The sequence below is a fragment of the Heteronotia binoei genome, chromosome 9 (genome assembly GCF_032191835.1).
Source record: "Heteronotia binoei isolate CCM8104 ecotype False Entrance Well chromosome 9, APGP_CSIRO_Hbin_v1, whole genome shotgun sequence".
Taxonomy (NCBI): Eukaryota; Metazoa; Chordata; class Lepidosauria; order Squamata; family Gekkonidae; genus Heteronotia; species Heteronotia binoei.
Window position 1 is genome coordinate 22,846,840 of NC_083231.1, and position 72,089 is coordinate 22,918,928.

Here is a 72,089-nt window from a genome sequence, read left to right on the forward strand (position 1 = left end):
CAACAGTGAAATCGACTACCTGGCAAGCCCGTGAAATGAGAACATACTAAATCATGTCAGTGCAAGTGACACAGTAACATCTACGCATCCCTTACTGCATGCATTTCCCACCCCACCAGTTATGCAGACCATGCATGCTAGCAACTGAACTACTGCCATACATGTTCTGCTGCAAGTAAGAGGTTTTTTTGTTTTAAATGCGCTGTAGAGGTGAGCTGTAGCATATAACCTGGGCCTAACATACCAATCTTAAAGCAGTTAGAAGGAAATTCTGATTGCAACGGATCTCATTTCCAACCAAATATTTTTTAGGACTGAAGCCTAAATCTGTCGTCTTAATAAGATTATGTTCTGCCCTGCACTAAAGAATAAATGTAGGGAAACAGGTCACTTATAGCCATATAGGGAGAGCAGTTGTCCCACTCTGTTTTCAGACATAAAAAGTTCTGTAAAGACAGCAAAAAGGCCCAGATTAAGAGTAGGAGGGTCAAGAACATAGGACTATGAACAGTTTCCTCACAATCTCATTGTAGGCATGTGACAGAAATCCTAAAACTTTCTAAGGCTCAGGAGTACTAACTAGAGTGCCTGGGATCTTGGATCCCTACAGAATGAGCTGTTCACTTCCATTCCACATGGAGTCAGTCAGGATGGCCCAATCTCTTATGGACCAAACCGCCTAACTGTCATGGCAGTTTAGAGTCATCATCAGGTGCTTGATGGAGATGGAGCTATATTGTACATGGCTCCACCGGTAGAAGTAGCTTCTGACATCAGAGATGGAGATTTGTATGGGATTGGAGAAACCAGCTTGTCATTCTTAGAAGGAAGTCTGGCTTAAGTCAAAGTCCATTTAGCATAAATATCTTGACATTTGGGATTTCCCCTTATATTCAGTGGAAACTGGGTCCACAGAAAGTTGGGTAGGGGTTATGGACTTCTTCTTACCACAAGGAACTCTGCATATTCTCTGAGGAACCAGCTATAGAATAGCCAGGGATTGTTTTGTAGAAAAATAGGTGGGGGAGCTCATTAGCATAACTCATTAGCTTATGCCACCCCCACCCCCACTAGGCAAAAGCAACTCGATGCAAAAAAGGAGAGCCCTGGGCAAGTGAGGCCTGCTTGGGCTGGCTAGAGATCCAGCCAGCTCAAGCAGACTTCACTCTTCTGGGGCTCTCCTGAGCTGCCCCCCCCTCCAGTCAAAAGACCAGTGAGCTACTCGCCGCCCAAAATCACATAAGTGGAGAAAGGGTGATGCGGGCTTCTCCAGGGGTTAGTCAGGGTTGCTGGGGTGTGTGCCAGAGCCCCTGGTGGCTGGCCAGCTGCCTGCTCTCCTAATCCAGGGATTGTTATGCAGCTGCACCTACTATTCAACTGACAAGGTAGGTGGGGAGGAGGAGGGGGAACCCTCAGAAAGGTTCAGGAGCTGTGCTCCTGTGAGCTCCTGCTAAATCTGAGGCCTGAGAATTGCTAATATTTAGCTTAGTTCAACTGGATTGCTTTTCATTTGAATCTCTCTGTGCTGTTGTGACTGTGTGCCCTGTATTTTGTTTTGTCTTCCTCCCACCCCTTTTTGAATCCAACCACCCTTTCTCTCCCCTCCCCACCTCCATTTACCAATAAACCTTTTTATAAAGACTTTTCCTGGCTTTGGGTAATACGATCTGTTTCTTAATCTTGTCCCCATGTGTTAAGACGGCACAGATGCTACTGGGTTAAGTTATTTTGTTATCTCTCCAGTGCTGTGCTGGAAGACTGCCTTCTCAGTTCGCCCGTCTAGAAGTTCTCAGGCAGTCCTGAGTGTGGTGGCTGGTTACCAGGCTATTTTCCAGGGAACCCTTGGTCTAAGAGAGTTTCCCAGCAAAGAAAGGCACTGTTTCCCCCTTCCTACTATGGCATCTTTCCTGTAGCAAGACTCACTTGGCATCAGAGTTCAGCTAAGACAAGTGACACTGGGGGATGTGGATCCCACACACACCCTTTCTATCAGAACAGGGCAAACTCATTTAAAAACCAGACTGCTGCCCTAGTATTTAGTGTGGCTGTACCCCACCCCCAAACCAAGTCTGGAACTGATACCACAAAGAGAATGAGTCCCATTTTTAAACAGTGCATGTGAAAACTTTCATTTACCTCAAGAAACTTCAGAAAGTTCATTTTGCATACAAATTTTATTTTTCTTCTTCTTTAAAAAAAGGAGTCAGAGTGTTGCAGTAATAATATTTATATTTTTCCTTTTTAACTTTTATTAACATTTAGAAAAACGTTCAAACACTGAGGAAAAAAATTAAATAACTTTGGAAGCAGAACTCTTTTTTTTCTGCCTACATACATACAACAATTCTCAGCTGTTGGCACAAAAAATTATCCACATTCATAAACCCTTACTACTATCATCAAACATAAATTAAGCAAATCATAGGCACTAGTTTATCAAATTCATGTTTCCACGCTTCTTCAATATACCCAAACCTCTAAACACAGAAAGCCCTAGGATGTCCCAGTAATTAACTGGTAATGAGAAGTCTCTTCTACTAAACTGGCAGTTTTCTTCTTTCAGGAATTTTTATTTGTTGAATGTGTATTATGATGTAGCAGCAGAATGTTTGCAGAATGTAATATGCCTTTGAAATGATCACAATGGCTGAGCTTTATAAAATCAAGTTTATAAAATCTGGTCACGTAGCTTGGTAAAGAAGGCAACATTTGAGTTTTCTGAATAAATCAGTGAAATATTTTCCTAACAAAACAACAAATTAGCATTTCTTCATCTCTGAAGAATGTGACATCTGATCGGTTAGAACGAGGCAGGATGGATTTGCCTAAAGAGTAACTGGGTACCTCATATTGTTTTCTGCTCAGCACTTCAAATATGATGCACTGGACTAATAGCACGTCTCCATTATCACCCTGTCTCAGTTCTCCTACGTGTTATTGATTATGTAAATTTTGGAAGACAACCCTTATCAGTAGATCATTGTTTAACTGGGGTGTTAAGAAATGTTTATAATTAAGTTCTCACACTATGCTTGCGATTCACATGAATGCTTTTGCAAATCACCTCGTATAAAAATGTAGTGTAGGAAGAATTTCCACCGACCTTTGAGATTTATTTATGCAAAAAATCAGAATGTAGTACAGCTTTCCCAGCTGAGTCTTTTTCTTGGCAGGTGACATGTGTGCAAACCATTTCCAAATTCTGTCTTTGGAAAGCGGCATGAATCCTAGAATTTTTTTTTTATAACTAACAAACATGGGAAGATGCCCTTCTTTGATCAAGAAGGGGATCAGAGCTGTAATCTGTCACTCAGAGATCTTGCTCACTTTCCAATTCAAGTAAAATTGCATGGCTTTTAATCCGCTAATCTATAGAAACTAGATAAAAATCTGAGTGCTTTGAAATGCCAATATCAAGTGCCCTCTTTTGTGAAGAGATTTTAAATCCATTTTAAGAGGCAGGCACTGACGAAATTTAAATGCAACCTACCAAACATACCAGTGGGAGTCAATACACAAAAGACAGCCTTAGCTACTTGTTTCATTATGTACTTTGTGACTTCTATGCTTCCCATTATACAGAAAGAGAGCCCTCTCATCCTCGAAATCAGAGGTATTTTCTTTTGGAAACTGCCAAGCACCCAGCCAGCTGTCATCTCCTCACATAAGGCAGGAAAACCAAGTGAGGAGGGGCGGGTCTCTGGATATTAGCAGCAGGTTTTTTTTTTTGCTGTGTGGGGCATCCTTCCAACAAGGATGGGCAAAAACAAGTAACAAGGATTGGTAAGTCTGAAAAGCCACTAGGAGAACTGACTATCTTTGTAAGCACATGTGGCAGATTTACCAGCAATGTAAAATATAGGTGTGTAAGGCAAAGTACACAGTTAAAAATACTAACAGGGCAATAACTTTTGCAGAAATATGTACAATTAAAAATAAATTTATAAAATTAAATTTTTTAAAAGGGTACAGAAAACTCCCTCATACCATGTAACGATACCGACATGAATATATCATTTGATATCAACAGTACAACTTATTTCCTTAGAGCTTCTAGGTTACAAGTGCATAGTTGGCTTTTCTTCATGCCAAACTACAGGCATGTTCGGCTGAGTTCCAGGTGACAAGCACTGTGGTGTGATTTCTGAATGGATAGTTTTCTTATTCAAGGAGACTTGCTGTGTAAAAAAAAGGATTTCTCAAAACAAAATGAGCCATGTATTAAAAAACGTGGCTGTGATAACAAAGGCCATCTTTCCTGAGACAGGAACTGTTAAGATTTAGAAAGATTGTACAGCTGACACACAGCCCTTTTTGGCAATCCAAATAAAATAGCACAGAAGCAAATACATCAGTGTAAAAGGATGCAACATATCCCACCTAGGTTAGGGAGAGATCAAATGCATCCACACTGTTTTTTTTTTTTTAAAGGTAAAACAAAAGATAGCTTCCCCATTACTCTTGTAGGAGGACTCCAGAAGCAACTGCCCTATTGTGGCTATATTTTCTCCATATGAACTGTCCGCAATTGTTTTAAACCACCTCGCTAGCACAGTAGCATATGACAATCCCAATTTTTTTTTTGCTTTGATTAATATGTTAACGTGTAACATACTATTTCTTCAAATGATGCATTTTGCTGCAATCAAATCAAATCACATGTGGTGTTTTGGAAAGTTTTAGTTTACTATTTTACATGCTCCTTTTTTTCCCCCTGGATGGACATTTCTTTGGCATTTTGTTAGGTTAGGTATACGCCCAGATGTTGGCCATTTTATCTGTGTGAGCATTCGAAACAATTTTTACGAAGCAAGAAGGGTTGGGCTCTCCAGAGGTGAAAAAATGATTAATGTATAAGTGATTTGAGTGATCACAAAGTATCTGATGTTAATGTAATTAAAGTGCTGTTTTTATAATCTCTGCCAGTTTGTGCTAATTAAGGACAGAGAGGTCTCGGGATTTACAAACCCCACAAAGTCTTATCTGATCAGTCTGCATATCGATCTGTCATTTAGCCTGGTGAAGGAGTACCTGCTGAGCTATGTTCAGTTCAGTAGCAGCCATCCTTCCAGCTCTCGTCTTTCATGTTGCTATAGGTTTTGGGTGCTGGCAATGTCCTGAAACAAAAAGGTATTCATATGAAAGTATGATGTGCTTAGGCGTCTTAGTCGTGTGAACACAATTAGTACACCAACTACTTTTTAAGAAGTATTGCCTAATCTATGGACCAGTCAACATGCACTGTTAAATCAAATGTGATATTTAAGATTTAATCAATGTTAATATTTAGAACCATCTGCTGGCTGCTGTTGGGAACAACACAAGACGCAGCCCAGAAAAATAATTCTTATTGATATTGTTTGATAGTTTTTTTCCCATTAGGTAGGCAGACAATCGAGCATGGAGCTCCCAGTTGAAAAAAAAAAAAGATTGCCCCTTCTCTTTTTCCTTAGCCAAGCATTAAAATTAATCATAATAATGAAATACGACAATCCTACTTTTCTTCTTTCATGCAAGTCAAAGAAGCATTCATTGGACCTCCCATAAGATCTCCCCATTCAAACACTGTGTGGACAGAGACTTGCTTAAGTTTCAGCAAGTTTGCTCTCTCCTGTGCATCATAAACACATCCTAAGCGCCGTTGCAAAACGGCCGTTTTAAAGCAGTGCACATGGAGACGATCTCTGCGTGGTCAGCCACTGGCCAGGGTAACCTGCTCTACAGATCCACAAGACTTTTAAAGCAAGTCACCAAAACAAATCACACTGACATGTACATTGGTGACAGGAAGCTTTGCATGGAGCAAGCAGTTCACGATGAGTCGCACTATGAAGTGGCAGCCAAAACAGAACACCTTGTGAGCTGCTACCCTCGTTCTTGGTGTTGAGGTATTCTAGACTCTTCCCTCTCACCAACGTCAGGTACCAATTGCAAATAATATTAACATATTGGAGTACTAGCTAAGAAGCCGCACAGCTATATATCTAAAAAAGAAAACCCTTGCTAAAGCATTTTAAATAGATTTGTGGGCACCTTTAAGACGAAGAAGTGGTGTGTGTGATGAAAGCTTTAATAAACTAGAACCTATTTGATCAAACACATGCAAAGTGAACTCTGCCATATGAAAGGTTATACCACAAAGTATTTGTTAGCATTCTTGGTATCAGAAGACTGTGTTGTCTTGGCTGCAGCAGACTAACACACTATTCCTCTGAAACTTTTCTTTAAAGAATCCATGTATACCACCTACATTTTTCATCCGGCAAAAAGCAGCTGCACCTGAGCAGTATTACAACAGACAGTAAGCAGTTAAATAATCTGGAATATATTATTTATTTTATTTTATTTACTTTTGATTTATATCCCATCCATTGCAAATGGACTCAGGGCGGCCATAATCCAGAAACATTTACATGAGCCACACTCGTTTGTTAGTTCCCAGTTCAGCAGCAAGTTTAATACACTGAGATGTCTATCCTCAACCCAGATGTGGTATATTCTTGTGCTTGGGGGGGGGGCACAGTGGAAGGGCTTCTAGCCCCACTGGTGGACCTCTTGGTGGCACTTGGTTTTTTTGGCCCCTGTGTGACACAGTGTTGGACTAGATGGGCCATTGGCCTCATCTAACATGGCTTCTCTTTTGTTTTTATATGGTAGTGGATCCAACCAGCTTTTTAGCTCAATCTTGCCCAATTCTCCTCTTTACTATAGCCCCCATTTGCATGGCTTTTGCCAATGCAGGTTTCATGGTCTCCAGCATAAGCTTTTTGGGTGGTCAAAGAGGACTCCCTCCTGCCTAAAAAGCTGACTGGATCACTCCTATGTGCTTTAAACAGTGCTGCAAAGAAGGGGGAAAGGGTAAGCTAACATACAACACTAGATCTCTCTCTCACACACACACACACTTCTCTTAAAAGACTGCTTCTCTGATGAGAGAAAATGAGCAGAGCACAACAGACTGACCTGCGTACAGGCTGTGCGAGTTTGCTGCGAGGCACTGGTATGCCCCCAGGGGTGGGGGCACTAGGTCTTGGCAAGCCGCTTCTCATCCCTGTCGTCCCTGCAGGTCTTGTGAGCGTAGCACTGTTGATGCTGTTGGCTGGGCTTGGAGAGACTGAACTGGAAGAGGCTAAAGGCCCTGGTGAAGAGCTACTGTGTGTTAGCTGGGCGGCTTCTGGAGCAGCAGAACTAGGTCCATGGTTACTAAATGCCTTTACTGGCTGTCTCAGAGCCAGAGGAGACGGTGCTGCTGGAGACCGGAATTTACTGGGAGAAGGTACTGGGGGGAAAAAAATCACCAAAGCAAAAAGTCATTTCATAAGCAAAGAAGCAAAACACATTTTTAAAAAAACAGCAGAATCTGAAAGGCTACCCACAATGTGGTACATATATATACCGCAGGATACAGCAGAAACAGTTTTAGCCATTTTACGACAAAGAAGAATTTAGTCTGTTTCAGGCTTGCAGTACAGAGCTCATCTGGAAGGGCTTATCAAATTGATGTTAGTAGTACAAAAGATGAACTTTCCATCAGTCACAGAAGCTTGAATCCATCTCAATAGTTTCAGCAAGAACAGGCTCTTCACCTATAAAGTGGTGCTCTCTGAGCAATCCTCTGGGCATTTGTACTACTGGAACTTTGTGCCAAGCAAAGTTCAGAACTTCTTAGAACTAAGGTAAAGGGAACTGGGAGGCTAGCCCTGGCCAACCTGAGCAAAGGAGCACTAACATGCTTGCTTTCCAGTTCAGTTTCTTTCTAGAGTGACAGAGCAGGTGCAATACAAGTCTATAGTATGGAAGGAGGACGGGATATATGACTGCACAAATGATTTAAGGATGTCCAATTACACTTAAGCAGTGTAGCATTCCTCAAGTTGTCCTGGATTATGCATTCCAAGGCTGGCTGATACTGGTAATGATGGGGGGATGAATTTTCATTGTCTAGACTTGATATTTTCAAAGGTGGAATGCTATAATGATCCATTTATCTCATGGGTGAAAAGGAACCCTCAAGCAAGCAGAAGAAATAGCTCAAACCACAATTTAAAAAAAAATCCCCAAAATGCTACTGCCAATCTGGCTGAAGAAGAATGCAGCAGAAAGGTCATACTTCTGCCACTCAACAGCAGGCATGTTGATGATTCTTCCCTTGAGCTGGCCTCCAGATTTCTTTTGGCTTAGTACTAGAAGGCTCTGAACTTTGCTCTGCATATGTTAAGAGTCCAAACAGAGTGCTTAAACAGAAACCATGAACAACTAACCATTTTTTACCTGCAAAAAATAGTGTAATAGACAGTTTCAAATTGTCCCTCTAATCCCTACCATTTCATTCCATATCTTGACCTTATGTTGATGCTTTAGTTGCTGCTTTACCAATTTTAGTATAGTACTGAGTTTTGCACTTAATTTGTTCCTTTCATACATGGTCTGAAGAGAGACATTTCTGGAATAAACCAAACACACATTTGGAACTGTCCTTTGTATCATTTAAGAAAATATGGCCATTGTCTGAGAAGTTAAGAATTTAATCATTTCTACAACAATGTCATCATTACTAGACATTCTCTTGCTATTTTATTACCTTCTAAAATAGGGATAGGATGACATTAAGAAAAACAAATGCACTGAATTAGCTGCAACTGTTAATCACATTTAAATTCAAGCGGGGGGGAGTTTGGTAAATATTAATCTGTTGAAGTATGGTGGATTTATTGTCAAAGACTGCTTTAAATGTAGATTGTAAGTGTGCTATGAGATTACAGGACACATACAGTCTAAATTTAAAATGATCTTTTCACAATTAAATTAAACTCACCATTGTGAAACAGACTAATTGCACAGACAATATGTAACACCACCCCTTTAAGAGAGCCAGGAAGTACTGCTACAGCACGTTGAAATATGCATGTTTCATTAGGCTAATGTTCCAAGGAAGTGAGTTGCACACTGCAACCTCCTACACAGACATTTCTTCTGATTTGAGCTCCTTATGGAAGATACCACACAAGAAGTCTGAATTTACTATTTTAAAATAAAACATCAGTCAAAGCAGAAGAGAAGATACAACTGCAGCGGGCAAGTCTTCTTTGAACATTTCTGGTGGACTTATTTATAAGCAGCATTATGAAGTAAGATTGAAATGGGCAATCAGAAAAAATTGCTTTGGAAAAGAACTGCATGAACGATAAGAACTTCTAAATGGAGTGGTATGTCTGACGGTTCTCATATATAACTGCAGGTTTATAAAGCTCTTGAACCTGTACTGATATGTCATATACCTCTAGCAAAATACAAAAAGAGATTTCTCACAAAAGATGAAGCATACAGCTCTCTGAACAATGCAGCAATGTTTATAGATGGGCTGTATAAATAAATGGCAAAATAAAAATCTGTGAGATTTCTCTAGGTTAATGCAGCCTCTAAAATAAAAAAAACCCAACAGACTTCTGTTCCCCCGGCCCTTCTTTCCATATGACCCAGGCTATTCTATCAATAGGTCTTCACATCCTAGCTGACTTTGTACAATACTTCAGTTATCACCATACCATACTGCCAACGTATCGCATACAGCTGTGAACTTTGCTGGAACAAAAAGGTCTTTGCAAGCAGCAGCACGTGGCTTAAAGAAGAATCTCTTTGTTTGCGATCCAAGCCATGACCATCACGATGTAGTTATTAATAGACTCCGTAGTTAATTCCATTCAAAATGCAATGCCTTTGCCCAGAGAATGCCTACCAATACCCACATCTGCAAAGAGGACATTTGCATATTCACTGTGCTCCTTTTCAGCACCATTGACTTTAAGGTGAGAATCATGTGGCCCATGGACTCTGGCTCTTTGCTCAAGGCAGGACTTTCCGAAAGGAACAGAAGGGTAACGGAAGCATGCAGAGACTACTTGGAATAATCCTAAACCAACAGGCGCAGACACATGCCACTACTGAGCAGCAAACAACTTCCCAATATAGGAAGGGAATGGCCAACTCTTAAGGGGAAAGCAAACCAAAATATATCACACAGTGCAAACTGAACATCTTGAGGAGATGCTAGTGTTATCTGAATTTCTTGATGTCACAGGCCCAAGGAAGCAAAATGACCCCATTAATCCAGGACAGCATCTATTAATACAGTACCAAGAACCTGAGTCAGCAACGTTAATAACTCTTATCCATTCTTTAAAGGAAAGGAAGAAGGCTTCAGAAGCTATTTCAATATAGAAATTCTCTATAGGGAGGAAAATGGCAATCGTGTGATGCATCATGAATGACCAAATAGGTCTGCTTCATCCTCAGAACCTTGAACAGTTTAAATTACAATCTCATAAAAAATAAGGCATTATTCCGGCTCACTGTACTGCTAATCTTCAGCTCTCTGCTTAGGTCATTTTTGTTCTAGAAGGTAATTTTTGTTACCTTCTTTTGTTGGGTAATTTTTGTTCAGCCACTTATAGTCTGAATTTCCAAATTTCATACTGGATGAAAAGATACTATTGAATGGCATTGGCATGGAAATATGGGCCACGAAATCATCTCTCCTGGAGAAAACAGCTGCTTTGAAAGGTGGACTCTATGGCATTGTACCATGCTGAGGCCTCTCCCCTCCCCAAACCCTTCCCTCTCCCGGATCCACATGCAAAGTCTTCAGGTATTTTTCAATACAGACCTGGCAACCCTTTAAAGTAGAGCAATAAGCTACCCAGTCTATGGGTATGTGTGTCATGGTGGTTTAAGGGAGAGGTGAAAATGTCAACCTCAAGTCAAAAGGACCACAGAAGGCATGCAGTAGCTGAAAAGCAATGAAGAAGATTATATTGGATTTATATCCTGCCCTCCACTCCAAATCTCAGAGTGGCTCAAAATCTCCTTTACCTTCCTCTCCCACAACAGACTGTGGAGTGGGTGGGGCTGAGAGGACTCTCACAGCAGCTGCCCTTCCAAGGACAACCTCTGCCAGAGCTATGGTCATTCCAGCCAGGTGCAAGTGGAGGAGTGGAGAATCGAACCCGCTTCTCCCAGATAAGAGTCCGTGCACTTAACCACTACACCAAAATGGCTCTCAGCATGCTCCCCTCATGAAGATTAGGTATCCTTCTAGGTTCTGAAATACATCTCAGATTTAAGAACTATTTTCTACAGCATGCCCCCCCCCCCCAATCTTTAAAACTCTTCCATATCCACTCGTTCTAAAAGATAAAACATTTCCCAGGAAGGTTTTTTTTAGTTCTCCCAAAATTTCCACTGGGAAAATTGAAAAAAGAAGAAAAAAGGGAGGGCTGGGAAAAGCCCTCCATTGCCCCTCCCCCAGCCTTCACAGCTATAGTCTGGTTGTATCTGATAAGCAGTATTAGAAACACATTTTTTATCCTTTGTCAGCAAACAATGACGTATTTGATTTAGCTCCATTACTGCTGAGTCATGAGGAAAAAGTTTTCCTCACCCTCCAGACATGCTATGCAGACCCAGAGCTATACAAATTTATACACATTCATCTTTTTCTGGAGACGTTGTGTAGTGTTGAAGTTAAAGGAGAATTTCAGTTACTTGCCAGTAACCTACAAAACACCAAAATCATCTCCAGTCCCAGTGTCATTCTAGATATTGACAAACAATTCCATTTCAGTAGCTAAAATATCAGTGATGAACATTTTGAGGCAAGCTTTAGGCAACAATATAATGAAGTTTGGAATCTGCTACCTTGAACAAGGCCATCTCCATTCCTTCTGAATTTAATTGTATTATCTATCATGAAGATTTGTGACAGCAGGAAAATGACATATAATAGGAACTTGGGAAGTATATTAGCTAAGGTAACTATAGTCCTTAGCTGCGACATCTGCTTAATCACCAAGAACCTATGAGAAAATGTGGTTAAATTATCCCAGAAAAAAGATGAGTGACGCTTTATGAAGATTAAAACCTTGTACCTAAGGCTTTCTCAGATTCTTGAATGAATACTGGAGAAGTCACTGGCTATTTCATATGAATTCAAGCAGATGACAAATTTACCACATGCTTAAATCAACTATACAACTGACATAGGGGAAGTCATTATATTTTTGCTTAATAATTTTCTCTGTCAACAGTTTCTTTCAACAGTATGAGAAATATCCAGGGCTTTTGTTTTTTGTTTTTTTTTTTTAGGCAAGAACGCACAGGAACACAGTTCCGGCTGGCTTGGTGTCAGGGTGAGTGACCTGATATGAAAATTATTTCCTGCCGGGCTTTTTCTACAAAAAAAGCCCTTTGTAAGACATTTATGTCAGTGGGTGTGGTCTAATATGCAAATAAGTTCCTGTTGGGCTTTTTCTATAAAAAAGCCTGGGAAATATCTGAAAACTTTCTTACCACCTGAACCTAAAAAAAATATATCTGATTTTATAATTTTTATTAATTTTAACTACAAAAAGAAAAAGTATAAGCACAAGTACAGAAACATCAAGAGGGAGTGGGAAATACAGAGTGGGAGATCAGAAACAAAGAAAGCTGCAAATATATCAGTTATATTTTTACCTTAAAACAAAATACCTAATCCTTTCTGCCTGCAAGTATTAAGTTTTTCCCTTATATTCTACCGTCTTAATTTTCCATTGTACACTTTTTACTAAACTAAAATATAAGTCTGAACTATTCTTCAGCAAACATAGATATAAAAAAAAATCACCAAGGTCTCAACACAGAACCAGCTGGATAAGCTTAGCCATATTAAAAATACAAACTGACTTGTTATTTTAACAATGTCATCATTTAGATAGGCATAAAAACAAATATTTCTTTATCCTTCTAACTTGCATATTTCAAATGGATAGAGAAAAAGATTAAATATAAATTAACATAAAAAGTGGAGAGATAAGAAAGAAAAATGGTAAACAAGGAGCATATTAGTTTATCTATCTCAATATAAGCAATTTCTCCAAACAAACATATTAAGAGCATATCTACCAGATTACAAAATAATTGTGTTGTCTGTCTTCTTACAAATTAATCCAAGTTAACTGTTTATTTATCTAAATTTCTTTTCATCACTTTTCAATCCTTTAGCTCTTATGTCCACATTAAGCAGAGAGGAACAAACCTATTATGTCCCAAAGATCTCACTTTGCCTTTTAAAATCGCATATCTTGCTGAGAGTTCCATATTATCCAGTTACCTACAGAGAGGGAAAACAATTTAAAATCCCTTCTTCCTGAAAGTTTTCCACATTTTGATTTTTTTGATGAAATGTGCATCCTCTCTCCTTAATGCAAGCACCCTCTCAGTAATGATAGCAAAAATTCCACGCCATTAGATCCTCTAAAAAAAACTTCAAACAGCCTTAACTTCCGGTTCTTCTTAGTAACTGCACCATAAGGTTCCATTTTAGTTGTCTTCTTTTCGTTTCCCGACAGATCTTTTCCCATTTCCAACTCCACAGACATCACCAAGATCTCTTTGTCACTCTGCCCATGTAGATTCAAGTTTTCGCTAGCTTTCAACATAAAAGCTCCCATTTGCTTTTTATCAACTCTGTTAATAAACCAAGGTCCTGCTTTAGAGAAAATATGATATCCATTGTATCTTTTTTATGAAACATTTCGCTTTGTGATGCCATTTTACTCCACAGAATAACTCAGTCTAATAATCAAAGTTGAAAAATAACTCAAGAGATCCAGTTAGTCTATCCTTCCAAATCTCCACCAACTGTATATCTTGATTGTTACCATTTCAGTTGCACTCAGACGACAAATACGAATCTCTTTGGAATATATTTCATTTGTTCAGACCAAATTATAACCAAATAATAGTCTCTTTATCACTTATTCAATCATAATCCAAGTCGATTTAAGCATCTATATTCAGTCAAATTCAGATTGTTGCTGGCATTCAAAGTTGTTCTTTTTATCTTTTGGAAGCCGGATTCACAGGAAAGGGGGGGAATTCACCTCTCTCCCTTCCTTTGAACTGACCCGTTTGTTGTTATGTAAAACAACCCATTAGCCGATGGTATGAAAGCAAACTTACTTGCAGAGTAGAATTGCTGTGTTTGAGGTAGGAAAGCAATGCATCAAAGGCTTGTTAGTAGAAAAGAAAGCAAGCGTAAGGATTTTGGCTATAATATTGATCTGGATGAATGGGAAAAATTATGGAAACAGAATTTAAAACTAATAAAGCCAACTGATCTCAAAGAAAATCTATATAAAATGGTATATAGATGGTATCTTACACCAAATAGACTGGCCAAAATTTACCCCACATACTCTAATAAATGTTGGAAATGCCGAGAAGTTGAAGGATCGTTGTTCCATATATGGTGGCAATGCAAAGAAGCCAGGAAATATTGGGCTCAAGTTAATATTTGGATTCAAAAAATCTTGAAAATACAAGTTAAGCATGTGCCAGAATTGTATCTTCTGAATATCTGTAGGCAAAATTTGCCTACGACCAAACTGAAAGTGTTACTGTATATAGTTACCATTGCTAGAACTTTGTATGCCAAGTATTGGAAAAATGATAGAATCCCAAACAGAGACGAATTCATTAATAAGCTGTTGGAGGTCGCTGAATCTGATCTAATGTCCACAAGATTAAGAGAGGGTAATGTGCAAAAATGTCAGGAGGAATGGGACCCCATTTATAAATGGGTCAAAAGTAGAGGCTTCGACATGGAGTAGCTAGTATTTTTTGTTTTTCCTTTCAAATCCTCTCCAGCCCCCAGTGTGTATGATTGGGATGTAGTGGTAGACGTTAGACATAGATGTGTTTTTGACTGTATGGCGCGCCCAAGCGTCTAAGGTGTTTGGAATGTATCTTTTTCGTATGATTAATGTTGATTGTATTTATTCGTTCTTTATTCTTTCTTTTCTTTGTATGTCCATCTTTTCTTAATAAAAAATTTCATATATTGAAAAAAAAAAGAAAAGAAAAAGAAAAGAAAAGAAAGCAAGCGGCCAGGTCTTCACCTCTTTCTGCCGTAATGGCGATCATGGCCGTGGAGCACACAAGAAGGACAGGAACAGCCGCCGCTGTCTCCCTGCCTCCCTGGCAAAAGCCCCATGCCGAAAGGAAACCCCTCCAAGGTCTCCCCTAGAGATGCCACATCTGCGGCACCTCTCCAACAGTTCGATTCAGGGGGGCTGAGAGAGACAAGCTCTGCGGACCCCCACTGAGCTCAAGGCAATGGAACCCGGAAGTCTGAACCTAAAAAAAAAATCTATGTAGTAGGCAATTAAGAGATGACACATATCTATTACCCTTCAGAAGCCTAGAAATATTCTGAAAAGATCATGATAACCCATTATGTATATTGACTTTGATGACCAAAGATCACAAATGAAATCTATAAGGCAGGCAAATGTCTGCTTAAAAGAAAGGAGCATAGTTTGAAGCAAGAATCAGCCCTTGTTTATATATAGCTCTTGGACAATCTACTGTACTAATCACAAATCTGCAACCCACTCACAAAACAGGAGTACTAAGATACTTGAAAGACACTACATGCGTATTTTGCAAGGGCTTTTGCAAATGTCTATAAGAACAAAGTGGTCTTTAAAAATACCTTGCTTAGAAATGTGATAAAAACACAAGTTACATAAAAGAGATTATGTACATTGCCAGATCCAGATCACTGTGAGATGAGATGAGCGTAGCTGGTGAAAGGAAACTTTTCCACCACCCCTTCCTTCTATACCCCCTGTAGAAACTGGGGGACTCTTGGGAATACTATGAGATGCACCATGGGCAACTGCAGTGCAAAACGAAACTAGCAGAAATTCAGCTGTTCTATGCGCTTTTACTAGTGGAGTGTGAAATGATATAGTCTCAATGCCTCCTTTACACTGTAATCTCCCATACCACACCTTATGATGTCTCAAAGGTCCCACTGATGGTCAGGAATGGTTTTTGGTTGTGTGTGTGAGGTGCCAGAAAGGTGACAGCAGAACAACTCCTTTCCATGATATCCTTGGATGTCTGGATCCAACTGTGTAAACATGCATCAGTAACAGCAGAGTGGTCCAGCAGGATCATGCTTGGCTTATACCTGGAAAGTGTTAGATTGATGGACCTTCCACCTGCTAGGTAGGGAGTTTCCACCTATAAAGAGGGTTTATGGATCAGTGGTGCAGCACACACTTTGCATGTATAAGGTTGCAGGTTCAACTGCTGACATCTTTAAACAAAAGGTATTAAGACTTTTTTCCATGACAGCCTAGACAGAAATTGCCAGTTAAAGTACGGACCTAAATGATCCAAGGGTCTGACTTGGTATAAGGCAGTTCTGTAGGTTTATAACAATGATTTAAGTGATACAAGTGTATTTCCTTCATAACCTTGACACTTGACAACATAATAGATTTAACTTTTGCCTAAGCCAACAACCTAACCAAAGAAGCTCTTAATTTCTGGAAAGAATGCAAGATCTTCAGATCTGAAGAATTTCACCCAGCTGTTCCAAAATAATTTACAAAGAAAAATGTACGGTAGTGTCAACTTTTTAAAAAGACAACAGTGAAATATGCTGCCTAAAAATGGATAAGCCTTTTACAACGTTAGGACTATACCAAATATATACCCCTTCTAAACAAAAAAGAACCATCTGAATTATGCTCCATATTAACCATTCAGATGGTTGAAATTGTTGCGTTATGCCAGCTGAAGATTTAGTGCAAAAAGAAAAAAAATAACCAGTCAATAGTTTCTGATGTTTTAAGACACTATCCAATTTTCTCAGATCAAAGTCCTGAAATTAAGACACCATCATCTAGGCACAAAGCTCCAAAATATACGCTATTGCAAGAGAAGCAACTGACTGAGCGTGCTCTAAACTAATATACACCATTCAACTTTGCTTCTAAAGTGAAGAGAAAGGCAAATAAATTCTGACACAATCCTATTAAGAAAAAAAAAAGAGTTTTGCATAAACCTAAAGCAATGGTTATCATTTTAAACTTATATAAGATTTGGGATTTTAGAGTTCACTTCCGTAAGAATCAAAGCCTTCCCTCGTATCTTAAGATTCTAACAGCAAAATGATGAATGCAGCAATCTCTGTATAGAATTTACATCATTGTATTCAACAACAAATGGGCTTATTGTTAGTCTCCACATGCATAATTTGAGTTGCAGAAGTTTAAACCAAGGGTTTCCCCCCCTCCCTGAATTTTGCTGGAGCTCAGTAAGAGGCTATAAGCTAATTACCTCCTTTGGTAGCTGGAGTATGAAGTAGTTGTTTGGTTTTGAAGGCAACACGGGGCAAATTTTTCTGCCTTTGCAGAGCTGTTGAAACAAAGACATGTTATATTTGTCTAAAGACAGAAGATACGGACTTTTACAATTCAAACTTCACTAGGTTTTAGGACTATATGTCTATGAAGCACTAGGAAGCAAAAAAAAAAAGTGAAGAGAAGAGTTTTTGACTAGCAGCAGAAGTTTTGTTTTAAAGAAGTGATGCTCACCACATTGTAAAGGACTGCGAAGCAAAGTGGTTTCAGAGAACTTTGGCCAACAAAATGTGTTAACGTGTCTCAGCAAGCAAAAAGCTTCTTGCAGGCCGAAACCGAGGAAGGCAAAATAGTCCACACACCCAAAGGGGGAGAACAAGCCACCAGCCAAACATGCCACAGCCAAACCAGTGCAGAGTTACACTGAAAACTCAACACCCTGAGCTGCCAGATTTAATTCCCAGTGTAGGAGACAATTCACAGTTTCATTTAAAATAGTCATCTTTAGAAGATAGCTTCTTTCTCTAGGAATTCCTCACCCCTCAAAAGTCGGTCTTTAAACAACAATAAAAATCATAGCGGGTTGCTAGCTTTTCTGGTTGCTTTCCTGACCTCCTATTCTCTTAATATTTTTGATGAATACCCATAGCACTGCAGTTTATTAATTTGAGATGGAACAGTAAGTTTAAACTGAGCTATATAAGAGAAAGACGCAAAGCTTCAAATAAAACAAGATGCAGCTCTACACGGAACCCTGTGCAGGTTCAATGGGGCTTACTCAAAGCAAAATGTTCTTAGGATGGCACTTGCAGTATCATAGGATATCAGACAACCTACAGCCTGCCTAAGTGTAAAGTCAGAGTTGTAGAGGCATATTAGAACTTGAAGAACATTCAGAGAGATTGTTGGCATGGCTTGCTTCAAAATGCATTAGGAGCAACCTTGAAATCCTGACTAAGGCCAGGTTCCTCACATAATTTTATGAGCACATACAGTGTCCACTTAACACAGGTTAGCACTGTTCACACAACAGCCAACTTGAGTAGAGGGGGAAGAAGGGAACTGCATGCAAGGGTGGGACTGGACATGATGCCATGGCCTGATCCTGATCCTTTAATCTGAGTTCACTTTGAAGCAGGCCTCAGAGCCAAAACCTATCCATTACATTTATCTAGATGTAGGCCTACACTAAGCAATAGCATATACTCAGCTAAAAGAATACCTTGGCAAAACGTACAACACTGAAAATTGGATGCTACATCTTTGAAAGTGCAGAACAGTTCATCCACCAAGCACCTCTCATTCTTCTCTGATTTTCCTTCCCACTTCTCTTCAACAAGAGTAGGAAGAAAAGTACAAATATACCGTAGTATAGAAAAAACCCTATGCAAACCCAATGTTCAAGGTGAAGCACAAAGTAACTTTTTCATATATGGAATATTAACTTTCAGTGATCAGAAATCCATTTTAGATCTTTAATACTAACACTAATATGGCACAGCTCCTAAGAACCTATACCACAAATATGGAATGTAAGACCCAGTCTACATTTGCCCAGCTTAAACAGCCACATATCACTCAACATATGGCTTCTCTTTAAGAAATGAATAAATTCATAATTCAGCATTACGGATGGTAAGGATAGCTTTGCTGGACCAGATCAAAGGTCCATCCAGTACACTAATCCGCCTTCAAGAATGGCCAGCCCCGATGCATTTAGCAAGCTCACAAGCACAGCATGACTGAAGCTGCTGTCCATTTTCCACCCAGCATGAGGGATGCATGGGTATACAACCTCTGAGCATGGTGGTTCCTTTTTATCACTATAAAAACTAGATGGGTTTCCCTTCCATGAATTTGTGTGTGCGCATATTTTAAAAATTATCTAACATGCCATCTTGAAACAATTTTAATGGCTTTCAAGATGGTATTTTATTACGTATGTTTTAATTCGTTAGCTGCCTTAGTGGCCCTGAACAAATTTCATAAAGTAATTGCACACTACGTGAATCAATCAGTAACTTCCAAGCAATCCCAAATTCTTTCACTATACTACCTAATTTGACAACTCATCACGTCTTCTAGCCTTAATTCCTCCCAATTAGTAAGGCCAAAACTCACAAAAAAGATGCTTCAAACTCCATCATTTTTATCAACCATTGCTAGACTTGAAGCATATTCTTGTGATGGAGTGACCAACAGTACCATACATATTTCAAAACATGGGTATAGTACAGACTTGTTGCATTCTATTTTTTCTGTTTTTCATCTCTTAATAATTCCCTTTCAAATGTATAAAGCTGATTTTCAAAGAGCTTTCTTTCTACCAAAGCTAATTCCCAGTATAGCCAACTGAGACCCCCATCATTAAATGATTTAAACATTTTATCCCATTTTGTCCCAAAGTGACTATAACTGAATTTCATGTTTTTTTACAAAAATATTCTACTTAGAGCACATTGTTTATTTCACCATCCTGAATAGTCTGGTGTAATTTACAAGCTTAGGCTCTCTGTCTCCAGATATGTTATGAACAGGTTTAACATCGTTGGCTCCAGCATAGATACTTGGTGTTACAGTAACTAGTTTTCAGTCCTCAATGTAAGGAGGCTGATTTGAGTACTAAGTTGTATAGAGTAATGGTGAATAAATGCATAAACACAATAAAATCAGAGATGGAACTAAGAGGCATACGGAGGACTCTTTAACTTGCTATGGCGATAGGCCAGTACATGCTGTGCTTTTTATTTTTACCAATACATTTACTATTTACAAATACATTAATCATGCTGCGGATGCATCAGTCCAGAACTATATGCAACTTTCCTCCCACCTCCTGTCCTGTGTCTTCAATTGGTGGCAGACTACACAGTTTGTCCATCACTCCTAAAACGAATTACTCTAAACCACCTTCCCTTGTTTCTATGCCTTTCTTGCTTGCCAATACTGTTCCTGGTATTACTTTGGCGGTGGCTACATTTCTGGTAGCAGGAGCTTCTATGCAGGGATGGAAACAGAGCATAGTATTTGTAAGACTGGTTCCATCCAAGACTGATTTTGACTCAGTGGATTGTTAAATAAATAATGCCACACTTGAGAACATCAAATATACTGACTGACGGGACAAACCCAACCCAACTGAAATTGCCAACTTATATGACAAGGGCAGGACTTCCCCTATTACTTATCAGGATGTTTAAAGAAAAGTTTTGTGATATACTATTAAGAAGTCTCCCGGAAAATGCTCAGGGACATGATATTCAGTTACCTCCTCACTAGGCCCTGAGTTAATCTATAACTATATAATTATCTATAGTACATTAGCTTTAAATCAGCTTGATCAGGGTTGGAAGGCAGCAGGCAGGGTTATTTTACCTCTGCATTCATGTAAGTAATTTTCCATTTATTGGGTTGAATCAAGCAAGTTTTAGTTCAATCCTGCCCAATTCTCCTCCTTACTATAACTCCCACGGAGGCCCACACAGCAACTCCCATGACCCCCAGTGCAGTGTTATTTGGGTTTTCAAAGGGGAATCCTCCCTCCTTTATTCATCAGATGAAAAGCTGGTTGGATCCAAACCACTGAAACAAACAGTAAATAAGCTATATCTACCTCAGAGAAAAGGTGACAACCCTAACATTAACTTCCATATAAATTTAAGGACTACCAACGGAATTGCACGGCAAGGTTACAATAGCACACACCATTCACCAAGATCTTGGCTTTCCAGACATCATTCTCTGAACTCAACTCTGGTTCAAAAGAAGGATGGATACCTGTCCCTCTCCACCTCAGAGTACAGAGTAACGTGGAATCAACTTCTGTCTTTAGACTGGCAACATTCAAGTAAAGGGGGGAAAGTAGGAGTGATGACAAAGAACTCTGGGAAGTAGCAATACTTCTAATTTATCCATAACTGAAATGTAAACAATGCTTGAACAGTGTGGAAAACAATTAAAGTGAACAAACTCCGTTGTCTATGGACAACTCCAAAGGCTTGACAATTATTTTTCTATATACTGTGTGAGTTAATGAAAAAAATGTTTGTGTTTAAACCATCATGGCATCAGGATACATTTCTGGTCACTAATATTAACAAGTGCAGCTTCCCAAAAGGTAAATTAGGAGTTAACAAGTGCAGCAAAATTGGTCTTAGGCAGGAACAAAAGCAACCTTTCCAAGTTAAGCTCATGCAAAGTAGCAGTTCAGGAAAAGAACATGTGTAGGTTTTGCAGAAGAAACATCCAGTAAAGACCGAGAAAACCAAAGCACAAACATAAGAAAAATTAAGGCTTGTGTACATAAAACTGTCAGAAGATATCTTGGTTACATTTGTGTTTTTCTCCTAAAGTAAAATTTAATCCAAAAATATGGCATTTTCTGAAGAGTTTTGTGTAAAGAAGACAAGCTTTGTACCCTTTTTTAAACAAAGAAAATAATGCACAGGAACTGAAAAGTCAGATTGATATTTCTGATAACACACCCTTAAACCAAGTTCCTTTAAGAACAGGATGGCTACCTGGTAATGAGTATATGTACAAGCTTATGCAAAATTCCTTAGTCCGTACCATCTTGGCTATTAGCAAAGCAGCATGTTTGAACAAGGGCTTGCTATTAGCCTTTGATCCCCAAGTCATGTTACTATGATCAGCTCAATGGATTATGTACAGCAGTTTAAAATTTATCCCGAGAAAAAAGGCAGTGCCAAGTGTGTTTTCCCCCAATGGAAAAAAACTTAGAAAGTAAAAAAAAATCTACATAAAAATTACTTTTAAAATATATTTCTTTACTTCACCTTTCTTATGGAAACTCAAGATGGAAATGAAATCATCATGATCTCTCATTAAGGTGACTGATGCTTACAGCTATAAATTGTATGGCGTTTATACCTTTATACAAGGGGGCTGCTCCAATCAGTTCTTTAACATAAATACTGGATGCCAATAAGAAATCCCAACTATTTTAAATTTGGTATTTAATCTTTTTGGTCTGACATACACACAAGGCAGCTAAACTTAAGTTTGACAGCAGAGTTTTCAGCCTCCCATCTGTCAAAAGGAATTATCACAGGTAACAAAAATCTTGGCTTTCTATTTATTTCAGAGTAACTCAAAAGATAGTGTGCAACACTGAAATTGAGCAACAGTAAGATGGAAACCTGACAGTCTCTACATCAACACGTGTTTCATTTTTGTATTGAACAAATAAGATATTGTGTTGCTGTATAGCAAGAGGCAATTCAGTATACTTTACAATTCCTTGCTTAGGGGTAATGATCATGAAAATCAGACATCGTTTACATAAAAATGAGCAGTGTCATTTGCTTAAAAATCCAATGCTTATGGAATGACTAACCAAAGGGCTGTTGGTTCCCATAGCGAAAACCAGCACTGATATAGGTATAGTACTGATAACAAGAAGTAACTTGAGACAACACTACACACTTAATCATTAAGAGCTGCACTTGGAAAACACTTCTGATTCCTTTACCATGAAACTGTAAACACGTAGCTACTGTTTGCAGCCAACTTTCAGAAGTTGTGTTTACAGCATCACTGTAAAGATACTTACTGGCTGAGGGTTGAGGTTGAATACGAGGTATTCCTCCATTTGGCACTTGAAAGTTTGAGTCACTTCTACTGTTTTTCACAGACTCAACTTGGATGTTAGATGTCCTGGACAGGTTTGGAAGACTACGCCTTAGTTTTTCTGTATTGAGAAAAGATAAGAACACCACAACATACCATCTGATGCAGAAGACTCAACCATAATACCAATTGGTGATCCGTAGTCCAAGCACCCTGAGAAAAACCAAATTTGCTACAAACATGCACAGCATACATTTGACTTCCCAGCAATATAACGTATGTGTGTGATGTGCTGCCAAGTTGTTTCTGACTAATGGCGACGCTGCAATATTACTAAAATTATATTTATGTTTAAGAAAATAATTATTTGTGTGTCATTTTGGGTTTTTTATTAGTTTATAGTTTATGATGATTATGTCTTGTCATTTCCTGACTTAACTTGTTTATTTAATATATTGTAAGCTGCCATGAAGCAGGAGACAGAAAAATAATAATAATACTGAAGTTAGGATTTAAGGTATGGAAATAAGACTATTCGCTTGTGATACAGAGAAACAGGGACACTAATGTTTCCATCAATAAGTATTAATCTATCTAGGACAGTGGCTCCCAACCTTTTTGGCACCAGGGACTGGTTTTGAGGAAGATAATTTTTCCATGGACCGGTGTGGGGGGTGCTGCAGTTTTTGCTGCCCCAGTCTGTCCCCCCCATCCCCCATCCTGTCCCTGCCCCCCATGGAGGTGTTTAAATGAGATTCCATGGGGGTCTGTAAGGGGAGGCAGCCTCGGAGTGAGGCTATGCTGCCTCTTTCGTCTGCCCAGCTCCTGGGCAGGCAAAAGGGGCAGTGTGGTGCCTCTGCCTCACTCCACGTCCTGGTTGCTAACAGGTCACAGACCGGTACTGGTCCACGGCCCAGGGGTTGGGGACCCCTGATCTAGGAAATGCCTGCCATCCCTTATTTCAAAAAATAAAACACTTGTACTAGCTAAAAGGTACTTAGGATTTGATACTTTCTAAAGATAGTTGCATGCCATATAAAAATCCTTAGAAAATTGATCACACTGTGTAAATGCCAAGGAATAGTTAGGCATTAAGTTTTATGTATGAGATTAATTAGCAAATTCTGTTGACAAACTAATTAATGATGACTTCAGGAGGGCCCAACATTAAAAAGATGCCCTTCTGCAGAACATGGCATCCCAAGCCTCCATCATTTCAACTCGTTCCAAGAATAGCAATGGATGAATCTTGCTTTATCAGGATAGGTGGCTTGTCACCAAATCAGTCATCCCAATTAAGGAAAAGGAGTGGAGATAATCTCTTATTTAACAGACTGATAGTGAAGGAGTTGAGCTTTCTTGGCAGCTTTTGATGTAGCTCTAAGACTAAAGAGGATTTGTTTTCTTCAAATAGATTAGGTGGAACAAATTTCCCATGCTTTACCACACAATAGTTGTACATTTACTGTGTGGTTTGAGTTTGGACCAAGCTAAATGTGATACAGCTCTGGGGGCTTATTCTTGACTGAAGGATACAGTTACTGGAAAAGAATAATTTAACTCTTACTTTGCACCATTTTCCTGACCTATATCACCCTGAAGCTACTATTAGTTCCACTAAAGGGAAAAATGACCTTTTCTCACACCAGTGCTAATAGCAGCTGAGTGGAGGGGGTGGGAGAACATAATTTAGACTCGGAAAACACAGGAGGAATGGGCTAAAAATAAAACGCTCTCCAGCAACACTATTCCACTTCAGTTCACCTACCCAATCATCTTTGTCTGCCTTTAAGGAAAAACTAAAATGCTGATGAATCCAATCACAGACATACTGCACTCTGTCTGGTTTGGCCCATAGCAACGTTTCTTGTTGGTTGTTGGTATTTCCATGCTTTTGGGGGGCAACAAAAGAGAAATGAAGGAAAAAGCAAGCAAGCAAGGGTGAGAAAATAGCTCCACTCATCCTGGCGAAGAAAATATGCTAGGACTTTATTTCAGAAGGTAAAAAAACCCTTAACATGCACATATAGTCCATTCATTTGGTGACTCTCCTGCCCCATGCAATTATGCTGCTACTGTGAAAGAAGACAGGACCCACTGCCAGGGGGAAAAAATCATTGTTGTTTATAAAAGTAGTGTCTGGGAAAAATTCGGATTATCACAAAGGAGTGGATACTAGCACCTTTATGGCCAGACAGCTGCTGCCAATAGCCATTCTGTTTTTCTGATTAGTGAGGAACTGACCTTTGGTTAGTGGATCCCATCTTTCCCAGATCAGAAACTGCCTCCAGCATTCAGCATGCTGGGTACTCCATGAGTTAAACTAAACAACAATGCAGCAACTTGTCAGGGGAGAAGAAGGGAAATTTCCTTCTAACCTTTGCAGGAATCTCAAGCTTGATTGTCTCTTTAACCAACTTCCCAGACACGTTCCCTCTTCCCTTTCAAATACCCACTTAATACTGGCATGTGGATATATGTGCATGCAAGAAAGCATGAGAGAAATGCTAGCCAAGCTTATGGAATACTGACAAAGCTTTGCTCTTCAGCTACATTATTACTTTTGCCACAATAGAGCAGGTAAGAGCCATTAAATGCAGCAAGCAAGCAAAACCTGTACTGGCTACCTGCTTTGATGGCTGTGACAGATACAGTCTCGCTAGGAGTCAAATAGGTTCCTGACACAATGACCTCACTTCTGGTGATGTTGTGTAGGGAAACCCTGTTATTTGGGCAAATTCAATAATTTTGAGGTTGAAAAAAACCATAGAGTTTCGCCCAAATACCAGTGTCCCTGATGCGATGACATCACTTCTGGGTGATGTCACATGACGTTCCCAACCACCCCAAAATCCCCCCGGCCTGATGAGCCAAGGGCACCTGTCAGCCCTAGCCTCAAAAGATTTTCAAACTGAATTCCAACAGACTCACTTAATTCTTCAGTTTGGTGAACTACACAGATACCTGTGTAGAATACCTTTTTGTGCCTTCCGGCTTGAAGTTGTTTTTGCCAGTTCATGACACAGAACAATTTGGCTTTTGCTTACGAAAAGGTTTCCCACCCCCCCACCCCCTGCCCAGAGAAAGGTGTAGAGCCTGAGATGATTCTGAAGAGCCTTATAACTACTATTCACCTTCTATATATTCCAGCTTAGTCTCTATTCCTACACACGCTCTTTTTCCATGGCACTGTGACAAGAGCTACTAGAGTTAATCACAAGCAGCACATCTGAAAGGACATCAAGCAACTGGTGGCAAGAGGAATGGGAGAATCATTCCTCCATGAAGAGACCCTCTCTAAGGTCTGGAAAGTTTAATCACTATAAATGGATTGGAATCTCACAAGATCAATTAAAAGAACAAGCACAATCCATAAAGAAACACTCCCTTCCCTGCAAGAACTATAAAATCTTTTCCACTGGACTTCTGTGAGAGATATGTCTATTACAGTCTATAAAGTTATTCCATTCTGCACTGAGGCTGTGTTCAGATAATAGCCAGCTTTTAAGTTTAGGGGGGGGGGGGGAAGGGGAGGACTTTTTATTTTTTTGGAAACTTATGAAAAATACAAAGCCTCCTTAACCAGAAAGTATAAAGAGAATGAAAAAATTAATGCATATATTATGAGAAACAGCAGCTCTATCATATCACCTTCATATCTCTGAAATGGTATAATCCATACACTGTTTAAGTCTTGTTGCTGATCAATTAAAATTTATGAACAACTAATCAGTAGCTTACATGGGCACAAATGTGGGGAAGAAAACGCAGAGAACTGAATCTGCCTTCATAAGATCTTGTCTTCCAAGGCTACCCCTGCCTAACGGGTCCTTCAGCAACATGCGGAGTCAGCTGTGATCTCTTAGTGAACAGGATGTACAGGACTCAGGGAAAGCATCAGAACAAGGCATGGGAATGAACAGGAGTGTGAAAGCTTCAAAGAGCCAAGTGAATGAAAGCACTTACAGCCAACCTTCCTCAGCAGCGCACCGGTTTGATCCACTCCCCGCCCCGCAACCCTTCCACAAAGCAGAGCTAGCGGTGCAAGGAATCTGAAGACATGCCTCAAGGTATGTAAAGCAGGTGAAGAGCCGAGAGGGGACATCCAACAACAACAGAAAAACAATCGTGCCAACAAATACCGTTTGTGCAGTCTCCCTGTGCAGACTCAATTTGGAATCCTCCACAACAGGCAGAAAGCCAAGTTCAGCAGACATCAAGCAGATACTAGTTTTATGTACCATTAAACACCACATAAAACTGTAATATCCAGTAAATAAAAATGTTGTCACAATAAGCACCATAGCATTTTGTTGTTAATGAACTTCTAATTTTAGGCATCACCCAACCAGTTATAACTCGCAGGAATATTACTACTTCTCTTTCCTTGGAAAAGTCTAGTTAGGAAGTTTATTTAAGAACATTTTAGAGACAATCTTATAAATATATTTTTGTCAGTTAATGTTTCTCCTTCTAGTGTATTTAGATAACTTCTACATTTTTCCATTTTTTTAAACAGGAAGAAATTAAATGATAGCAGTGCATAATTCAAACCTTCAGTAACGTTTCCCAAAGAAAAGCAAAGGCTGAATTTTTACCTGAAAATGTATGTCAATAAGATCTTACTGATATCTTTATTACAGCTCTGCATCTCACTATACTAGTTACATTGGCTTGCCCTTAAAGATATGGAGTTATAACCAGAGAAAAATGACTTAAAACTAAACGAAGAGTACTGAAGCTGTCATGCCTACAGCGTATCTGACAAGTTTTCAGTTTTTACAAATAAGATCAATTTGTTAAATCTGTGAATGCTGTCAGCCAAAACATACTAAAAAGTTCCTCTCCAGTACTTATAAGAGGACAATCAACCCCACTTTATTAGCTAAGCAGCTCACACATTTTCCCAAGTAATCACATAGTACATTTCTTTATAGGTACCATCTCAGAACAGCAACAGTTGACGTCGCTAGTTTTGTTCCCACTGAAACATTAAATGGACGAAAATTGCAATAGGAGTACTAATTGTCCTGGAGCAAATAACCATTTTCATAGCCTTGAAGCTCTTCTTTGGCTGGGTATTTTGCCTTTCAGATAGATACCACAAATTTAAAATTATGCAACCACAGAATGGCGACAGTCTACGTTTCTCTGAAACTCAATAAGGTTTGCATTACTTACTCAAGCTTATTGATTCCCGGCTGCCCTAATGAAAAGAATGGTCAAGGCATTTGTTTTTACTTTTTTTCTTGTACGTTTCTCAGCAATTCAGGAGTAATGCCACACCATGCAGCTGGTTTTAAATACTACCTACTAAGCAATCTACTTACTAGGCTGCCACCACCACCGTTACTTCAATGCTTTGTGTGCAACATTTGAGACAAAGCCCTTTACCTTCATTTTTGACATTACTAGTCTGTAAATCAGCAGGATGGCCTTGAAGAGAAAGACGAGGCTGTTGCAAGCGGCTAATCATTGGCTGAGGTGACACTCGGCTATACTCAATTCCTCTAGCAGGCGAACGAGACCTGGGGGAATTCCTCGGAGACTGCTTTGGTGAAGGCCGTGGTGAGTTGCGAGGTGAGGGAGAGAATCTATTCACAGCCGGATGAACCGCATGATGGCAGCTGTCTTCATCATCCTCTAAGCTCTGTGCATCAAGTTCTTGATCACTAAATGTACCTCGCCTCATAGAACTGCACGAAGAACCAGAACTACGTCGAGAAGCAGTAGCTGCGTATTCTTGCCGGAGACCTGAAAAAAAGCAGGAAAATTCAATGTTTAGCTCTTGTTAAGTGAACAACACATGTCTGCAAGTATGTTCACATCTGATGCTCTAATACATCTTGAATTAAGACCAAAAAGGCTGTTTGGGGCTTGCTGTGAATTTCTGTTCTTCCTGCTCCTTTTAAATCTTGAGTGCTTTTAAATTTGTAATTTGTGCATTTTGTGTTTTAATTTTGTAAATCTGGATTGTTACACTTTGGGTCCTCACAAACTGGTTGCTGCATTGTTAGCTGGCTTGAGGCTGAGGAGATAAGATAGGATGGAAACATTTTAAATAAACAAGCAAACAAATAAAGGGAAAGAGAGCATCTGTTTTGGAGATTAAACCCTCAGAAAAGACCTGCAGTGGAATGATCTCTTCCTTCAACTTTTGTACGCTGCACCAACATATCAAGAACAAAACTCCTGAACACTAGTATAATGATTTGAATTTATATATGTGAGTTCCTTTAAATGTTGGTAAATTGTAGAGAAAGGAGAAATAAGTGAGTGAGACGATTGGTTGGTGACTGACAAGAGTGTAGGTGGAGCTAAGAAGTATGTGTGGAGGGGGAGAGAGTGAGAGAATCAGTCAGCAGTTAACTTTCAGCAGGGTGACAGTAGTAAATAGTCGTGACAACTGGTCATTACATGAATGAATCTGGAGGTATCTTAAGGCTCACAAGCTTCTCTCACTCTTCCACACTGCAAATTAAACACTTTTGCTTTCCAGCAAACAAGAGTTAGTGGTTACATCTGAAGCTATAGTTTGTTCTCCTGCCTCCAAACTAAGATGACAACTCTAATTTCACCTGGGTGTGAAAGAATGCAATGAAACTATGGTTTTTAAAATGAAAGCATAAATGTTTTTTGTTTTTGAGCTAAGTGCAAAGGGAAGAGGTAAGGAACATCCAAGCTTAGATATTTTCCATGCTTATTCATGTAGTAAATTATTACATCTGGGCCATACTATTCTATCATACATGCAACTAGAAGATAAAATGATGTACAGACCAAACCAGCAAAAAGAATATAAACAGCAAGAGAAAGGGGTGGAATCTGACACAGTTCTTCATCTCCTGATCAGAAGAGATGCTTATCCCACGCAACAACATTAGAAACAGAAGAAGATCAGAGGTAACTCTAGAACTTTCCACGCAACACCAGGGTGTTGGACTTGTTAAAATGCAGTACATCCCAGGCATTGTTCCCTCTAAGTGGAGTTAGTGTGACCTAGCTCACAGTTTTTTAGCCTCCGGCTCACACGTTTTTGTCTTAACTCAGGCAAAATGGCCCCAGAGCAAACTAATTTATGCAGCAGTTCGCAACTTCAATGCCAGTAGCTCACGAAGTAGAATTTTTGCTCACAAGACTCCACAGCTTAGATTATTGATCCCAGGTAAGGCATCTCCCCTAATACCCCTGATCCCACGACATCAATCAACCTATAAGATGCAAGGCTATACAAGACTTTACCCACAGACAGCTTCAGTTGAAGTAAATAATTTTATCTTATAATGTTCAGGGACTGTATGCACTGAGGTCCATGAGACTGCTGTGCCAATCTTTTCTGTAAGGTTCTCCCACAAGGCAAGTGAAGCAGTAGCCCCCCTCTTTCCCTCCACAGCACATTACGATATTATCAGGTACTACAAATTGTTGACTCAGGTCGACTCAGCCTTCCATCCTTCCGAGGTCGGTAAAACGAGTACCCAGCTTGCCGGGGGGGGGGGGGGGGAAGCGTAGATGACTGGGGAAGGCAATAGCAAACCACCCCATAAAAAGTCTGCCGTGAAAACGTTGTGAAAATTGATAATGACTGGTGCTTGCACAGGGAACTACCTTTACAAATTGTTAAGCATAGAGGACAAAGCTATGCATTCCATAAATTAGTACACAGGGGATTAAATCACACTATCATGCTCAATACTGATTTCTTAAAGGAAACACAAATTAAGAGTTGCTGAAAGGCTTAACTGTATCTACACAGTATCTGAGGTATATAGAAATATTATGTGTGCCACATTTCTTTTAAGAACAGGAATGCTTTTCAAGTTACATTTCTACAGCTTATCAAGCAGGAAAATCTTTAAAAGAAATAATCAAAACTAGAGTCTGGAAAAAAAAGGTGTCAACTCTTTATTGTGAAAACACTTACTTTCCTCTTGCATCCGTGCTAAAATCTGCACATCTGTCAAGTCATTTAACTTGTAATTTGATCCAATTGAGTCTTCATCCATTTCTGAAGCGCTTAATTCGCTGTCTATAGAGGACTGTGGGCTCAGTGGAGGGTTTCTATCTGATGAATTTTTGAAATGACCTAAAAAAAGAAAAAATAGGGGGGAAATCCAAGAGAAATCTTACCTATACAAAACATTTAACATGGAAGGGGGAGATGAAGCAACTGGAGCTAGCTGACACGCAGCCCTCCTTTTCCATGGTTGAGTGCAGATAAATTTACAGTCTGTCAAATAACGTTAACTTTGCTTAGGCCAAATAAATAGGAACTGAACTGAACTGTCACTGAAGAAACAAAAGGAAGTGGGCTGAAACGCTAGCAGTTCAAACTCCTCTAACTCCTAAACTGAGTTGCATCCTTTTGAGCCTACTGAAGTCAGTGGGCTGAGAGAAGTGTAATTTTATTTAGGATTGCACTTTTGAATAAACGAAAAAATTCGTTTTTAGGAAAGAATTTAAACTGATCAGCTTTTACAGAGTGATTAATTACTGGTTTTGGTTCAGATTCCCCCTCCATTCCCATGGATAAATTAAGTGTGTTCAGGTTCCAGTGCCTCACATGTCATTCCTTGCTGCTGTGGAATGACCACACTGGAATGTGCATCCTCTCAATTAGAAGTTTCAGCAGGAAAAAATGAATCTGCAAGTGCCAAAATCTCCTCCACCCCGTCCTCTTGTATTCCATCATACAAAGCAACTTTGTGCTATCTCTAGAAGTGCCTGTGTGGCTGGCAGCGCTGAATTTGGACACCCCAAATTCCCAGGAAGCTCACTTCAGCATATAATAGTTTCCCAAGCCGAAGTGAATACAATTACTCACAATTACCTTAGGGCTTCATCTGCCAAAGAATACATGGCAATGAATGCTTTGAATGCAATAACCCAGGAAATAGCTCAGCTGTCAACGTAATACAAAAAAATTGAAAAATTTGGTCTTTGCAACAGCCACAAGCCACCCCAAAGGAAGCCTGTAAACCATCCTTTTCTGACCTAGCTGTGGCACCAACGGATGTCCAATAGATTTGTGTCACATCACAGAAACTAAGTGTGCTGAGAACCATGGCGATGTGTCACTATAGTCATACATCACATCACAACTTTCATCCAATGTGATGTGTTAAATGAAACAAATTGTTAGAATGTTTATAAGCTGGTCATGATTCATGTCATTTGCAACTTAAAAATGCGGCCAGGGTATTTAGAGAGACCCTTACCTGAGTTTCCAGGAAGAATGAGCTGTTTTACTAAAGGAGGTTTCACTGGTGTGGAGGAAGGGGAGTTATAGCTACTGTTGTAGGGACTGCCAGTGTTTGGACTATAAGAGTTTGCGTAATTGACAGTGCTGAATGGATTACTGTACAGACTGTGTCTCTTGAGGGCTGTATAAAAGAGCAAAGAACAGTAGAACATAAACTGTTTAATGCTATGTTGTTACAAGTGTAAACGATTTTTCCATCTTCTAAAAACAGACTTCTTACAGAGCAGTAGCAATAATGTGATCAAAACCTCAGTGAAACGGTCAGCATTTTTAAATGATTCTATAAGGCATTCTGTGCATACCAAAAGCTAAAAATAAATCCCAAGTTAGAAAAAAGAAATCACTCAATATCAGGCTTGGTTTTCCAGTTTCATCTGCATTCTCTTTGGGAGAAACCTACAGAAAATTTGTCAAAGGATGAAGGAGCCTGGTTCCACAGGAATGGAAACGGAACTGCCAGTAATACTAAGGAAGCACACCACCACTTTAGGCACAGGATCAACCACGCCTGTCTCCTTCATCAAACCTACTCTGAGTTTCTCGACCAATTTCTCCCAGTTAGTCCCAGTGACATTAAAATAACTTGCATCATGATATACTGCTTCCTGCTGCATGGCCCAAATCCATAAAGACAAACATGTGGCTTTGGAAGTCATGTTTACTCAGAGATTGGACTTCTTTTCTCTGAAGAATCTGATGCTCATCTGAGATTGCACAAATTAGCATCACCAAGCAATCCCGTTCTGGGGCATCCAGAGCACGCAGCTCTCAAACAAGACCAGATTCCTGTGTCTTGCTCAACCATCATACCACTGAGCACCATGCGACTCTGGTGTTGTACCATGACATATGAAAACACTGCTATTGGTGAGATCCAAACCTGAAAGCGAAGCAGCTACACTGTCATGGCGTAAGTCAAGCTCTGCTGAATCAAACAAAGGCCTATCTTGTCCAACACAGTGTTTCTCACAGTAGGCTATTGGACACCTCCAGAAAACCCACAAGCAGAGCCTCTCTCTCGCCATGTGCCAATTACAGTATTCTAATGGTCACTTTCTAACTCCCCCACTCAGGGCTCCCCACCTGCCATCTATTAGAAACCCTTACTTTTCAATAGTGTCTCCCACTTTTCAGACCTTGCAAACAAAGCAGTGCCAAACCTGGCAAGTACTAGGAAGGGAGACCTCCAAGGAATTCCAGGGCCAAGACACAGAGGCAGGCAATATCAAACCACCTCTCTGAAATGCCCTAGCCCAGGGGTGGCCAAAGTTGCTTAATGCAAGAGCCACATAGAATAAATGTCAGATGTTTGAGAGCCACAGGACATGAACATCAGATGTTTGAGGAGGGGGGAGGGAGGGGGGAAGGGATAGATAGACAGAGTAAGGGGGGAGGAAATGAGAGGTGGAAAGAAAGCAACTTTAAACGCTGGCTTGGCTTGGAGAAGCGATCTAAAGAGACAAATGCCTTCTCCAAGCCAGACAGTGGGAGCTTCAAGAGCCTCACAATGTGTGTGTGAAAGAGCCACATGTGGCTCCCGAGCCGCAGTTTGGCCACCGCTGTCCTAGCCCCACTAGGGGTCACCAGAAAACACCATGACTTCCAGGCACAGAAGCATGCACACACACACAAATACTGTTTTAAAAAGTCTCCTGTTTTGTGGGACAGGCTCCCTGATGAGGATGCCATACTGTGCTAGGGCTTTTAAATGGGGTCTGAGTTGCAGCTATGTATGGGGAATGCAATTTCATTATGGATGGTTTAAACTGTAAGACACTTTGAGCCACAGGGGAAATGTGGTGTGTAAATGTTTTAATAATCAATAAATAAAATAAAGGCAATAAGCTTTCATTGCTTTTGCCAGCAGCAGCTGTTAGTCAAAGAAGCCATGTCACTGAACATTTATCTACTCTTCTAAAACCATCTAAGCTACTTATCACTGCATCATGGGATGGGAATTCCCTTAAATTATGTGTTGTATGAAGAACTGTCTCTTCCCTACACCAAAGTTACTGCCAAGCAATTTTGTTGGATAACCCAGATTTTCAGTATTTTGGGAGAGGAAGAAAAAGTTCTTTCTATCCACTTTATCCACACCATGTATACAGTCTATAAATCTATCATGTCCCCTTCCTGTTACAGTCATCTTGCCTCTAAATTAAAAAGGCCCAGAGGTCTCCCTTCATAAAAGGGCACCAAATCCTTGTTCACTTTGGCTATTATTTCCAACACCTTCCTGAACTCTATAATATCCTTTCTGACATGCTGCGATTAGAATAGTACACCGTGTTCCAAATGGAGCTGCACAATTATAGAAAGGCATTACAGTTCTGAGCATTTTAATTTCAATTCTTTTTCTAGTAATATCTTCCACAGACTTCACTATTTCCCTAGTCTCCACCAGTTAAGACATCATCAGTGCGTATATATAGTGAAAAGATTTTGTTTTGCCCCAGTACACATCATACATCTAGGCCTCATTTACAATTTTCTTGCCCACTCACATACTTTAGAGAAAACTCTTTTGTTGCTACCGGCCTATTTAATTCTCTGTCCAACAGATTTTATTATGTAACCTGAATGACAACTATTACAGGAGCAAGGAGCCTCGAATGAACCTTAAAGACTAACAACTTTTTGTAGCTTCATTGACTAGTTTCTGATTCCCCAATGCTACCTTTTCAGGCCAGATCACTGAAACTTTCTGGTCAAAGCATTTGAAAAAGCTACCCCATAGCTTTTTAATAAATAAAAACAAAAACTGGGACCTTCAGATTTGATTTGTTTCCTTCTTTGGCAGCCTACCTGACAGTTGATACTATAAGATGAATGCCATTACAAGCAAACACCATTTTCCTCTAAATACAGTGAGAAAAATCAATTCTTTGACAATATGAAGAATATATATGGATTTTCATTCAAGCTTAACACTTGTCTACAAGCTCCCTAACATTTTCAATAAGGTCAATTCAAAAAAGAAAAGAAAAAGTTGAACACACACACAAAATGCAAGAATTGAGCAATTTCTAAGATTCAGTTGATGCACAAGGACCACAAAGGCAAAGACATGAACAAACCACACTCACAGAATGATCTATTCACATAAGCAATAAGATGCAGGAGCTATACATGAAAACAAGACCGCAGTTCTCCCTTTGTGAAAAAAGCTCCAAGTTACATGCTTTTTTCACAAAAGGGGAGGTAAGATAACATGTAAGGCAGGAACTGCAAATTTACATTAGTCAAGCACATAATCACAGACACAAGCAGTTTCTGCTTTGAGCTGTAGGCCTGACATGTTGCTGGAAAAGATTAAGTGAAGCAGTATCCAATGTCAACAATATTTTCTTATTTGCGTTCTAAACTATGGATTTAAATCCATAGCAACTTCACAGCAAAATTTCATTCCTCAGTTCCACTATTTGAGTTATTTGCTTGGCCTGAAAAACAATGTTTTTTCTTTAGGAGAAAAGAGTTGTAACTAATGTTTATTTCACACAACACAATTTTGTGTTTGGAGAGTAACCTAAATGGGCAGTTTCCTGATCTGAGTAATTGGGACGGGGGGGGGGGGGGGGAGACATCCCACTTCACACATTACAGAACAGGATAAATGAACTCCCCTAATCAGAAATTAACATAACAGGAAATGGTAATATATGAGGTAGTCCCAAAAGAACTGTCATTCCCAAATGCAATTAATATAATTCAGTCGAAGTTAAGTACTTCAGTTGCTTTGATTTTGATGAAAGAAATTCAAGAATGTGCTTAGTACCACCACAAATGTCAACTGGACTTAAATATGACTTGGGTGATGTCTTACGTTTTTTTAAAACAAACTCCACAATTCTGTATACTACTTAAACATAATCACTGAAGCAGAAACTCACCTGACATTGTTTGTTCAAGTCTGTGGATCAATGACTTTTTAGCACTTTCAATATCTGGAGTTGGGTAATCCAATATCTGCCTACACCAAACTAGTGGACTAACCGATTTCTGCACTGGGGTCACTTTTTTCTTTGGTGAGGTATATAACCTAAGGAAGACAAAAAAAAAATATTAAATGAAGGTACATAAACTCTGATATCCTAATTAGTTTTAAATTATGGCTTTCTGTAATACCATAATAAGGCTCAAAGGCTAAGCTTGTTACTTTGTAAAGTGTGCTTTCCTGAGTCAACTGTAAAGTATACGAGCAGGTTTACTCTAACCAGGTCACTGCACTAACACAAGCAAAAAGCCCCCAGACATCACACCCTATGTTTTGCCATTGACTTCAATGGCCCATAGGGTATAACGGAGCCAAGTATTTGGGAATAGCTGAATATCACCCAAATCAGATTCGGGCATCGAATATGACATTTGTATTCAGCCTCCCAAATATCTTTGCCCCTGAATACCTCCAAATCTGAATTTTACCGTTTTTTTTTTTTTTGCACACCCCTAAACTTCACCTACAAGTTCAGAACCACATCACAAACCTTCCAGTACTTTAGCACTAAACCCTGCCTGCATCCAGTGTTAAAATCAATGGAGCGCAGAAACTATGTCAAAGGATTTTACAGCTTCATAATCTTAATCTGAAATGTGCACTTGAAACTGAAGTTGATTAAACAACAACAAAAGGCCATATAAAAACTCATAAACAGAGTTAGGTACCCCCAAACAAGTTACTCCTTCAACATATAGCTTTCAAACAAAAGCCTCATCTTTCAGCTGTGCATGTGTGTGGGGTGCCATCAAGGTGCAGCTGATTTAGGGCAGCCCTATAGGGTTTTTCAAGGCAAGAGACTAATAGAAGTTGTCTGTCATTGCCTTCCTCTGAATAGCAATCCCAGAATTCCTTGGTTGTTTCCCATCCAAATACCAAACAGGACTTTCCCTGCTTAGCTTCTAAGATCAGGCCAGCCTAGGCCATTTAGGTCAAGGTGTCTCTGAGCAAGGATCAGAGTCCTAAATGGAAATTATAAAATGGCCAAATCTTAACAGGAGCAAAACTGCAACATTAAAAATGCAGTCCTAAGCATATATATACTAAAATCTCACTAAAGCTCAGTAAAACACTCCCCAGGAAGGGTGCTTAAGATTGCGGGGGGCTTAAGAGGGGTTTCTCTGTGTGGTAAGGCTCTTAATACAGGCCCAGAAAACAATGGAATAAGCACTTGTTTTACCTGAACATATTATTTTAATTGTAGCAGAAAAGACCACCACTTAATGTCAATAATGGTGGGTGAGGGGGGGGAGCTGACCTGGATAGCCCAGGTAAACCCAATCTCGTCAGTTCTTGGAAGCTACACAGGGTTGACTGTGGCTAGTACTTGGATGAGAGACTTCCTTGAAATACCTGGCTGGAATGCAGGGTCAGGATCTATTCAGCCACCTCTCTGAATATCCTCCAGGCCCCAGCAGGGATCAGTCACCAGAAGTCAACATGACTTCCAGGTGCAAACACACAAGCATGTGCGCACACACACAATATACAAAAATATAAAAAAAACAATGGGAGGAATACTCTAACAATGCAGTAAAAACAGGTTAACGCATACTACAAGCAATTATACCAACGAGATTACAAAATCAGAAAATGTAAACAATGTAAACTCAGCATAAAAAGTAAACTCAGCATTTTTAGAGCAACCAACTATGTTAGATTAAGGCTGCTCTGCTAAACTTAAAAAAAGAAGTGTCACATGTTATCATTATAAAACAGTAACTGTTGTTGCTGCCATGTAATGAAGAAGACTATAAAATAGAAAAATGTGCATTAGATTTCCCCAGAGATGTTTCATTTACCCCTTCCTGAATTGAAGACCAAAGCAACAAAAGATAAATTACTCATTACTTCTACCAGGTTTCAGCTAACTATTCTACAGAGATATCTGGCTTTCTTCCACATTCTACCATCTCATCAGGGTCCTTCCAAAAATTAAGATTCAAGCCTTAAAACAGAGTTTTAATATCTTTGTTTCTTGACTAGCTATGATGTCTCTAGATGTACTTCCTAGCAGTCTAATTTATCCTGAAGATTGTGCCACCTGGTTACATCATGAATGAAAACACCACTGAGCTAAACAAAAGAGAATATGCTGAGAGAAAAATATTAATGACAGAGAGATGCACTTTATGAAGTGCTTCAAAATAAAAGCTGCCAATACCAGTGCTGCAACAAATAAAACTGTTTACGCACAGCTCTGTAACCAAAGGATAGTTTGAAAACATTTTCTCTGCCTCCTTTCAAGAGTTCAGGAAAAATGACAGCAATTTTTAAAACAATGTACACAAAACACTGCAGGTCAATAAAATAGTGAGATATTGAATACTCACAAAGAATAAGAAACCTTATATAAAGTGGTATGATCCAATTAAATTTCTGAACGTATCTCATTAAAAAGTTTAATATTGATTGGAATATTGCCTGTGTACTGTTTATGTATGAAATTTCTACTCATTCCACATTAACATTATGCCTTGTTAACAGAGTACAGCACTAGATGACCAATGCAGAAGTCAAGTCCAAGAAAATGAATGTGCAAATCTGTGATTTACACCACATATAATAACAATGCACACAAATATCTGTATCATCAAGGGGAGGGCAGCATAAATTTCCAATGTCAATTTGTCGTCACAGGGCAAGACAGTGGGAAGTTCTCTTAGAAAAAAACAGGGTGTGGGAGAGCCCCAAGATGACTTGTTCTGCTTCCACTGCACAGATTGATCCTTCTTTAGAAGATGGATGAGCACAGGACAAATGGACATTGGGCGGCAAGCAGGAAGAGATCAGGAAGGGGTAAATTAAATGAAGCATCTATGGGGAAATCTAACACACTACAAATCAACTTTTCAGAAATATGACATTTTAAGTAGACCTAACATCAATTCACGTTAAGGCTACTTAAACTCTGAATTTTTGCTCTGCATAAATTACTGTATTTACCTAGCCTGTCTTTGCTAGTCCTACAGAAGATGCAGCTGTTGTGCAGAGCACTGGCATTCTTTTTTCAGAGTACTGAAATTCTACTAGCTTCTAAGAGGTACTGTCTGCTCAATTTCAAGCTACCCTTTGGCCCCAAGAACTCGAAACTGGATTTATATAAAAAAGATGAAGCTGATTGTTACACAGATTTTTCTCTCTCCTAAAACTGCTTATAAAGTAATATTATTAACCATACACATAGGTAGTTTAATTTAAAAGCAACTACTGTTTTTAACCAGCCTAAAAGTTTAAACAGTTATTCTAAAAGACAGCATTGCACATTCCTCTTGTTGCTTTAAATCTAGCAAGGTATTTTTTAAATTGACCGGTTCACACTAGAAACCATCCCTGAGCACTCAAAGAGTCAGAATTTTTTTTGTTTAAACTTATCCTCATACATTTCACAACTCCTAAATTAGCAGAGTGAGTCATCTTGCAGGTGATGGATCAAGACAGGACAGGAACTCCCATCCCCTAACTATAAACTTGTCTAATTAGAAGGCTGTAGACATTTAAAATGAAAATTTTAAGAGTATAGCTTTTGTATAATATGCTTGAACAGTTATCTCATTGTAGTTAGGACTTGGGCCAAGTTAAAAATGCAACTTGTATTTAAGAGAGCCAGTTTCATGTAGTGGTTAAGTATGCAGACTCTAATCTGGGAGAACAGGGTTTGATTCCCCACTCCTCCACCTGCAGCTGCTGGAATGGCCTTGGGCCAGCCATAGCTCTCATAGGAGTTGTTCTTGAAAGGGCAGCTGCTGTGAGAGCTCTCTCAGCCCCACCTACCTCACAGGGTGTCTGTTGGGGGGGGGAAGGTAAAGGAGATTGTGACCGCTCTGAGACTCAGAGTATAGGGCGGGATATAAATCTAATATCTTCTTCTTCTTAACAAACCACACAGCTCTTAATCTGTTTTAAGAACTTATGAATGCTGTTTGTACTTATTTGTCCACTAAAACTTTTATCTTAGAGAAAGAAATGTGGAGTATTTTATTTGCATATCAAATAATTGTAATTCTTTGCGATAAAAGACAACTAACCTACACCAGGGAGTTTCACAGCATGTCATAACAAGCACCTCAACAGTGATTTCATGCTGAGAGGCTTGTCATCCTCAAGGAACCCAACATGCACAATTCATATAGGAACTGGGCCAAATCAGCTAGCAGATTTAGTAGAGGATGCACAGTAATCATTCAAGCCAATCGGAAAGAGTCCCACTAAGCTCTGGTTTCCATTCTCATCACAGCCATTTAGAAATATCTAAAGTCTCTCCAGGAAACAAAGACCAAACCTGCAAAAAAAGTTAATATGGGTGTTCCCCCCTCCAGGGCCCATAATGTTGAGAATAATTTCGTTCCAAAATTCCCAGGGCTTTTTTTGCTAGTATTTCAAACTACCCTCCTTCTCATTTAATTACACAACTCCTTGTCATTCTTTGTGATCTGCAGGGAGGTTTTAGAAAACAAGATTGGATTTATACCCCAACCTTATAATCTACTTTCCATTCCCCTCCCCACAACAGACACCCTTTGAGGTAGGTGGAGCTGAGAGAACTACTCTTGAGAACAGCGCTGAGAGTTATGACTGACCCAAGGTCACTCCAGCAGCTGCATGTGGAGAGTGGGGAATCAAGCCTGGTTCTCCCACTTAACCACTACACTAAACTGGCTCTTTTAGAGGAATCATGTCCATTAGCCATGAAACCTCATTTTAGAATACTACTCTGATCAAGAAGTCAACTTGCCTTCTTCTGTTACCTCTTGTACTGCCCCTCGCTCCTAAGGAGCACACCAGTGGGAATGGGGAACAACTTTCACATGAATTTTAAAGTGAAAGTCACTATTTTACACATGCACACAACACGAGATAATCTTAATATTCTGTAGACGGATACTTGTACTGGAGTACACAAAATGTAAAAGTAATTCTAATAAGCACTATCTACACAGCCCATCTATAACAATTTTATTCACACACTTAGTAGCAATTTGGAAACAACTGAAAAATATATAGTATTTTTTTTGGGGGGAGAGGTTATTTAGAAAACTTATTTATTGTCTATTATTGTATCTTCGAGACTCCTCACAGTCATTTTCTTGATCTCCACATGCATTTCCATAAATCCAAAACTTTACAGAATACAGCAGCTACCTCAAAAAGACTACTGATCCAGAAGAGGATCAGATACCTGAAAGCTTGTAAATCAAGATAATTACTGTTTTTGAAAAAACAATAAAACACATACATAATCAAAGAACCATGACACCAGTAAGCACTTTCCCCCTTGAAAGCTGCAGAAACCACATTATAGATATCCCATCCCATAACCACACCAGAACACTTAATACAGGAGTGATTTAGCATTTGGGTTTCCAAATACACCTATGATCTCATGACTTTTTTTTTTTTTTAATGGATGCTTCAGAAAGCACCGCCCAACAAATCTGACCGGGTCTCTCTCCCTAGCCGCTGTGATTCTGGGTTGCTATAACAAAAGTGTTCAGAAGCCACCGAAAGGACAAAGGGATTCTCCAAACCCTTCCCTTCCCCCAGGGGGCCCTGTTTGATTTAAAATTCTGACTCTTCGAATGCTCAGCGACGGTTTCCAGTGTGGCTGTGAACCAGTCGATTAAAAAAAAAAAAAGATTTTACGCCCTGCCAGATTTAAAGCATCAAGAGGAACATGCAATGCTAACTCGCCTACATTTCCCGTAAGATATAACTTCACCACAAAGGAGCTCCGCACAAGCGTTCTGTACGCCGAGAACGGGAAGATAGATCTAAGCTGCAGATCTGTGTGGGGCCACCCAGAAGAAGACCACTCCCTATACACACAACACCAATTTCCACACCGTCCTTGAGGTGCGGGAACTGTAGGAATCTCCAGTCAGTATCCTCAGCGGGAGGCCTTTTTTTAAATTCATCCTGCCTCTCCCATCCGTCGAAGGCCAGCCCGAAGCCATTGCTGGCTTTGGGGCTACCCCCTTTTCTACCAAGGGGCACCGCAGTCTCCGCCACCCCACCCGTCATCCCCCTTCTTTCTCACCACCCCGTCTCGTCTTCCTCACAGCCGGCCAGCCGCTCCAGCTCGTCGGGCCTCAGCGGCTCCACTTCATCCAGGAGGCCGCCGGCGTTCTCCCCCGCCGCTGAGCCGCCGTTCTCCTCGCTCGCCGGAGGCCGCCTGGGCCCGGCCTTGGGGCTGAGGCAGCGGCTCTCGAGCCCCGCAAGCAGCTGACTGTTCCTGGAGGCCGGGGACGGCGGCGGCGACGGCAGGGTGGCGGGCACGCCGGCGGTTCCCTGGGCTGCTGCAGCCGGCGGCGGCGTGAGGAGCAGCGGCGGCGTGCAAGCCCCCGACCCTCCGCCGCCGCCGCTGCCGAGCAGGCGCTTGGGGCTGCCCCCGGGAGCTCCGGCGGCGCTGCGAATGCGGAGCTGCTCGTTCTGCTTCTCCAGCTTCTTCACCAGCTCCTGCAGCTTCCGCACTTCGGCGTCGGCGTTCACGTTGGAGTTGATGTCCTCCATGACGCCCGGCCCCGCGACCCTCTCGCCGGGCCCCCCTCCGCAAGGCTGGACGGCCGCCGCCGCCCTCAGCACTCGGCCCCTTCGGTCGGTCTGTCGGTCGGTCGGCGCTTCCCTGCTCGCTCGCTCCTTCCCTTCCGCGCACACTGAGGCAGCCGGGCGGGCGTCTTCGGAGCAGGCGGGCCCCCTCTACATGGCCGGGCGGGGAAGCGCAGCTCAGGCTCTCTTTCCGCCGATTGCCGCCGCCGCCGCTCCTGTTGAGGGGCTGGGCCTTGTCAAGTCAGCTACCACGGTGGCCCCGCGGCGGACACGCATATCCGGCCGCGGCCTTTGGCTAGCGCCATGTCCGCTCTTTCTCTTCCCTTCACGAGTGAGGAGATTTTCCCCACCTCACAGCGGTAACAAGGCCGGCCGGCCGGCGAGGAGAGGCTGAAGGGAAGGCGTTTGTCTTGTGGCGGGGCTGTGAGGTGGTGGCGCCAGGACAATGGCCGCGGCGGGCGATGATTTCACACCCAGCGTGAAGCCGGCTGCTGGTTGGGGCGGCCGCAGCCGTTGAGGGCTGAGCCCCATGGAACGCGGCGCCCTTCTCTGTTCTTTCACTCTCCGGCTTGGAAAGGAGATGGAGTTCTTTCCATAGCAACCTCAGTAGCAGGGCTTTTTTGATAGAAAAAAGCCCAGCAGGAACTCATTTGCATATTCGGCCACACCCCCTGATATGTCAGCCGGAACTGCATATCAGGCCACACTCCTGATGCCATCATTGTTTCCATAGGGCTTTTTTGTAGAAAAAGCCCAACAGGAACTCATTTGCATATTAGGCCACCCCCCCTAATATTATGTCAGTCGGAACTGCGTTCCTACTAAAAAAAAAAGCCCTGCTCAGTAGGCTCTTCCATGCCTGTAACCAGAATTTTTCATTTGGTGGGGCCCAAAGCCAGGATTTTCATTTAGTGGGGCACATTTTATGTGGGGGGTCCCCTAATTATTATGCTTAAGTATGTGGCTTGGTTCCATTGCTTCAGAACAACATTTCTTTTAAGCAGCTTTTCAGGTCTGACGTGGCAAGGCAGCTTTATTTATTTAATTAATTTAATTAAAGGAGGTACTTCTTCACCCAAAGGGTGATTAACATGTGGAATTCACTGCCACAGGAGGCGGTGGCGGCTACAAGCATAGCCAGCTTCAAGAGGGGTTAGATAAAAATATGGAGCAGAGGTCAGTGGCTATTAGCCACAGGTATATATATATATATAAATTTTGGCCACTGTGTGATACAGAATGTTGGACTGGATGGGCCATTGGCCTGATCCAACATGGCTTCTCTTATGTTCTTAATTTGTTTAATTTGGCTGCCTTTTACTGAACAGTCATATCAATACTAACATGTTAAAAATTTGCAAACCGAGAAGCTATGGGCAGGATCGAATGTTCACTCGGTAAGTAGTAAGACCTACAGAATGCCTTGGACCTAAAATTACGGTTAAAACCAACAGTTCATTAGTAAATAAATAAAAATGGCCCCTCCATGCAGCTGATTGGAGAGGCCATAAAGGTAGAACAGGGATTTGATTGGATTCCTTGGCACCCCCTGGAAAACCTCTAGCTATAGGCCTGGGTTATTCTTGGGCTTATTTCGCCGCCAGGGGTAGTGGTGGTGAATGTTGGTGGTGAGAGAAGGGTTTGTCTTAAAGGGTGCCCAAGATGCCTTCCTCTCGTGTTCCATCTCCTGTGCCCTGACATTCAGTTGGATTGTGGCGCAAAGGATTGAATGGTTAGTAGAGGTGCTTTGTAGTGACTCCCAATATTGGCCCAAACAGAATTTACTGACGTTCCTCGTGTATATTACGAGATAGCCAGTTACCACATATGACATAAGTATACCAGTTTTAAAATGGTAGACAGCTAAGTCATTGCAATACCAAGTGACTGTACTTAAAAATTCAGAGTGGAAGTTCCATCAAAAAGGTTCCCCCATAATGTGATTATTTACCCCTTTATTAAATATACATTCTCTGTTTCCTTGGGATATAATCCATTCCTGTGAGTATTTGTAAAGTAAGCGATCTCAGAATTCTACAATAAGACAGCCTGCCATTTGGATTCTGTTTTCTGTCAAGTGATATTTTTTTTATCCCACCCTTCCTCCAAGGAGTTCAGGGTGTTGCAAATGGTTTTCTCCATTTTATCTTCACAACCATCCTGTAAAATAAATTAGACTGAGAGTGTGTGAGGGGCCTGGATCACCTATAGAGCATCAAGATGAGTGGGAACCCAGGTCCTTCCTTCAGATTCTAGTGTGTGACCTCACAACTACATAGGTTTGCCAATCCCCAGATGGGGGCAAGGGATCCTCCAGCTTGGAGGCCCTCCCCCCACTTCAGGGTCATCAGAAAGCGGGGGCGGGGGAGGGAAATGTCTACTGGGCACTTATTCCCTATGTAGACTGATTCCCATAGGGAATAATGGAGAATTGATCTGGGGCTCGGGGGTGCTGTTTTTTGAGGTAGAGGCACCAAATTTGCAGCATAGCATCCAATGCCTCTCCTCAAAAGACCCTCAAAGTTTCAAAAAGATTGGACTGGGGGTCCAATTATATGAGCCCCGAAAGAAGGTGCCCCTACCCTTCATTATTTCCAAAGGAGGAAGGCATTTAAAAGGTGTGCAGTCCCTTTAAATGTGATGGCCAGAACCCATCCGTGGAGTTCAATCGTGCTTGTCACAACCTTTCCCCTGGCTCCACCACAAAGTCCCCAGATATTTCTTGAATTGGACCTGGCATCCTTACCACTACACTACTATTTTTTTTTTTTACAGAATTCTGGAAATTATCATGGACATCTTTTTAGTCTATCTATCAATTCCTTGGTGATCTGATAACAAATGTACACTGTAAAGATAAAGAAAATCCCCAAATTTAGGCTCAGTGTATTATTATGTGTCCCCTACTTCTTTGATCTAGTGCTCACGTGGATTGGTTCTCTTTGGAGGAGAGAACATTGAAAGAATCTTAGTATTACTTTCTTCATTTACAAATATTTAGAGCATAAATGGAGGCAAAGAAGCATTAATTTAGGACAGCTGATCTTCTATCCCATATCAGACCTCCAGAGAGAGAGTGAGAAAAAGAGACCTTACAGCCCCAGGGTACTTCAACCAACTCTTCCAGTGGCTGAACTGCACTTCCTTTTTACATAGACATCCATCTTGCCTCTTCTCTTCAGCTAGTAGGGAGCTCACCTCTTCCAAGCCCTAACTGGTGCTTGGACAGAGCTTTTTTTCTGAAGGCCCATTAAGACATCAGAAGTCACTGAGATACCTTACCATTCTTTGGTAATAGGCTCTAAGGCAGGGGTGTCAAACATGCGGCCCAGGGGCTGAATAAGGCCCCCGAGCAACTGGCTGCCATCTACTTCCTTCTCCCTATATCTCGCTTCCTTCTGCATAACAGTTTGCTTTGCAAGGCTTACTCAGTTGCACAGGAGCTACAGAGCAAAACCTCTATTTTCTCCATTGGCTGAGGCTTCTCCCTTGGGAAGGAAGGGAAGGAGGGCAGAACTTGCTTTGCCAGGCTCTCTCAATCGCACAACAGAGCTACTGAGCCAAGTCTCTCTTCCTTCTATTGGCTGAGGCTTCTCCCCCCAAGTCCCCTGGCTGGGGAAGGAAGGAAACAGCCACAGCTTTCTCTGCCCAGTTCTCTGGATCCCACCTTTAAGACCAACAAGTGCTAATGTTTTAAGTTTTTTAAAAATATATATATTTGTGTTTGTCTGTGTCCTTTATAAAGTTTCTATCTCCGCTACCTAATCTTAAATAGGTACACAGATGGCCTGGCCTGACATGGCCTGGCCCAACAAGATCTCATTTATGTCAGATCCGGCCCTCATAACAATTGAGTTCGACACCCCTGCTCTAAGGCCTGCCACTTGAAGCTAAGCCCCATAGAACACAAACATTCTCTGTAAATTTACAGTAATGATTAAATAAAAAGTGGTTTTGTATTAACACTTTGAAAAATATACCTTTTGGCTCTGTTATTGTCTCATAACTTCCACTTTCTGTTCTTTTCCCTCCCCTGCTTCATCATCTTCCACTTACAAACTGGCTCCAGGGTACATGACGCAGCAGAGCTGCTGGAGGTATGGGTCAGGTAACTGCCCGAATGAGAGACCTCCTAGAACCCCTATGTATGACATATCCCATGGTGGAGGAGAGGGAGGATATAAATGTAATATATAATAATCTTAATTATTTTTAATATTACCAGTTATAAAATGTGGATTATGGGGGCTTTATATGAAAAAAGTTGTAAAAGTATTTAATTTTGCACAGGGCTTTTTTAATAGAAAAAAAACCTGCAGGAACTAATTTGCATATTAGGCCACATGCCCCTGACACCCAGCAACTGTGTTGCTGTTAACAAAAAAAAAGCGCCCTGATTTTGCATAGTGGTACCTAACCAGTTTGATATAAAGAGCAAGTTTGGTCTAGTGGTTAAGTGTGCAGACTCTTATCTGGGAGAACCAGGTTTGATTCATCACACCTCCACATACACCTGCTGATGTCACCTTGGGTCAGCCACAAGTTCTCTCAAGGCTGTTCTGCTCAAGAGCAGATCTGTCAGAGCTCTCTCAGCCCCACCTACCTCACAGGCTGTTCGTTGTGGAGATGGGAAGGGAAAGGAGTTTGTAAGCGGCTCTGAGACTCCTTTGGGTAGTGAAGAGTGGGATATAAGTCCAATCTCCTCTTCTTATTGCCATAAAAAGGTAAAGGTGCAAGCTCCAGTCGTTTTCGACTCTGGGGTGACGTTGCTTTCACAATGTTTTCTCGGCAGACTTTTTACAGGGTGGTTTGCCATTGCCTTCCCCAGTCATCTACACTTTCCCTCCAGGAAGCTGGGTACTCATTTTACCGACCTCGGAAGGATGGAAGGCTGAGTCAACCTCGAGCTGGCTACCTGAACCAGCTTCCGCTGGGATAGAACTCAGATTGTGAGGGCTCAGACTGAAGTACTGCAGCTTTACCACTTCATAGCTTTCTTCAAAAAGCATGAAAACTTATTTTAAAGCAACCCAGCAGTTCCTCCTGCTGCTCTGCCTTCAGACCATTCTACCCTGATTGGTTTATTTTATTTATTTTACTTGTTTATAGTCTTCCTTTATCTCTGAGATTCAAGGAGGGTCACAGTGTACGTAGATGACGTTAGATAACCAATGTATACTGCAGTTGGACTAGGATCACAGAACTAGGGAACAATGCAAGCACTAAACTATCTAAAACAGGGTGTCGAACTCATTTGTTAAGAGGGATGGATCTGACATAATTGGGACCTTGTGGGGCTGAGTCATGCGTGCCATAAAATGTAATGCCAGCTGGCAGAGATATAAACGTTACAAAGGACATAGGCAAACACAAAGATATTTTTAAAACTTAGAATACAAACATGCTTAAAACTTGCAATGTTTTGTTTAAAATATAAAGGGGGGGAATAGTGGGATTTGGCAATGCAGTTTTTAAAATAAAACATCAAGAAAAAGCACAAAGATCACAGCAGAAACTAAAAGTATAAAATGCTCTCAGTCAGTGTCAGATTAAACCCTGTGGAAGCCCCTAGGCAGTCAAAATCTCAGGAGCCCCCTCACAAATTGTCTCAGAGTTGATGCACCCGCCTCGCCTCCTGTGGCCCCCGCTGAAGCCTGCAGGCACCTTCGCAAAGCCCCCTTTGACAAAGCTGCGGGGGAGAGGCAGAGAGAGGCAAACTTGGTGACACTGCCAAAGGCAGCCACACCAGGCAAATCGGGCAAAGAGCAGCTCAGTTGCTGGATGTGAGTGCAGTCTGGGAGGGCTGCAAGTAAGGGAAAAATGGGGGGGGGGAAGCTGGCCCAGGGCCCCTAAAAGCGTTGGGGTCTATAGGCCAATGCCTATTTGGATCCATTATATTTTATTTTGTCCCATGTACAAAGAAGCTAGAGCCAAATTTATTGATAATCTGTTAGCAGGGCGTAAATTTTCTTCTGACACCGGTAAATTGGTCTTTTTGTTATCTGATACTGATCCATTTGTCACCTATAGAGTCTCTTTTCGGCTTGGCCGCTAGAAAAATCAGAGCCAAAACTGCCTCCTTAGATTAGTTGACTTTATTTTAGATGTCTATAATTTTATAGTATGTCGATATTTACCATAAATGGGTTCATTGGGTTTACAACATTTTTAACTTAACTGTTTAGATATTGTCTCAGCATTATGGTGTTATAATATCTTAGCAGTTTAAACCTCAATGTTTGTATTTTAGCATTTTAGTAATGCAGTTAAGGTTGTAATTGTTGCATTATATCCCATGAAACCCATTGGTCTGTTTATTGGACCGTTTTTATTTCTGTCTGATTACTTTTTATGATATCGTGTTTAACCTTATATTGTGATGGCCAATAGCCACATACAATAAATTTTTTCTACTTGCTACTCGGCCTAATTGTTAATCCGGCCCTGCTCTCAGCCAGGGAAAACATGACATGACTGGGCATTGCAAGCTTCTCCCCCCGCCCCACACCCAGTCTACTCAGATTGGCAATGGCTCGCTAGTGTAAATCCCGTTTTAGCTGTGGGTTCCTAAGTTAGGCACCAGTTCTCAGATCCACTTAGCAGAGACAAAGCTGGCTCAAAGCATCAACTCTTTCTTTGCAAGGACACAACTTCAAGAAGCTTCAGCTGGCCATAAAAACCCTGGGAAATTAAACTGAGCCCCACTCCACTGAAACACATTGCAGCACAAAGTTGCAAGGAAACCGTGGAAAATTCACTTTGCATTTTCTTTACAGCTTTTGAGTCCTTCTTTAGCCTGCAAAGACAAGGAAGAAGGAGCTGGGAACTTCAGCAGCATCGAAGCTTCAAAGGTTGAGGACAGGAGGGGGAGAAAAGAGCCCCACAGGCTGAGGTGGAATTCTAGCAGGAGCTTCTTTGCATATTAGGCCACACACCCCTGATGTAGCCAATCCTCCAGGAGCTTACAAGGCTCTTTTTTGTAAGCTCTTGGAGGATTGGCTACATTCAGGGATGTGTGGCCTAATATGCAAAGGAGCTCCTGCTAGAATTCCACCCCTGCCCAAGGGCCTGATTAAAGCCCTGGGTGGCCTGGTTTGGCCCATGGGCCAGACATTTGACACCCCAGATTTAAAGCAAGGTCTCCTAGTAGATAGGGAGCCCTGTAGCACAGAGTGGTAAAGCTGCAGTACTGTAGTCTGAGCTCTCTGCTTATGACCTGAGTTTGATCCCAGTGGAAGCTAGGTTCAGTAGCCAGCTCAAGGCTGACTCAGCCTTCCATCCTTCCGAGGTCAATATAATGAGTACCCAGCTTGCTGGAGGTAAAGTGTAGATGACTGGGGAAGGCAATGGCAAACCACCCCATTAAAAAGTCTGCTGTGAAAACATGATGCGACGTCACCTCAGAGTCGGAAACGACTGGTGCTTGCACGGGGGACTACCTTTACCTTTATACTAGTAGATGCTGGATTACAAGGTATAAGACAATCAGTAAAAACAGATGATACCTACAATGATTGTTGTCTTACGTAAGGATGGTCTGCAGTTATGCATTCATGCAGCTACTACGTGCCTTGGAAAACATTTCCACACTTCAAAACATTTGGGTTGACTTGGATAACATTAAGAATAGTTACTTTGACTGCTCATGTTAACTAACTGATATGGATAAAGAAACATTATTCTGATTACAGCCAAGACCCCAATTCGTATGATTTTCCAGATGATACAGCCGTAACACCCACCTCATGTTCTAAGATTTTGGCTACAGTCCAGAAACCAACAATGGTTTAAAAGCTACAATTATACTTCTGCTGATTCAATCATCTCATCTGGTCTGTCTCAGAATTCCTGTATAAGTGTTTATGGAGGGATGCTATTTACTTGCAAGCACCTTCACATCAAAATCACGTGCCCCCTTAAAAATTCGATATCAGGATGAAGGTGTTAGAACGTGTCTAATCTCTAGGTTTTCACACAGGATACCATTTTAAACAAGCTACAATCTTCAAACAATTCATATGGTGATAGGCATGTGCAGGACTTTTTTTGTAGCAGGAACTCCTTTGTATATTAGGCCACACACCCTTGGTGTAGCCAATCCTCCAAGAGCTTACAGGGCTCGACTTAAAGGGTCTACTGTAAGCTCCAGGAGGATTGGCTACATCAGGGGGGTGCGACCTAATATGCAAAGGATTCCTGCTACAAAAAAAGTCCTGGTCATGTGAGAGAATGTATATTGAAATCAACCATAAAAGATGACAGAAATGTCATTTGCTGAGCTACGGCAGATATCAAAGTATTGAAACAGCATTTATGTTAAATACCCTGTGGATTTAATTCTGCCGTTACTTTACAAAATGTTTGTTTAGATTTCTGACCATTGCCTCCTAACCCTCCAAACAAGTTTTCAACATGCTGATACTTGCTCTTTTATACTTTATAAGTGTTCAGGTAAACCCATAAATAAAATCTATTACAAATTTCTGAATATGATGCATTTATTTATCTATTATTCATTATTTTATATTTCTATCCCGCCCTCCCCGCAAGCAGGCTCTGGGCAGGTAATAACACAACTGAAAACATTAAAAACCAGAAAATAAATTTTAAACAATGACACAATATACAACAATTTAAAAGATGGTACACGTGTACCTTTTCAGTTGTAAACGCACATTCAAATCAGCTTTAAAAAATATTAACACAATTGCAGTTTATTTTTCACAATCTGATGCTGCACTCATTCAGTTGACACTAGTAAGGGGGAAAACATAACTCTTCAGAATTTCAAAAAATTAAATGCAAATACGGGCAGCTGCTGTGAGAGTTCTCTCAGCCCCACCCACCTCACTGGGTGTCTGTTGTGGGAGGAGAAGATATAGGAGATTGTAAGCCGCTCTGATTCAGAGAGAAGGGCGGGGTATAAATCTGCAGTTTTCTTATCCCACACCATGTAAAGGGCCTGCCAATCAGCGGGCCCCTTAAACGGTATGGGAGGGGCAGCGGCTGCTCCTGGGCCTCCCTCCCATGCAATTTAAATCACAGGAGGAAGGAGGCAGACCCCTGCCACTCAGCTTTCACCCCCACAGCAGTGGCAGGGGGAGGGAGCACCTGAGAGGACGTCAGGGGACAGGGCCCCCACAGGCCCTCCTGCAGCTACAGGCCTGACTTTAACCTCCTTGGTAGAGCACATGTTATTCATACAGAATATCCTCCACTCATTCCCTAGCATCTCCAGTTAAAGGGCCTCAGACAGCAATCGTTTAGGGAGGCCTTTCTGTTTGAGACCATGGAGAACCACTGAGTAAACAGCGCTGAGCTAGATGGACCCATTATCATTATGTCAGCATCATATCGTCATTCATATGTCCACTCTCTGCATACTTTCTGAAGTTGCAGTGATCTATCAGTGGTCAGCTTACATTTCTTGTCCAATGAATGGTATTTCACCAGTGCAGTTCCAGGCAGAATCTCTGGGCATATCTACATTGTAATTTAAACCATTCTACATTAACAATAATTTTCTCCTTTTGGCCTTCCCAGCTCTGTCCATCAGAGCTTACTCCCAAGTAGGTATTCTTGGGATTGTACTGTAAATTAGTTGCTGAGAAATAACAAGGCAATCCTGTGTTGAGTTATTCCAGGGTAAACCCATTAAAATTAGTGGGAGTAATTATGTATAGGATTGTACTGTGAAAGATTTATATCTGCTTTTATGCAGCTGAATGATCTCATTTACCATTTTACTAAGCACTGGAATTTGTATTCGGCCACGCCCGTATGAAGCAACTCTCTGATCAAAGATTCCACCCCATCTAGGCCTCCAGTGTTCTGAGAATATTTTGCTCCACCTTTGCTAGCACTGGCAACTTCATTAAGAAAAAGACCAGTTTTGCGGCATTTTTTAATAATTAAGAAGCCTTACATTTACCCACATAACTGGAAATGAACAAATTCAGCATTGTAACCCTTTGAATAACAACCTATTTCTCCACTTAAAATAATTATATCCTGCCTTTTACTCCAAGTCTTCAAGGCAATTGACAAAAAAATTAAGATGTAAGATTGCATATATTCACAAAACACTGGCTGTTCCTACATTTAAAAAAAAATCATATACTATTAACATTTCAGTAAATACGACTGTTTTTACCTGGTGCCAAAAGGTAATGAATGTATGAACCAAACAGATCGATTAGAAGGAGGAGGGAGTTCCACAAATAAGGTGCCAATGAAGAAAATGGCCTTGGTAGTCACTCACTCAGGGCTGTTTTTGCAGAAAAAGCCCAGCAAGAACTCATTTGCATATTAGGCCACACCCTCTGATACCAAGCCAGCCAGAACTGTGTTCCTGTGTATTCCTGCTAAAAAAAAAAAAGCCTTGGTTACTCCATTGATATTATAAAGCATAAAACTAACCATAATAAGAGCAATTAAAATATACAGCTATTAAAATATATCCACAAAGGGACTTTTAATTCTGTTGAAACTTATTTATTTATTTATAATTATGTCCCACCCTTCCCACAAATGGGGTCTCAGAGCAGGTCGTACTCACTGAAATTTCCCCCCTTCTCATAGAGTTAATAAAATAATGCTAATGTATAATTTTCAAAAGATTCTTTAGTTTATACATGGTTCGCATTCTTTAAAACAAATTAATATGCTGACGGTGCCATGGTAAGTAGAGTTTCACCTTTCTAAATCCACTGAAATCAGTGAGCTTACAAGGGTAGTTGCCAGTCATCGACTGGTAACCAGCAGGATAGGGAGGGGGATAGAATCAGGGGGAACAACAGTGCATTGATGTTGTAAATATATCCAAGTAGGCAGCCGTGTTGGTCAGAAGTAGTAGAACAAAATAGGAGTCCATTGCACCTTTACGACCAACTTGGGTTTATTCAATCGACTCCTATTTTGATGTTGTAAAGTCACTGTTGGTGAATACCCAGCAGTGACATCATATTACTGGTGTGACACTCTGAGATTTGTCAAACTCTCTGATAAAAATTCTAGAGCGAGGTGGCCGAACTTGCTTCACGCAAAAGCCACATAGAATAAATGTTAGATGTTTGAGAGCTGCAAGATATGAATGTCAGACATAGGAAGGAAGGAAGGAAGGAAGGAAGGAAGGAAGGAAGGAAGGAAGGAAAATAGATGGTGGGAGGGAGGAGGAAGAGAGATATAGAAAGCAAGCAACTTTAACTTTAAATGCATTCTCCAAGCTGCTGGATAGCTTGGCTTGGAGTTGAAGAAGTGATTTAAAGACACTAATGCCTTCTCCATGTAGGGTTGCCAGGTCCAACTCAAGAAATATCTGGAGACTTTGGGGGTGGAGCCGGGAGCAAGGGTGTGAAAAGCATAATTGAACTCCAAAGTGAGTTCTGGCCATCACATTTAAAGGGACCACACACTTTTTAAACGTCTCCCCTCCATGGGAAATAATGAAGGACGAGGCACCTTCTTTTGGGGCTCATAGAATTGGACTCCCTGGTCCAATACCTTTGAAACTTGGATGGTTTTTTGGGGAGAGGCACTGGATGCTATGCTGCAAATTTAGTGCATCTACCTCGAAAAACAGACCCCCAGATACCTGTGGATCAATTATCTATTATACCCTATGGGATAGGGAATAATAGAGTGCCCAATAGACATTTCCCTCCCCCGCTTTCTGATGACCCTGAAGCAGGGGGAAGGCCTCAAAACCAGGGGATCCCCTGCCCCCACCTGGGGATTGGCAACCCAACCTCCAGGCCAGCCAGTGGGGCAGTGAGGACATTAAGAGCCACACAATATGTGTGAAAGAGTCACATGTGCTCCCGAGCCACAGTACGGCTCCCCCTGTTCTAGAGCATCATGTCAGTGGCCTGAAATTGCTTCTGGTATTCATTGGAAGCAATGGCGCAATATTGATTTTCTTGCAGCAGGCAACAAAGAAGATGGCTGGGCTGTCTCCCAAGTGGAATATCTGGTCTCTCTAATCGTAAATCTGCTTAGGATGGTACAGCAAGTGTCAATTTACCCTCCTCTTGGTGTTTTTCTGTACAAATATGACAATCATAGTAATCAAGCATCATCTAGTGGGAAGAGTTCATAGTGTAACCTCTAATGAATTGGTTGCAGTTGCAGTTTAGCACACCTGTGGCGCAGAGTGGTAAAGCAGCTGTAATGCAGTACTGTGGTCTGAACTCTCTCTGCTCACAACCTGAGTTCAATTCTGGCGGAAGCTGGGTTCAGGTAGCCGGCTCAAGCCTTCCATCCTTCCGAGGTCGGTAAAATGAGTACCCAGCTTGCTGGGGGGAAAGTGTAAAAGACTGGGAAAGGCAATGGCAAACCACCCTGTAAAAAGTCTGCCGTGAAAACGTTGGGAAAGCAACGTCACCCCAGTCGGAAACGACTGGTGCTTGCAAAGAGGACCTTTCCTTTCCTGGTATTTTTCTGTACAAATATGACAATCATAGTAATCAAGCACCACCTAGTGGGAAGAGTTCGTAGTGTAACCTCTAATAAATTTCCTGGCTGCAGTTTGAATACGATATGAATCTTGATTCTTCGTATGAGCTGTAAGGACATCCACCACAACCATAAAAGGCTTAGATCAGGGGAGTCAAACTCATTTGTTATGAGGGCTGGATGTGACATAAATGAGACCTTGTTGGGCTGGGCCGGGCCATGTGTGTACCTATTTAAGATTAGGTCACAGAGATAAAAAATTTTTTAAAGGGCACAGACAAACATGACTAAAGTTTTTTTTTTTTTAACAAAAACTTAAAACATGCTTAGAAATTAGCAGTTGTTGATCTTAAAGGTTCTTTCTTTGTATTTCTTCCATGAGATCCAGGGAACTGGGCAAAGGAAGCTCTGGCTCTTTCCCTCCCTCCCCAGGAGACCAGGAGGGAGAGGAGCCTAACCAATGGAGAAAATTGAGGGTTCGCTCTGTAGATTCTCTGCAGTTGAGCAAGCCTTGCAAAGCAAGTTGAGATGCAAAAGAGAGGAAAAAGGAAGCAGACAAGAGCCAGTGGCTCAGGGGCCTGATTGGGTCCTCAGACCACATGTTTGACACCCTTGGCTTAGGTATTCTATGGTGGAAGCTGACTGTAATCCAAATGTGCTGTTGCCCAGCAGGGATAAATTAACCTATTGTAAAAGCTGAAGAAGAGCTCCTGTTGAAGTTGTATGGTGTCACTCAGCCTTCCTACTCTACTTTAACAGAGCCATGGGGTGGGAGCCATAGCTAAGTGGAAGAGCATCTTTCTCTCATGCAGAAGGTCTTGTCACTGGCACCTCCAACTAAAAGGATCAAATATAAATGGCTATGTGAAGGTCTTGGCCCTGGCACCTCCAGCTAAAAGTATCAAGCAGTATTCTCACAATGTTTATTGCTTCATCTCACAATTTTTTTTTTTTAAATAAAATTTAAAATAAAAGACTGCAAATTAAAAATGTAAATAATTTTAGGTTTATTCATTTCTCCTACAATTCTCTGTTTTTTAAATTTTTGTGGGGACTCTAGTAGGCAACTTGTTTAGGGCACCAAAAACTCTAGCACCGGCCCTGCATTTCTCCAAGCTAAAGAGCCCTAAGCGTTTTAACCTTTCTTCATAGGGAAAGTGTTCCAACCCTTTAATCATTCTAGTTGCCCTATTCTGCACTTTTCTCAATGCTAGACGCGGAACTAGACCATCCTAGCCTAGGCTACCCACAGTGTGCTTGCTAAATGGTTGTGTATGCCATTAAAGGTTACTATTGATGTTGATATTGATACTCACAGTGTGGTCATAAGGACACTGTCTTGGAAGTACACTCCATTGAGTAGACTCCAGCAGCATTCTAATTATACCCAGGCCTCAGATTCAGTGGGAGCTCACAGGAGCACAGCTCCTGAACCTTTCTGAGAGTTCCACCTCCTTGTCCATTGAATAGTATGTGCAGCTGCATAACTATCCCTGGATGAGCACCACCACCTATTTTTCTACAAAATGACCGCTGATTATGCCTATTTAGGATTACTCTCCCAATTAAAGTCTGTGTTTGTGTAAATATGTATATAGTACATACATATATCACAGTGTGAATAATCCCTAAAACAGAATGAGAAAGTATGCATAAGGATTACCAATGTCATAGGAAAACAGTATTATACAGAGGCGACAGTAATAAATAGATTTTGCTGAGTGCAAGTTCAATGAATAAGGTGCTGTAAACAAAAGCAAATGCTGAGCAGGTCTAAGCCTTGCTTGAAATTTATTCAGGGCAAACTAAAAGGAAGGACGGTGCCTTTCAATGCATATAAAATCTTGGAACAGTGTGAAATAATGGGTAAATAATGCTATTAACATTTAATTGTTCTTGTTGTTTCACGAATAAAATGTAGGTCTTCAGGTTTTATAAGACATAATAATTGCTTAAATATGAAACATAATTAAGTTTATCCCATCCGTTCTTACTGGAACCTAGCCCATTAAGTTTATGTTCATTGAATAGTACAAAATCCAATAAATTTGTAAGTGGGTCTATCCTAGCAATAGGAACTGATAATATATTACAGGAGTGGCCAACGGTAGCTCTCCAGATGTTTGTTGCCTACAACTCCCATCAGCCCCAGCCAGCTTGGCCAATAGCTGGGGCTGATGGGAGTTGTAGGCAAAAAACATCTGGAGAGCTACCATTGGCCACCCGTTATATACTTTTCCACAGTTGAAAGAAAGCCTACCCCAAAGGTTATCGTGAGGATCATGGGATCTGCATGGACAAAATCCATGTGGAATGTGGGCTATTATAAGGAAGAAAATTAGGTGAGACAGTGAAAGCCATGTATGGATCCAATCATGTATAAGTAGCTGGTGTTCCCTTAGCGTTCCCTCCTTCCCGTCCTATGTTTTAATTGTTGCTTTAATATATACATATTTTACTATACCGTATGTTTTACAGGGCTTTTTTAGTAGCAGAAACTCATTTGCGTATTAAGCCACAAACCCTTGATGTAGGCAATCCTCCACAAGCTTACAGGGCTCTTAGTACAAGGTCTACTGTAAGCTCCATGAGGATTGGCTACATCAGGGATGTGTGGCCTAATATGCAAAGGAGTTCTGCTACAAAAAAAAAAGCCCTGAATTGTTTTAGTGTTGGGAATTATGTCTTTTTGTTGTTGTTGTTCAGTCGCACAGTCAAGTCTGACTCTTTGCGACCCCATGGACAAAGTCACGCCACAAGCCCTCCTGTCTTCCACCATCCTCTGAAGTCTGCTCAAATTCGTGTTTGTTTTTGTTTATTATGTCTTTTTACTTGGTTTTGAAGATTTTTTAAATTATGTATGTTCTGCTGGTGGCTCTAATCAGGGCAGAAAGGCAAGGTATAAATTTTGTAAAGAAATACATAATAAATAAATAGTTGGTTATGACTGAAGCGAAAAGACTGGGTATTAATCAGGAGGTTTGCAGTTCAAGTCTGGCACTGCCTGAACCCACATAGCAGCCAAAAGCGCAATCCTAATAAAACTTTCCTGGAAGTAAGTCCCGTGGAACCAACTTGAGGAGGATGGCGCCGTTAAACAGTCTGCCCCATTGTCTTCTGTAATCTGAAGCAGATAATGCTGACCAACCTTACCCAGTTGTTGTAATGGTGACAGTAAAAATGTGAACCACTTTAAATGATTGAAGGCAATGAGCTGAATCCTACCAGCTTTTCCACTGGCAAAAGGGATGAAGGGCTCCCTTTGATCCCTTATAAGCAGGGCTTTTTTTGTAGCAGGAACTCCTTTGCATATTAGGCCACACCCCCTGATATAGCCAATCCTCCAAGAGCTTACAGGGCTCTTATTCCAGAGCCTACTGTAAGCTCTTGGAGGATTGGCTGTATCAGGTGTGTGTGGCCTAATATGCAAAAGAGTTCCTGCTACAAAAAAAGCCCTACTTATAAGGATATGTTAAGGGTCATGGGACTCACATGGAGGAAAGCCATGTGAGATGGGGCCGTCGTGAGGAGAGGATGTGAGTGTCATTGAGGAGAAAGGCTGATATGATACGGTACTGGCTGATGCTAAGTATTTTAAGTATCAAGCTGGTTTCCGGTCTGAAAAAGGGAACTGAAATTAGATGAAAAGTTCCAAAATGTACATGTTAATGTTGACTAGGGCACTGCTAAAGTCCATGGAACTCATTGGAATAATGGATTTCTTTAGTGAATATTAGGAATTCTTTTTACCCCTATGATCAGCTCTCCTATCTCTCAGAAGGCTTTTGGGGATTTCATCTTTAGCACATATAGGCATACAGCTCTTTCTTTATGTTGGGCTTCAACCTTTCATTGCATGAAAAAGAAGTAATAATTTAGGCCTCATTAGGCAACCTACTACTGAAGGTCCAATCCAACCCAGCACTTGGTTGCTCAATGGCCCACAGTTGAATGTGTGAACCATTTCCATTCAAACTTAGCTGATGCCAGGTATTTGTTTGGGATTTTTCAGTCTGTGTTGACTGATCCACACATGCAGATAATAACTTTATGTTAGTCAATAAGTGATGAACATATATTGTGAACTATAAAACTCTAAAAAGGTCTACAGTACACAGTAAAGAGTAACAGCTGCCGTGCTTTCTAAGCTTAACAATGGTCAGGTTTTGTAGAAATACAGTGCATCATGTTACTCTGTTCAATATACTGTTGAAAGCTGAAATTGCTGCATGTGCTAGAAAGGGGTGATAATGACCATTGGGCACTAGTGATCTGTTTTCCAACCCCATATTTCCAATTAAGCTAATTAGAAGGTGACTTGATACCTCTGATTATATAGCAACCCCACAAAATCCCTTGATGTCATGTTTGTTTTGCACTCCTGATATTATGAATGGCAGGATTGTCCTTACATCATTAGGTTAAATGATGGCAAGCTTTATTGAAGAAGAAGATATTGGATTTATATCCCGCCCTCCACTCCAAAGAGTCTCAGAGCGGCTCACAATCTCCTTTACCTTCCTCCTCCACAACAGACACCCTGTGAGGTGGGTGGGGCTGGAGAGGGCTCTCACAGCAGCTGCCCTTTCAAGGACAACCTCTGCCAGGGCTATGGCTGACCCAAGGCCATTCCAGCAGGTGCAAGTGGAGGAGTGGGGAATCAAACCCGGTTCTCCCAGATAAGAGTCTGCACACTTAACCACTACACCAAACTGGCTCTTTATAGTTCAATGATGTAAAAAGATGTGGCATGTAGGTTTTCTTTTTCACACGCACATAACACTGCGCTGGCTTGCAAATGATAGGGAAAAAAGAATGAATGAAGTATTTTGAAATAAGAAAGACTTTAGTAGTTCCTCTAGTCTTTCCCTTACAAATCAAATGATTCCACCCTCCTGCTTGTTCTTGTGTCAAGTTAAAATCAAGATGGATCGTTATTTAAAATTATTACTTAAGAAGAATATGCTAACAGATTCTACACACTTGATTGACAGGGCAAAATCAAAACCATGGGACTTGTAAAGACATTTGGAGATAAAAGTAAGATATAATTGTAAAAGAAACATGTTATTGTAGAGAATTAATTTTTTCCAGTTGTAACCTTTTCATGGCAGCTAAAATTAATGGAAATATTCAACAGTGGGCTTTATTTTATATCAAATAATTTAATTTGAAGGATGTACCATAAGAAGAAAAAACTGTTTTAATATTGTTTAGTATGAGATTTATTTTAGCCAGTATATCATAAGCAGCCATCTAGATTAAACTGCTCAGTATTATACATTTCTGATGCTTGCCCAAAACTTTATACAGTGTCTATTTGAAATTGAATTTAATGTGTGCATCAACATTCTGCATTTATTTATATCTTGCTTGTAATCCCACTGGGGACACACTGTTCTCCCTCCCTCCCTTCTAACAACCCTGTGTGATAGGTTAGGCGAAGAGAACACAGTCGCATTGCTACAGTCTCTCAACGAGCTTCCATGGTAGAAATGGGGAAGAAGAACTTGGGTCTCCCAGTATCCTAATCAAGCATTTATCCACTGTGAAATATAGGCTCTCAATGCTACAGGATGAAATATGAAGAAACTTCTTCCAGTAGTCATCTAATGTGAAATTTATTTATGATATATTTCAGGGGTGGCCAACGGTAGCTCTCCATATGTTTTTTGCCTACAACTCCCATCAGCCCCAGCCAGCATGGCCAATGGCTGGGGCTGATGGGAGTTGTAGGCAAAAAAAATCTGGAGAGCTACTGTTGGCCACCCCTGATATATTTGCTAACATGTCAGTCCTAAACGGCAGCATCTTTGCTTCCAAACAAAACGTATTGCATTGATTTGACTAATTAATGTTCCTTGTAGCTTAATGCCAGCTGTAGTTTATAAACTCAAACACACTACAAATTCTACAGCAGACATAGTATTTAGAGATTCAGGATTCTGGTTTTTAAAAGCACCAATAAGGCTTTGCAAATTCTGTCTGTTGATCTTTCTATAGTATCTAACATTCCATAGTACCTGAAATCCAAACAGGAGCGCTCCTTGTATTGAATTACATGTATTAAATGTATTACATTTTTTGATCACCTTTCCTCCAGAAAGGTGAGTATTATACTTTTTCTCTCCTCATTTTATCTCTGCAACGACCATGTGAGGGAGGTCTACCTACCTGGTTCAGAAGAGAAGAGGAGATTGGATTTATACCCTGCCCTTCACCTGAAATCTTTGAGCAGCTTACAATCACCTTCCCTTCCACCCCGTGCGACACCCTGTGAGGTAGGTGGGGCTAAGAGAGCTCTGAGAGAACTGTGACTGGCCCAAGGTCACCTAGCAGGCGTCATATGGCAGAGTTAGGGAACTAAACCCGATTCTCCAGATTAGAGTCTGTTCCTCTTAACCACTACAGTAAACTGGTAGTAGAGGAGCATCTCAAGTCCTAATCTACAATTCTTACCACCACACCAGACTGTCTCAACAGAATAGTAGTGATGAAAAAGGAAGTATTGTTCACCCATTGTAGGGTTGCCAGCTCTATATTGGGAAATACCTGAAAATTTAGGGAAGTGGACCCTGAAGAGGGTAGGGTTTTGGGAAGACCCTCAATGGAATATAATGCCATAGAGCAGGGGTGGCCAACGGTAGCTCTCCAGATGTTTTTTGCCTACAACTCCCATCAGCCCATGCTGGCTGGGGCTGATGGGAGTTGTAGGCAAAAAACATCTGGAGAGTTACCGTTGGCCACCCCTACCATAGAGTCCACCTTCCAGAGCAGACCTTTTCTCCAGAAGAACTGATCTCTGTCACATAGAAATTAGTTGCAATCCCAGGAGATCTCCAGGTGCCACCTGGAGGTTGGCAACTCCTGCCCATTGCCATTTTCCTGACTTGTATTCTTTCCAGGCTGCTATTGCCTACCTCTTCGTCTCACCCATCCACCCCACCAGTAAAAATTCAGGCAGATTCTCTAAATCATCTTGAAAAGTGAAACGATGCTGTCAGTAGGGGTCAGATTTTACACACTCAAATAAAATATTGTAAATGTAACATCATCGTAGAGTTGTATCTCATATTTTATTCACCTTGGATCTATGACAAAATGTCTTATATGTATTCATTCAGTTCATAGAAGTATTCTACAACCATAGAGTTGCATTCATCCAGATACATATGTAGCAAAATACAAAGGTTTTGCTCTCATTTGGCCTCCAAATGGATGCAAGGTTTTTTTAACCATCCACCTCCAGGTTACCCCCCTTTTTGCAGTCTTTCCCAAATCTGGTTTGCCACAATCTTTTTGGAAAGGTCAAAACCAAAGCATTTTTGCATGCTACATGGACAAGAAGGTGCACATTTTTAAGGTACCAAGTTGGTACCATTTTCTTGCCTAATCCACCTCCGTGGCTGCCATTTTGGACCAATGTCACAAGAAGGCTTTTTTCCACCTTTTAAAAACATGGAGATTGCTATCATACAATAATGCTATTGCATTGGCTATTCATATGCTTCCAGGCACAATTTAAAGTGCTGGTTCTTATCTTTTTGGTCCTAAATGACTTGAGGTCAGTGTACCTGAAGAACCATCTCCTCCCATGCTATATAGCCCACCACCTAAGATCTGCCTCTCAAGCCCTCCTTTCTGTGCCCCCACCTTAGAGGTGAGGTATGTAGTAACTAAAGACAGGGACATTTCAGTAGTGGCACCTTGTCTTTGGAACACCGTTCCCCTTGAGGCTTGCCAGGCACCTACTTTTATTTTCTTTTAGGTGCCAGGCCAAAACACACCCAGGGTTTTAACTAGGGGGTTTATCTTACCAGCTTACCAGCTTGCGGCTTGGACAATGCATTTAAAGTTAAAGTTGCTTTCTTTCCACCTTCCTTCCTTCCTTCCTTCTTGTTTTGCGGCTCTCAAACATCTGATGTTTATTCTATGTGGCTCTTACATTAAGTAAGTCTGGCCACCTCTCTTCTACACCATGAATTCTATTCCAAAATTAGTGCACAAGCTAAAATAATGTGACCCCCTCCTCCAAACTCTTTGAGGCAGAATCAGAGGCAAAGCTTGCACTTATTTTTAGTGATGGATCTTTCTATTTTCTCTCCTACATGATTTTCCCAGAAGAAACAATGTGGTTAGGTTGGCAAGAATGAGGTATTTCCTTTGGGTTAGGTTCCTACTATTGTTTACAAGCTAGCGGCACAAGGAATGGCCCCTTTCTTCTCATGCTGCAGATATCTGCTCCTGACAACACTTCTGCATATCAAACAAAAAGGGTTTTTTCCCTTTGTTTGTCACATTCACTTTTAGCATCACGCAAAATGTGGTTCACAGCAACAGAAACAAATACAACCCATTAAAACCATAAATAATCATAAAGCAACCATAGCAACCAATAAAACTAGCTAAAAACAGCAAAACCATTAAAAACAGGTAAGCAACGCAGCAAACAATCAAGGCTTCAGCAGAAAGAATACAACCGGCTTTTAAAAAGCACCCAGATGCAGCATATTTTTAAAATTTCCAATGAAAAGCAAGAAAGGATGAGGCTAGCTATATGTTTAGCAAGGCACCATTCGTATATATTGCATATTAAGCTGATTCCTGTGGATGGATACAGGTAGTTTGGAACCAAGCTAATTAGAGTTCTAAAGGTTAAAACGGACCTTTTGAATGGGGCCTATAAAACTCCACCAGCCAGAGTTCTTGATAAAGCACTGGTCGTACACATCCATTACAGTGGCTTCCTTTTAAATATTCCAGCCTCTCTGTTTTGCACCAAATAACATTTCCAGACTAGGGCATGTTATAGTCTGGATGTTACTAAGGCATGTGTGGCAATTACCACTGAGCTAATTATAAAATAGCCTAAGCTGATCAAATTATGTTCTGGCACCTCCAGTGACATTGACGTATCTAGAAGCATCCTTGAATTCTGAGCTTGATCTTTCAATACAGAAAAATACACAATGCACACTGCGTACCTATTCCTGACTAATCTTGCCGTCTCACAGTGTCAAGAAACATTAAAGGTGGACAGATCAGGCAGGCAAAACAAAGCACAGAAGTGCTGGGGACTAAATCCTCACAGGGTGATGGGCTACCACCAGTTCCTCTGACTAAGTCTTCTGCCAAAAGACCAAGGAACGAAGTCTCTAGGCCTACCAGGTGTTCTAGCCATTCAAGGCCCAACCCAGTCAAAAGGATGACCCAATGGATAGGTGTCCAGAAGGGTAAAACTAGAATGAAAGATCTTCTTTTTATGTGCAACTACCTGCAGTTATCATGGTCCTAGTTGACCAATTAGGTGTGTTACAGGACATGTGAGCACATACTTCACAGCTGCGGGCACTCACAACTAAGCAAGCCACCTTCTCCCACCCAGGGTTCCATGCACTAATGAGAATATGGAGGTAAAATTCCTTCCTAGTTCTCTGGCCTTGAAGCTGTTCTCATCTGCACCTGTGTCCATCTCATCTCTTTCTCTCTCTCTGAACGTACAAGTCAACATGCCATTTACTTCTCAGAGAGAGAGGCCTTCTGTAACTTTAATGTGACCCGAAGCCTGAACCAAAGTTTTGAAAAACCAAGAAACTGCTAGGCAAAGCCAGTTCCTTGACACACCACACTTCCATCTTATCCATGGCCAACACTACTTTGATTCCAGCAGCAGCAGTTAAGGGTTTCCATTCCCTCCCTGGAAATAGATATTCAAGAGAGACAGATTAGAGAGAATCATCAGCATGCTGATGACACCCTCCTCTAAGCTTTCCCAACAGTTCTGAGCTGACAATAAAACTGTGGGAAACAGAATGCAGCCAGGGGACTTCTATAGGACTCAAAAAACATGGAGTACAGCAAGCATCCAGAACCACAGACATGTGACATGCCCACCAGGCAGGACTGGAGCTTATATAAATGAGTGTCTCTTATTCCCTTCCTATCCAAAAAGATAGCTGTGGTCAATGCTATTGAAAGCTGCTGCAGATGCAGAACTAACAGGGATTAACATCCTCTGTGGGTGGACCAAGGACTTGACATGAGATGGTTAACCTGGTAAACCAAGATGGTTTCTGTCCTGTATTCAAGCATGAAACCAAAACAGAAAGAATGCAGATAATCTGTCTCACCCAAAATCACATGTGGCTGAGAAGCCACCACACCTTTTAAAAAGGAACCTTTTATGGGGAAGTTCTTCTTAATTCATTTATAGCAAAGCTTTTATGTCCACCACATTTAGCATTCTGAGGAATTACAAGTACAAAATAATCATTCCATTAAATTGTTTTTGAGCAGCCTTGCTTCTAATGATGCCCTTTGATAAATACTAGAGGTCGTGTTTTGATTCAAAGCTAGATATTTTACTAAAATGTAAACATTTTGTTGAGGCAATAATGAAGTACATGATGATCTACCTTACTGTTGACTACATAGTATAAATGATATTTAAAAGCATGTGGGTTAATACTGAAATAGTGATTATACTGGAATTCAATGTATAATTAATTTTTTGCATTTGAGTTTTAAATTGCCTGGTTACCAGATAAAATTGAAATTACTATTAGCTCCAATTTCAGTGTATATTTGTTTTGTGCACAGAATATTTGCATTGGTACATTTCAGCATTTATTAAATAAAATTGGAATCACAAGTTACTATATCATGCTGGATGAATGAGTTATTATTAGAATCTGTAACAAATTACTAACAAAACATAAATATGATCTCCTTGTTTATAATACAGGAAGTAAGAACAAGTTTAAGTCACCTGTTTAACAGAAAAATCTGGTTCTCCCAAGCTGCAACTTTCTTTTTTTCTGAAATGTTTTCGATATGATATACTATAAGAAAAATCATACCTGAATTCTACATAACTTGCATATCTATCTGTCTGTCCATCTGTCTGTCCATCCCACTTTTCTCCTCTGTTCAGACCCAAAAAGACTGTAAAGATACAATTCCAGAGTGGCAGTCGTGTTAATCTGTTGTGGCAAAAATATACAGGAGCCTTGTGACATCTTGAAGACTAACCCATTTTTATTTTGGCATAAGCTGTTGCCACCAGACAGAGAGACATTGTTTGAGGGGTGGTGAGCCCACTACTGTCTACAGATGTACTGTCACCTCTTTTTGGACAAAGGTACACATTTGTGAACTGAATCGAGCTCCTGATTCTTCTTATTTTCTGAAGAAGCCAATTGTGCATAGTGCTAATTGGCTACATAGCTCCTGTGATAGCTACAATCACTGCCCTTCTAAAACATAAGAACATAAGAGAAGCCATGTAGGAACAGGCCAATGGCCCATTTTATGTCACACAGTGGCCAAAAAAACCAGGTGCCATCAGGAGGTCCATTTGTGAGGCCAGGGCACTAGAAGCCCTCCCACTGTTGGCCCCCGACCCAAGCACCAAGAATCCAGAGCATCAGTGCCTCATTTCAGAGCTGGTGCCTGTTTGAAGTTAGTTGAGACTATATGTCCTTGGATGAAATATTGTGATTACTTTAGTGTTATATGGAAGAGGTTGTTGATACTGATTAACTGTGAAGCTGTACGAATTGCAGTTCGTGGATTTGAAGGAAAATGGAGTAGAGTTTTCCATTGCTTGAAGATTTGTCGAAGCAGGAGCTACGAGTCGACTCCCTGTACTTTGGTGCTCTACTATCTTCCATGAATGCACTCTCTGAGAGTTTTGTCTGTATCTCTATGTATTTGTGTATTCTCACCTATTCTCACATTATTGTATTGTAATATAGTCTTAGTAATTGTTGGTCACAATAACCATTCGTGGTTGTGTGTTTATTCATTTACCAGTGACCTCTCTCTGATGTCAACAATCCCCAGGTGGGGGCAGGAGATCTCCCAGTTTGGAGGCCCTCCCTCCGCTTCAGGGTCATCAGAAACCGGGGGGGGGGGAATGTCTTCTGGGCACTCCATTATTCCCTATGGAGACCAATTCCAGGGTATAATGGAGAACTGAACCACGGGTATCTGGGGCTCGGGGGGGGGGGGCTGTGTTTTGAGGTGGAAGCACCAGATTTTCAGCATAGCATCTCATGCCTCTCCTCAAAAGATCCTCCAGGTATCAAAAAGATTGGACCAGGGGGTCCAATTCTATGAGTCCCAACAGAAGGTGCCGCTATCCTTCATTATTTCAAATTGAGGGAAGACATTTAAAAGGTGGCCTTTAAATGTGATGGCCAAAATATGCATTTATAAATGATCAAGAAAGATAATAAAAGTGGCAGGCATCATAACCAAACAGGAAAAGTTTCCATGCACTCCATTTCTGCTAGATATTGCACTGTTGGGGAAGACTTTGCAGATTCCATACATAAGCAAAAACAATATTACAATTATCTTCCCCATATCAACTTTTTTTCCTGAGAGATGATGCATTAATAGATTCTCTTGTCACTTGCATTAACGTTGTTTTGGAGTTGCTAACCTGCATGTGAGATAGGGTTGCCAGGTCCAAGTCAAGAAATATCTGGGGACTTTGGGGGTGGAGCCAGGTGACTTGGGGGTGGAGCCAGGAGCAAGGGTATGACAAGTATCATTGAACTCCAAAGAGAGTTTTTCTCCAGGGTTGGTGGGTGGGTCAGTATAATAACTATATTAAATAATAAGGTATAATCAGTTTGAGTTAGATCTGCACAATGCTATCGCTATGATTCAAGCCTACCCAGAAGCCACCTGACCTGGTTAGCCCAGTTTGGCTTAGTGGTTAAGTGCACAGACTCTTATCTGGGAAAACCAGGTTTGATGCCCCACTCCTCCACTTGCAGCTGCTGAAATGGCCTTGGGTCAGCCATTGCACTCCTAGGCATTGTCCTTGAAAGGGCAGCTGCTGCACGAGCTCTCTCCGCCCCACCTACCTCACAGGGTGTCTGTTGTGGGGGGTGGGGTGGGAAGGTAAAGGAGATTTTGACTGCTCTGAGACTCAGATTCAGAGTATATGGTGGGATATAAATCCAACATCATCTTCTTCTGACTTGGATAGCCCAGGCTAGCCTGATCTCGTCAGACCTAGGAAGCTAAACAGGGTTGGCCTTGGCTAGTATTTGGAAGGGCAACCTCCAAGGAATACCAGGGTCATGATGCAGAGGCAGGAAATGGCAAACCATCTCTGACATATCTTGCCTTAAAAATGAGTCTAACTTGCCACTTAGTGGTGCAGAACACTAGAAGAGCTAGAACTTCTGGATGCCAGACAATTTTAGGATCTCCTAGCTATATGGCACACAATGCCATAATGATAATAAGCCACCTTTACTGCTCAGCAAACCTTTATCACAGAATCCCAGTTGTGTAATGGAACCGGTTGTGGTTTCAGAAAGGCTCATGCTCATGATTCATTTACATTTACAACCGGTTCTGGAGATAAGGTCTAGATCAGGGATGTTGAACATGCAGTTCGGGGGCTGAATAAGGCCCCCAGAGGGCTCCTATCAGGCCCCTGAGCAACTGGCTGTCATCTGCTTCCTTCTCCCTCTCTCTTACTTCCTTCTGCATAACAGTTTGCTTTGCAAGGCTTGCTCAACTGCACAGGAGCTAGAACAAAATCTCTATATTCTCCATCGGCTAAGGAAGGGGGGAGGAATAGCTTCCTTTGCCAGGCTCTCAATTGCACAGCAGAGCTACTGAGCCAAGCCTATTGGCTGAGGCTCCTCCCCTCCCGCCCCAGTCTCCTGGGGAAGGAAGGAAAGAGCCAGAGCTTCCTTTGCCCAGTTCCCTGGATCCTATGGGAGAAATACAAAGAAAGCATCTTTAAAATGAAGGAGTGCTAATGTTTTAAACATGTTTTAAGTTTTTTAAAAGATATATATATTTGGGTTTGCATGTGTTCTTTATAAAATGTATACCTCTGCCACTTAATCTTAAATAGTTGCACACATGGCTCGGCCGAACCAGGTCTCATTTATATCAGATCAGGCCCTCATAACAAATAAGTTTGACACCCCTGAGAATTATGGTACATTACATATTAAAAGGAATTCCGTTTTAATTTTTCACACCTGTAAAGGCTATTAGTAGCTACATTAAAACACACACACACCACAATGTGTTGTTTTATCAACCCATACACAACACTCGCAGGTGAGACTGCGCGCCCTGTGCCCTTAACCTCTTTAGGAATCCATCCGCAAAAGAGTTCTTTCTTTTTTCCTGCGGGACGACGAGAATCGCTTCCTAATGAAGCACCCAGTGGCGGCCTGGGTCTAAAAATATTGGTTGCCAGGAGACAGGGGGGGGGGGGCCCACACACAACTATGAGGCTATCATTTAATTTTTATAAGAAATAAGTAAAATTTTCAAAAAATTAATAAGTGGGGAAAAGGTACAATTAAAACTTTTGTGAAATAAATGTATATCCATTTTTAGCAATTACAATGTACATATATTTAGCAATTTAGCAATTACAATGTACATTTTACTGGCAGTACGCAGTAGATATTAAATGTAAATACAGGCTGCATTTTTCCAGGGGAACTGACCTTTGCCCCACCTGGAGGCTGGCAACCTTACTAAATACAATGTAAATTTTAATTAGGGTTTGTAGAATCTTTCGGGCTCAAGTGCCGTGAGCCCGAAAGATTCTACAACCCCTAATGATGATGCCAGCCGTGAAAACCTGAAATCTTTGATAAATTTTAATTGCATCACAGTAATAATATTGGGACTTCTATTGTATTTTCAAGCTAGTAAAAGGCCATTAACATTTTAAACATATTGTCTAATGTTTAAGGGGGCCCACCTCATCAGGGGCCCACGCCATTGGGCAAACTGACACCCTGGCCAGTCCGCCACTGGAAGCACCTGCTGCTTGCACGGGCCAGGCAGCACCCAAAGAGCTTGCACAGCTCTGCTTTCCTTTCTCGCCTTTTGCTCAAACCACCTCCTCCTGCTGCTGCTGCTGCTGCTGGCCCTGGAGCTGAAAACAACAGCGCGGAAGGCGGTGGGGCCAGGAGGGGGAGAAGAAGGCCGCGCACCCGCTCGCGCCCTCCCCTGATGACCGCGCGCGGAAGGCGACGGAGGCGCCTCGTCTCGCTGCAGCCCTTGGACGCCTCGAAGAGCACCGACGACCGGGAGGGGAGGGGCTCACCTCGCGCCGCTCAGAGACATTTTGCAGGTAAGCAGAGCTCAGGTCGCTTTTTGTCGAGGGGGGGGGGAAGGGAGAAGAGTTTGGCATCCTTCCCCCTCCCCCGCCTTGCTTCAGAAACTTTTCTGGCGGGAGGGAGCGCCAGCTTACTCAAGGGGTAGAACAAAGTAGGAGTCAAGAGGTACCTTTAAGACCAACAAAGTTGATTTGATTCAGAATGTGAGCTTTCGTGTGTGCTCTTAAGCACACTTCAGTGTGCAGTGAGCAGGGCTACATATAGCTGGTAGGCGGTGGGTTAGAATGCAAAATGGCACCAATTGACAAAATCCAATGACGGAATAGTAAAATTAACAAATTGAGCAAACCTTTGAATCTGGGTAGCATAAGCGTGAGAAAGCAATAAAACAGTGACATGTCAAAACGTGAGAACGTCTGTTACTAAGCCTGTTAATTGTTTATAAGCCTGGGCCAAAAGGAGGGCATTTCTTTCTCAGAGGTTTTCCCCCTAATTTACCTTTTTAACATATACATATAGTTTGCCATTAGAAGAAAAATACATCAAAATATAGGGGAAGGTGGGTTTAGTATATGGAATGAGAGACTCAAGGGGGTTCCTCAGGGCGCCCCTTTCCCCCGCTGACGCCGCCGTTTTACAAACTGGAAGCCTCGTGCTGGGGCTTTTGAGTTTGCAGAGGTGAAAAGAACGCGCGCGCGTGTGGGGAGAGGTTTAGAAATGATGCAAGAGACAAGAACTTCTCCTCCTCCCCCTTCCGTAATGCTCGGCGCCGCACCCAGTGGAAGTGATGGGCAACAGCTTCAGGATGGGCCGAAGGAAGGGCTTCTTCACGCTGTGGGTCCTTAAGTGAGGAACACTTGCAGTGGGTGGAGCGACGGCTACGAGGAGGGGTGGCTCCGAAGCGGCGTTAGAGAGACGAAAGGGAGCCTCCATCTTCAGAGGCAGTCAGTCTCTGGATGTCTGTGCCAGGAAGCGCCATCAGAGGGAGCCCTTTGACCTCTGTGCTTCGGTTGTTGACCCTGCAGGGGAACAGGTTGGTCCCTGTGTGAAACAGGATGGTGGACTGTGGGCTGGGACTCCAAAATGGGTCACAGTTTTAAATCCTATGAAAGTGGGTCATTGGCCTGCCCTCCCTAATGGCTACCCCTGCCCTTAGGAAGCTATTGCTCTCTTTTGTACTGCAAGGAACCAAGAACTGACCATGCCATACAGTTGATCTTTTTTCTTCACTGCATATACATTCTGACTGATCAAGTAAAACCTGTCCTGAGGGTTTCCAGAGTGAGTTTTTTAGGGTCTTAAGGGGGATTAGAGGGAATATTGGAGAAGGAGAGGGTGGTCAGAGCTGGAATGTAACCTCCGTATGCAAAGGCTGTATATGTTGGAATGCCGCTTGCATGGGGGAATTCCTAGTGGGGCAGCTGTGCCCTTTGTGCAGTGTTCATTGGTCTCTCAAAACCATCTGGTTAGTCATTGTAGAAAATGGAATGCTGAATTACATGGGTACCAAAGTTATTGTTTTCCTAGAGGGCCAGAAAACCCTTAATGGGTCACCATGCCAAGTAAATTTGGACTTGTGGGTCACCATACTTTCAAAGGTTGGGAAGCTGGTCTAGATGGGCCAAGGGGTCTGATCCAGCAGTGTACTTCTTACTGTGTTCTTATAATAAGGAGCCATGGCTCTCCATTTCCCTCCATTGCACAGTGCTTGAAGTTTTTCTCTGCTACTGCATTTATTCTGCAGTAGCTTATATAATATAGTTTGTGCAGCAGCCGGGATGCTTAGTGAACTGACAGTTTCATTGGGGAGGGGGAGAGGGGAAACCCAGGAATGTTCAACCACACAATGGACTTGGTGGTTTTTTATTATCAAAGGCTACAGCTCAGAATTCAGAAATGCTGATAATGGTTGGGGGGGGGGGAGGAAGACA

The 72,089-nt window shown here is 41.3% G+C and overlaps 1 protein-coding gene across 1 annotated transcript; it reads right to left on the reverse strand.

The window, feature by feature from the left end:
• Positions 1-2,155: 2,155 nt before the first annotated feature.
• SLAIN2 (SLAIN motif family member 2) lies at positions 2,156-42,564 on the reverse strand. Its single transcript, XM_060246295.1, has 9 exons — positions 42,078-42,564; positions 35,937-36,085; positions 32,003-32,167; positions 30,709-30,870; positions 28,179-28,538; positions 22,768-22,905; positions 17,173-17,250; positions 6,964-7,279; positions 2,156-5,117 (listed from the first exon to the last, which is right to left on the reverse strand). Exons 1-9 carry the CDS (start codon positions 42,548-42,550, stop codon positions 5,051-5,053), a joined length of 1,908 nt encoding a protein of 635 aa, XP_060102278.1. The 5' UTR covers positions 42,551-42,564; the 3' UTR covers positions 2,156-5,050.
• Between the last annotated feature and the right edge of the window lie 29,525 nt (positions 42,565-72,089).

What these genes read in the sequence shown, in the direction of transcription:
- SLAIN2 (XM_060246295.1), bottom strand. Translation starts at nt 42,550, where the DNA reads ATGGAGGACATCAACTCCAACGTGAACGCCGACGCCGAAGTGCGGAAG. An exon ending in GAGGAAGACGAGACGGGGTG is followed by an intron (nt 36,086 to 42,077) that starts GTGAGAAAGAAG and finishes TGTCTTCCTTAG; the next exon opens with GTTATATACCTCACCAAAGA. An exon ending in AGCACGGATGCAAGAGGAAA is followed by an intron (nt 28,539 to 30,708) that starts GTAAGTGTTTTC and finishes GCTTTTTTTCAG; the next exon opens with GTCTCCGGCAAGAATACGCA.